General features: G+C 43.9%; 1 protein-coding gene across 2 annotated transcripts; it reads left to right on the forward strand.

The window, feature by feature from the left end:
* The first annotated feature begins 45,839 nt into the window (after positions 1-45,839).
* Positions 45,840-60,348, forward strand: C1QTNF3 (C1q and TNF related 3). 2 transcript variants are annotated; one of them, XM_026087237.1, is made up of 6 exons: positions 45,840-46,214; positions 51,282-51,393; positions 53,983-54,137; positions 56,899-57,028; positions 58,476-58,575; positions 60,015-60,348. In XM_026087237.1, exons 1-6 carry the CDS (start codon positions 45,927-45,929, stop codon positions 60,172-60,174), a joined length of 945 nt encoding a protein of 314 aa, XP_025943022.1. In that variant the 5' UTR covers positions 45,840-45,926; the 3' UTR covers positions 60,175-60,348. The 2 variants fall into 2 exon arrangements, with proteins under 2 accessions (XP_025943022.1, XP_025943023.1); XM_026087238.1 differs by having other exon boundaries at positions 45,927-46,010; positions 60,015-60,174.
* Positions 60,349-60,948: the final 600 nt, after the last annotated feature.

The raw sequence follows: 60,948 nt of genomic DNA on the forward strand, positions 1-60,948 counted from the left end.
CTAAGCATCCTCTGTCCCAGCTTGCTGCGAGATGCAGAACTTCCTAGTGTCACAGCTGAAGAGGTCACTATGAAGGAYTCAGATTCAGGCTGGTAGAGTTCATTACCCCATTAGCACTGGGTTTGGAAGAAGAAAATAAGAAAGGTCTCAGGCAAGAGCCATCGGATTAGACTGGAACAGAAGGCATCTCTGCGTTAAGATTAGGGTGGACTGGTGAACAAAGGTCAGAGGGAGGTATGTAACAGGGTGGAGCTGGGAAATTCAAGTTCTCAGACCTTAATTAGATTTGATACTAGTTGTGAAGGGAAAGGGAAAAGTTTGATCAACAGAAGCTGATTGGGCTGGGTTGGGACTCAGATCTTAAGGGACTGCAAAGCAAGGTTAGGGCTGATGCTAGGAGGGACAGGTAGGGCGGCTTTATGCTGACTCTGCAGCAGGGCTAGGATTATCTCTCAGTTCAGGGCTAGTGTCAGGCAGCGCTGGGTTGTCAGGAACTGATGAGTTGGGCTGTGGTTCAGCGGTGCTGCTGAGCTGGGGAAAGGCAAGTAACTCAGCTGTGTTTCAGTCTGGAGCTGTCTCTGCCCACGTGGCCTGTGAATCCATTTGTTTAACCTCTTGCTTGCCAAGCAGCCAGCTGGCCAGTCAGATTTCCTATATGCTGTGACAACAATCAACCTTTAATTTTGTAGGCTGCATAAAAATAATGGTGATGCATAAATCAATCATCTCTGCCTCAAAAGCAGAATCCATAACTTCATCTCAGATTTGTCTCTTCCAGAACTGTCTGAAATCCCATCAATCTAGCTTCTGTTCTTTCCATGCCRTGGACACTCCCTTGCCAAACACACTCCTTGAAATGTTTTTCTCCCTTGGTTTCACTGCCCCATCCTCTCCTGCCACTCCTCATACCTGATTTTCCACCCTGATTTTCCACTCTTGTTCTGTGAGATCTTGTCTCTCTCTGCTCTGTTCTTTGCCCCCTTCACCATATCACRCTGATCTTGTCTCTTCACATTATTACCCATTCTATCTTTTCCCCACTTGCCTACAGATCAACGGATCATTACAGATCATTTCTGAATCAAACTTTGTAGATGCTTTTCCCTAACAGCATAACCAACAGCCTAACACCTGCATAACCAGTTCCTAACCGCACTCAAGGTTGTGTCATCCTTATGCTTCCCTGTTGCTCATGCTAATACAACTGTTCATGGTGTTACATGCTGGAGCAGATCAACTCCTCAAGGTTAAAAGTGCAGTGAAGAAGGAGRAAATGGCATTTTCCATTGCAATTCACTTTAGAGCTCCTCAATCAGCTGCATGGAAGTAACAGGGGGGCAGTGCTGGGACACAAACAAGTGCTGGGATTGCTGGAAAACCACAGCCTTAGCTTGGCTTCCTTCAGTCAAGAGTATTAGTCTGGGCATTTGTCTGTGCGGTATATGGCTAGTAGAAACAGTCTTGCTTTACCTGCACTCAGGGCTGACTGGAAGCTGCATAACTGGGTTTGTTTGGCCCAGTCCAAACTAAAAAGCTTTGTTAAAGACAACTTATATAGAGTCAGCTTGGCACTGCCCTATCCTACACTTCAGGTATCCTTCTTACCACCAACATGGACAGGACTGAATTCCTCTCCTGCCTGCTTGCCTTCTCTCCCAGCACAAAGCACCACGGGGACTCCAAATCAATGGTATCCAGAACATTTTCCCCATGATTCTGTGTGCATTCCTCAGATGTCTGTCTTATGGACTTAACACAGTTTTTGTGTGCTGATGTCTAGAGCTCTACTTCCTCACAGCTCTTGCCAGCTTCTTTCTTTCTTCTGTGGAAAAAGTATTTAGCACTTAGTAGGGATGAAAATAATAGTATTATATAGAAACAAAATTGGAAATGTCTAGGATGTACCCAACAAATCAAAATTCAATACTGAATGAGATCCTTCCAATGAAACTTTTAGCCCCATCTAAGGAGTTTGATAGAAAATTTCATCCCTGTTATAAAATGCTATAGATTAGTTTAAATATTTTGTACAAAGGCACTGATTTCTGTAAAATTCACTTGGACTTTTCCATAAGGTTTCTCAGCTACATCTGTTTAATATTCTCGTTCAAATAGGCAGGGTTTTCTGAAGATGCAGTATTTTTCTTTCTTATTCTAGATTACACCTACTGTCCACTGGTCTAATGGCTGTAAAATTTAATAGAACTCTTAAAAATATCAACTGATGGGCATTATTGGTGAAAAAAAAATCTAAAGACCAAAAGATTGCATTGCTACGAGAACTGGAATTCTTTGGTGTGCCAACAGAGTTGCCAGCTGGCTATAATAGACGAAAAATGAGCAGAGCATCTGCAAGATATTTACRGTATGGGTAGAAGGAGGAGGGGAGCAGCCTTCAGAGTTTATCAGTGGTATGCAGAGGTCAAAACGTTTATCAAACCAATTTGATGTGAAAAACCCTAATGAGAAAGAGATTCTGAATAGTCTGAGGAAGTTCTCAGATGATGASTTGCATCCTCCTATGTACGCTTCCGTTCCCTAGGGAACTGGATAGCCGGGAAGGGAAGGGGCAGAGGGAGGGAAGGAGGAGGAGGCTGCGGGAAGCCGATGCCTGTGTTGGAGGCTGTATGGTGGTAGTGTGGAACCGCTGGCCTACTGCCTGCGTGCAGCCGAGTCCTCACCTTGGGCAGCCTGTCCTGCCTGGCTGACCATCCACATTCCCTCCGCACAGAATGGGTTTCATTACTGCAATCCAGAATACAGAAGAAATTTCTTCCAGACAGTAAAGTACATATATAAATAAAGCGAAAATCTGCAAGAAGCAGATGCTGGTTCCCAACAGTGAACTGCTGAGTCTCAGCAGACCCCTAGTAACTGCTATCCTACTGCAAGGCCCATGGTGCTAGCGGAGCTCTGCCAAGGCCTGCTCCTTCATTTATGTCTGAGGACAGAGGAGCAGTGGCCAGGGTGGCAAAGCTGAGCAAGCTTGGGAAGGGATCATGGGACTGGTGAGGGCACAGGTGGGAGAGAGGCTGGAGGGCACAGGGAGGTTGGACAGGTGGGGAGGTAGGAAGGGAATGGAAAAGCTTTGAGAAGGCTGGAGGGAGGTGATGGGAAGATGGGGGAAGCTGCTGCAAGAAGCCAGAAGGGAGGTTGGGGGAGGAAGGAGAAGTCCCTTCAGTCATCCTCATTTGCCTGGATTTCTCACTGCTGCAAAAGCCCAGACTCCTCTCCCCCATCTTTGATGGYGTCTGCTGTCCTATGCCATCCTGTCTTTGCTGCAGCTCCCGGTCATGCACGGCAGCCCTGCTGTTTTGTGGTGCGTGCTGCTCTGCTCCAGTGTCTTCAGTATCCTCTGCAGCCCCTGCCTGCCCCTCTGCAGCCTGGTTAGGTTTTCCTGGAAAACTACATTGGTCATTGCTGGCTCATCTCCTCAACTTGGGGCTACTTGAGTTAATGGGGAATTTCCAGGAATGGGGAAGTTTTCCAGCCTTTGCCGTCACTGCTAGAGTAGAAGGGGTTTTCCAACATGCAGATCTATCAGTGACTCAGAAGGAAGGCTAAAAGGGATGGATGGGTTAGTCTGACTCTCCCCTAAGAGGTGAAATGAGAGATTCAGGCCCCACAGCTTTAGATCCCCRGTTTTAGATGAAATCAGTTTCTTCACAGTGGGCATGAAAAGGAGTTTTGTCTTCCCACCTCCCAGTTCTCATTTTGCATCCATTAAAGCAGGTCAGTTCTGGGTCTCAGCTCTCCCTAYGATAAAAAGAGAGCGTTCAGCTCCTGATGGCTTCTTCTTCCCCAGGATGGAGAGAATTAGGGCTCTCCTATAGGGGAAGTTTCAAATATCATTGCCAGGAGAGTTCAACCCATCCTTTTCCCTGTTCTCTTTCCAGMGTCTGACTAATACTAATCAATTCAGCTAGAGGGGAGGTGTTCAGGCTGGCAAGGATGGATGGGAAGGGTCAGTGTGAGAAATAATGACTTTTGTGTTGTTACTGGGCTGTACAAAGRAGTGTGCTCAAAGTGGAGCTCCTCAGCTGTACTTAGCGGCCTTGTTCCGCCTGCCGTGAGGGTGAGCTGTCAGGCAGTAAGAACATACGACAGCAGTCACCTACCACAGCCATTCCTGGGAGGTTACTCACTGACTTCCCAGGAAATGGGATCAAGTCCTGAGGGGCTAACTTTGCTCTCTGGTGTGTGGGCAGTAGTTGGGGTGACTACTCTGAAGCAAAGCACAAGCACAGAACTAGTTTAAAGAGAAACCTTTGGGGTTTTTCCCCCCATGTTCTGTCTGARGATGTTTCTTAGCCACTGGCAGTGGTTGCTCTGAGGAAGGTGAGTGAAAGCACACTCTAGACCTTAGCCATGAGCAACATCAACTGGTTTCAGGCATGTGACTTTCAAGGAGTAGTGGCAAATCCTCGTTCCTAGTGCTGTGCCTACATTGCTTGCAACAGCAGTGTAATTTAGAGCTGCTTTCTGGCTGCTCTCAATTAAGTTAATCCTGGGAGACCAGAACCACAGCAGGAATAGATTGYGTACAGTCTGGCTTCCCTCCTCTCCCCACTCTGTTTTCCTTGACAAATTGCCCTAGTCTGAGGCTAACCTGCGTTGTGGGGACCRAAGCTCTGGTACAATACATCAGACTCCCATGACCTCTCTGCCTTCAGCTGTTTGAAAACGCCTATATAAAAACCTGTAGCAAAGTGGTTAAGTTAAATCTACATGTACAAGAAGCCTGTCAAAATTAGTAGGACCCATAACTAACATAGAAGTTACATTAGATTATTTGCAGAATCCTGCTGGAAATTTCAGTCCTGCGAAACTAAAACCAAATAARAGTTGTGAGGCGGTCAAAGCTAGCAGCTGCTCAGTATGTGGAAAGATTGGGTGAGCTAAAGGCAGGGAGGAGCAGAGCAACATTCTTCCCCGCTCTCAAGCATCCCACACTAAGCTTTCTTGGCATTTACAAGTCCCCATATTGCCCTCCTAATACCCTGAGATGTGTATTTTGAAAGAAGAATTATGGAGAGTTTTGGAGGGGCAGCTGTAACTGGGCCATGCAAGACATTACAAAGCCTTGAGGACTGGTATGCAGGAAGTTTGCAGGCCCCTTTCTCCACTGCTGGTGGAGGAGGTTAGGATGGGGAATTTAGACTGAGAAAAYAATGACAAATGACTGGTCTGTGGGGATGGGATTAGAAGAAGGGGAGAGGAGAGAAAAGAGAAGATAATAGAGAAGGAATGTTGTTCTTGGAAGAACCTTGTAAAGAGGGAGCAGATTGTGTAACAGCCATGGGCAATACCACTCAAATCTTTCATAAAACCACGGGAAAAAAGCTCTGTGATTCACCTAGTGTCATAATACTAACAACCCTGGACAGAGGGACAGTGAAGTTGTGGGGCGGCTGTGCATCTGYGTCTTTTGCACTGTCACCAGCCTTCTGCTCCGCTCTTGATCTGATTTACCCTGGAAATCAGGTCACGTCTCTAGGGAKATCATTCCACAGGGGAACTTACCATGTAAGATGGCTTTCTTCCTACTCTTGGAAACAGGGCATAAACCCACTCTGAGGATCCACAGCATGCAGCTAGCCCTGCTTTGTTCCAGCTCTTTGCAGGGAATAAGCATGGGTGCCAACCCAGGGAACAGAGGGGAGAAGGTGTGCCACCTCCAGGCCTTGCTTCTGCCCCTGGAGAGGCTATGCACTTCTCCAAGCCTGAGGAGGGAGTAGCAGAGGTAAGTGACACAGTGGGACAGACCAGTGCAGAAAATGACTGTGTCAGGCCACATGATGCCACCGCATTGTGCATAAAGCTGGTTTCAGCTCCTCCTCATTTTGATTTTCCTGGGTTTCATTGCATTTGGAATTGCAATTTTATGTACTACACATTGCATTATATGTTCTTCCTCAGCCCACTACTACACCCGGGACTCCTGCTGGTGTCTGTAACTTATTTAACTACCCCTGTATCATCTTGGGTGGTAGCAAGTCACCTCTAAAAGCTTTGAGACCCGTAGGCCCTGCCACCATGCCTTATTTCATACCTATCCTTGCATTTCCATCACCCTCGTCCATGCAAACATCATGCCCATTAAAAGAAGCCTCACCTCTGAACTGTGCAAGGCATGCAGGAGCCACACTAACCTTTCCGCTTCCTCTGAGGTAAATGCCTCCTGCTCTGTAACGTGGTTCCTCTGGGCATATTGTTGCTTCAAAGTATAAATTCCATCTGGAAGGGATCTGATAGCTTGTTGTCTGGCAGGAGTCATTTCCTTTAGGTAAAATGCCTTTTTTTACACTTGGCAGGGAAAACAGTTTCCGAAACAACCTTCTGCATAGAAGTGCTAACACAGAGTTTTTCTGTTGCTTTGCCTCAGGGGTCTCAATAGGAGGCATATGGGGAGACTGTTCAGTCGAGGATCTCCTGACAGAAAGGGCAGTGTCATATGAGCAGCACTGCAGGGTGTAACTCTCCCAGGCTCCCCCATGCCTCCACACATAGCAACAAAATCTGTGCTGCTGCCCTTGTCATTATGGTGCGAGAAAAACACTGTCAAACACAAATAGGAAGGCACACCCAGCATCGCTGGAAGGGGAGCTCCAACAGCTATTGACTTGCTGCTTTCATTATTCCACTGTTTTTATGGGTTCTGTATTCTTGTTTCATGAGATTTTTCTGTAAATTTTTCTCTCAGAGGGCCACAGACCCCAGGGAGGATAAATACAGAATAACCTGGTGTGGACAAGGCTGTCTCAGTTTGCTATGGACTGCCTGGGGCACCATGTCTCAGCACAACTGCCCYGGGAGCAGGCTGCTGAATGAACACTTCCCAGCTTGACATGAAGCGGGCAGAACTGGCTTACAGTAGGCTACCCATGTTGGTCTCTCACCCCACCAGGAAGCGTGGCCTGAGTCTGTCTCAAAGGTCCACATACCCTAGTTTGCTTTTCCCTCCAGGCAACCACAGAAAGATTTATTTGTCTAAGGGAAGCAACAGTTTTAACTCCTTRCTACAGCAATTGAACAGAGTTCAGTGAATTGCTCCCATATATACCTGTCTGCCAGGTGGTCTAAGCCAGAGATCTCAGGCATGGTGGGATGCTTTTTTTTTTTTTAACTCTTCCTTTCTTCAGAGGTGATGGAGACCTTACTCGTCAAAGGACATAACATCTTAAATCAGTACAGCTGCTCCAGAAGTAATTGCGCCCCGGGAGCTATTAGCGAATTTAGCCGTATTGATTTCCCCAGTTTCAATACAGCTGTGCTGAAGGATCCTTGCTTTGCCTTGTGCTCCAGACATTCACAAGCAGCAGCTCGCCATCGTTTCTTAGGTGATGAAGGAAGTCTGTAGCCACACCATGTCCTTTGCAGCATTAATCACAGGCCTTTTGCTTACACTGGAACATTTCAGCTTCYGTTACAGGCTCCACAGAGTTACTGCTACTGTCTGTTGGCTTTATGCTTCTGCACCTTGGCATAGCAATCTCATTGAATGTCACATGGAAAATGCAACCAAAGCAAATACAGATGCTGCAGGAAATGTGCCTGGCAGTGCGAAGGTATCGTTCTGCTCTCTGACTCAGTACGGAAGCCGTGCTCTTCCCCTCCATCCCCCCACCCCCTMTTTACTGGGGCATGACACTTTGCCTGCACAACCTTCCTGTTCCGTACCTTATCCAGCAAAACTGACTTGACTCGTTTTTATCTGCTTCGCCTTGAGTTATGCAGTGGTCCATTATTTATAATTCTGTAAAACATTCTGAAGCTTCAAAAAGGTATGCAACTACATTTCTACACTGCTACAGCACATCTTGTTCCCCTTCTCTACCAGGAGGCCAGAGACTTCCTGAAATGTGCACTTTTTCTTTACAGCTGCAGTGGGAAGCATGTCAGGAAAGGGGGAGAGGAGAGGGGAAGGAGGAATGGGAAAAGTGGGGCTGGGGTGCAGATTCTACACAGAATCTCTACGGATGAAAGTCCAGTTTTAGGCATCTTACCATTTTCCAGCATTTCAATTGGGTTGCTTGTTCAGAAAGTGTCTCATGCTGTATTTGTTTAACCTAGAGAGCAAGCAATGCTGGGGGGACCTTGCACCTTGCAGGTGCAGCAGATCTGCCAGCATGACCAAAGGGCTGCAGAGTGCAGCTATGGATTTGTGCTGCTGCTGCCCTGTTAGCTTGCTTGGAGTGTGCACTGCTGTGGCCCAGGTCCCTTGCTAAATCTGCCTTGGCTTGAACCCTTCTCCCCCATCTTCTCACCCAGCATGTCAGTTGAAAGAAATGTTTCCACAAAATTGTTACATGTGAAAGATAAAGAAACTTCTATCTCTTAACAAAATCATTAGGCCAGGAAACCTAAAGACCTGTGTGATTACAGAGTGGGATACCACTCATTTAATTTTAGCCCTCTAAAAGCCATGGCCTCTAACCTCAGCTATTTGTCTGGTGTCTCTCTGTAGTAAGTGGAAGGAGATAAGCCTGTCTGGGGATGACTCATTCCATCTATTTTAGGGTGGGGTGAATCACCCCTTTGCAGCTGCCTGTTTCTATCTGTTGACTCTGCAGGGAATCAAAACAACTTCCTTAGAACAGAGTTACCTGGTCTGAAGTAGCTGGAATTAGGGCTAGAATCAYGCACCCTTGGTAATACAGAGAAACACAGTCGATGAAGAACCCTTTCTCCTGCCTGTGCTCCAGAAAGTTGTCTTATAACTGGATAACTGTTAACTGCATAACTGTTGCCTGTCACACAAGACTTGGATACAGTCTTTAATCAGAGAGATGGAGCTGACTTGCGCAGCCTGAGGTGGGGGCACTGCTGTTTGAATGTAGTCACATGCACAGAAAGCAGTGCATAATAATCATAATGAAAATGATGGATCTTCATCTTATTTCCCCATGGTGCTATGAGGGACACAGCAGTTCCTTTTACCGTGTTGCATTTTCACCTTCCTGGCTGCATCTTCCTTGGATGCCAGAGGAATTTTTTCTCAGTTCAGTAAAATCACCATGAGGGCAGCTATGCCAGCCTGCAGCCTGCAGGAACTTATGGAGAGGCACCAGAAGCAAGCTGCACCAGGGACAGGTAGAGGGACTTTCTAAAGGCCGTTTCCTCAGGGTCTCAGTCCTGGATTGCTGGCTGATTGCAGTTGGAGCAGGAAGAGCATAATGTRTGATATAATATATACAGTATATGTGCAATTAAGCATCCCAGTGCTTTTCCTATGACTTTGACCTAAGCTGCCTCTGTTCTCCCATTTCCTTTTGTGCATGAGAGCTCACTTCGACCTCATTTACGCTCRCTGCACGCCAATGTATTCCTGACTTAAATACCAGTCTGAGTGTGGTGGGAATCAGGCCCAATTCCTCATACCATTGCYGGTATCTGCTGAGTCAGGTGGACAGGCTGTGGGGTGAAACACCTAGTGTGGCCCCAGGTGGCCCAGCTTTCACTGTAGCTGGCTGACTGCACAGTCAGAGGAGAGGTCACTGAGTATACCTTAGGGGCTTTGAATATACTTTAGGGGACCAGCAGATGACCCTGGTGTACACACGGCCTGGACTGGCCCTGTGGGAATTTCATGTGAAAGTGGAGTGTGGTGTGATGCAGCGAAAGGAAAAATTAAAGAAAAATAATTTGGAGGGAGGGAGAGGCAAGTGTTTGTTTTTTTAACAGACATGTAACATCACTCTGCGATCCTTATCTTCACGTCTGTGTAGGTGCTTGTATGTGACTTTCCTCATCCAGTAAAATTGCTTAAGGAGTGTGTAAATTATAATTAAAAAGTAACCATGCTAGCTTGTCCTATGGGTTGGTTTTATTGCTCAGAAGTGCCTGGTCCCAGGCCAAGGTCTTTTCCGCAGGATGCCAATGTGCTACGTGGCTAACAGCTTCTGTTTCAGAGTTTTCCATCCAGGCTTTTGAATCCTAGGCAATTGCCAAGCCGCCTGCCAGGCCAGTTAAGAGATCCCTCAGGAGAGCAGCCCAGAGTCTGTTTAACTAACATTTTCCTACAGTTGCATAAGGAGGAGGGAGTAGAATACCAGTTAGGAAGAAAACTTAAGCCCTGTTTCTAAAAAGCAAAGTTAATTACCCCCATCTCACCTGCTACATCTGACCTCAGCATCCACCCTTGTACCTCCAGCTCGTTTTCACTCCACAGCTTTTGACTGTCCTTTTGTTTTCATCTTTAGTTAGTGCTATTGTCGAAACCTCTTWTAAGAACTCATACGTTGGCCTAGAATATTTGCTTATTTAGTATTTCTTYATCAGTCCTGGCTGATCTGCGTCTTATTTGGCTTCCTTTCCAGTGTGTCCAAACTAGCAACATCTTCTGCACCGTTTCTGCACTATTTCGAGTCCCTCCTCAGATCCCTTCCCCAGATTGCAACTGCGTAGTCCTATGCAGCACTGCGCAGCTGGTGGTCCCATCTCTGCAAGGCAATGTACATTCAAAGTCTCTCTGGCCATTTGTTCTAATGTTTTKAAAAGAGTGATGATGCAAACCCTGAGATACCTGGGCATGTTCCAGCTGGAAAATCTTGCTTAAAAGAACTTCCTTTAGTAGTGACTACAGGAAATGTTATTCTTCCCTTTCTGTCCTACCAAAAATGGGTGTGATCTTGTTGCTGTTATCCCATCTTTGGCTGAATTTCAATATGAGGATGCAGACACGATGAAAATGATTTCATGAGAGATTTATGTGAAAGTGTCTTCAAATAATTAATAGGAGGATCAGTCTAGGGAARAATAGTTATTAGGTATTGTCACATGGGTCTTAGGTATCAACCTCCAAAAATTGCTTCCATGAGTCACCTTGGAGTATCCTGGTGCCTTGATATGATGAAATAGTGTATCTGAAAGAAAGAGAGTTGTCATGGAAACACAAAAACAGCCCTGGAAAGGATATTGAAGGGTCAGCTAGTCCCTTCCCCTGTTAGAAGATAAGATCATATATATTTTAACTGTTTCTGACAGAAGTTTCTCTAACCTATTCTTAGAAACCTCCACAGATTCCCAAGGCAGCCTGCTCCATTGCTTCATTTTTTTCTGATAGCTAACCATTCCTAGATGGCCGATGGTTCTTATTGGTATCCTTATTTCACTTGGTCTACATCTTTTCTAAAGAACATTTTCCCAAAACATAGTTCTCTAGATGAAGCTTTACCAGTGCTGATTTGAGCTGAATTATTACTTTCTGTGTCTTATTTATTACATTTTTGCATCAGGATGGCACTGCTGGCACATGGCAGGTTGGTAACCTGCCATAGCTCCTGCATAACATACTCATGCTCCAAAAGAGAGTGAATGAGCAAGAATATATCTTAAAGTCCTATCCTATGTGCATTACAAATGGGGTCTTCCTTTTCCACAGCAGAGCTTTGAAAGCCTTATATAGCGGAAAAATTTGGATAGTGGGAATTATGGGGAAATTCAAGTGCCCCTGTTTGGACGGAAATGGTTCTACCTGCTTATAGAGGGCACTGCAGAGGGACAAATACCCCAGCTGACTGGATGAGTTTTGAGTTCACTTCTTGAAGCCCTATATGTGTGTAGAGGGACGGGTCCTCAGTGTTTTGCTCTTCACAGTCGGAGGGGTTTGCTTCCCTCTGAGATGCCAGGGTTTGTGTCATGGCTCAGGGAACCACCTTTTAATGGGGATATCAKCCAGGTTCACATGCAAGACTGTCAGTAAGGTTGTGTTACCAAACAACCCAGAGTCCTCAGACTGTTTTGCTCTGTATTGGGAATGATTCTGCCTGGGAATGGCTCTCTAAATCAGTTCTTATTTTTTATTATTCTTTTATGAACAAAATAATTTGGTAAAACTGATTGAGTTGTTTTATTTAAACTGTTTTACCATTGAAAAATGTGGGTTTTCACTGTCAGAATTTTGTGAAAAATATGTGGTTTATTGATTTTTCCTTAATCCATATACTGAAATGATTTAGTTTGGACATCCATTGTGTTGTCTTGGGAGAGGGTGGGTTGGGTTTCTTTATAACTCTTTATAGCTTCTCTGCACCCAGACTTCTCMGTTGAACTGCATCTCCCGTGATATGGTTCCTGTAATATAACTGTCTCCCTTTACTATGATGAATGATAGTGGTCCATCATGAAGGAGAGGCGCAATTTGACAGGCTGCTATTTAGGAAACACCTGAATTCCAGCTCCTGCTGTTTCTCCCTTAAAATATATTGACTTGATTTTCAGGAGAATATTTCAAGGTGCGCTTTCTCCCCCGCAAAGAAATTTAAATTGTACTGTTCTACCAAAAAAATGGTGTCCCAAGCAGCTCTGGATTTTGCTGTGGAGTTGTGAAATGCCCATTTCCAGCAGGGCAGGTGGGATTCCCCTCAGAGATGGCAATTCCACACGCTAGATTGCCTGAGCGATTGGCCCGGCTAAGAGGTGGCCTGCAGCTGCCCTCCGGAGATGTGCAATTTACCCAGTCATCCTGCTCAGGACAAGCAAAGGAGAGCGAAGGAGACAGYTGATCTCTATCTCCAGTTTGTTTGTCTCAGAAATGTGCCCATTAAAGAGATCTCCAAGCTCCCATTCTTAGAGACGCCCTCCCTTTGCAGTGGTTGGAGGTCTCTGGGCCTATGTGGGAATGATCTGGCACCCAGGAGAGAGCAAAACCCTGTGTTCTCTAACTGATGGTTCTTCTGAGCTGGCCCCAGTGCCTCAAGCACAGCATGTCCCCTTACGGCACCACCTCATGCCCTCTCCCCCGCCAGCAGCTTCCTTCTCCTGCAGCTGTGTTTTGGGCTCTGCTTGCTCTACTGAGGTCTTTCATGTTCACAGTTGTGCTTTCAGCACCAGCTCTTTTTTTTTTCTCAATCAGAGATAGGCAGACAGATGGCAAAACCACTGTAATTAAATGGCAATACCCACAAGTATGAAATAAATGCCTTTAGCATGCTTCCAACTCAGCTTTCTGTTCCTCAGCTCATCGCCATGCTAAAAGGCTGCTYGCTGAGCCCAAATGGTCACTCAGCAGTTACTAGCGCAGAAGGAAGAAAGAGCAGGGAGGGCAAAAGGCAAACTTTCTGACAGCCTTCATTAGCAATGAGTGAAGAGTTAATGCTCCTTGGCCTTCGCAGAGCAATGATAGGCATGTAACTGGTGATTTCAATCTACTTGGTAACAGATAAATGAAAGCTCTGAAGGGATATTGTTGTTTTAGTGTTTGAACAGGCATTTGACATCTGGTGAAGTGACAGATGAGTACCACTAAGGTGCAGACCTAGATGTTTTTCAAGGGTAAATGTGCCTCGGGGGAAGCGGAGAAAATCTGTAGTAAAAGCAGCTTGCAGTGACCTGAGAGCACCAGTTCCCACCATGGACTAAGGGTACAGAGGGGACAGCACAAGCGGCCCCTGACCAGCTTTCTGCTCACTTTAGGACAGTAGAGGGTTTTGTGCAGGAGGACTGTGATTTCATGATGCATCTGTCTGTGTGAACTGCAAGGGCCAGAGCAAAGGCTTGCACAGGCTTGCCATGCTATTTAATCATGAGCTCACTCCTCGCACTTTCCCATACAACACCAGATTCAGCGGGTAGCATGAACCAGGGACTGTTTTCCTTAAGCTAGGGATGGGGCCACCCTGTTTTTGAGGGAGAATAACTGTGAATGTGAACTTTTGTGTGCTTGTAGCTCTCAGGAGCTGTATTGCCTCCCTGAGCAAAATGGGGAACAAATGAAAATGTGGGATTCAGAAGATGCAGGAGCCAACCTCTGAGCTACTGTGGGCCACACAGCCTGAGGGACATACGCCATGTCCTCTCCCCTGCATCTCACCAAATGTGCTCCCTAGAAGGACTAGCTGGTCTATTACCAGAGACTGCTGTATGTCCCCTCAGATGACAGGATATGTGTCCATCCCATCCAGTCTGGGTCACAGGACTAGGTGTCACACCAACATCCAGACATGCCATCAGAGGATGAGGGACTTGTGTCTGAGGGTCGTGTGGCTGCACATGTAGGGGACTGAGGAAAGGGGGTAGCAGGAAGTGGRCTGCCAACGCAGTTCATACAGGTCCTGAGGAAAGATGGTGGAAGACCTCATCAGATGAGTTTTTCTGGGATTTACCTTTGGCTTACTCTGGCTGCTTATATCAGCATCTGCTGCCCTGCATTTCCCTTGAGCCTCCTTCCCTGTTCTCCAACAGTCGCTGTCTGTCTTACTGCTGCCTGTTTGCAAATGCGCATGCTGATCTGATGGAGACAGCTCAGTTCCTCCGGAGGGTGGGAAGGAGAACCAGTTCTCCCATGCCAACAGATTCCCATGATATCCTTTCCAGTTTTTGCTAAGCAAAAAATATAGCAGTGAAAATGTTTACCCCATTTCTAAAGAAAAAATAATTAGAGAGGTAAGCCTAATCTGTTTTCCTTTTCCTGAGAAAGACTGACTTTTGCATAATAAAGTTACAAATACCATTCTGGTATTATGGTTACAACCCTGTGGCTGCAAATACCGAATTGAAAGGGTGACAATATACTGTGCACTCCATTAGAGGCCAGATTTTTGAAGCTAAGAATGTGATTCAGTTATTTAAATATCTGTATCTCTCTAAGTGATATAAAGGAGCAATACTCGCTACCTTGGTTCCTTTGGGTGCTAGAGCCAAGATTTCTGAAACTGGCTGCCTAACGTGGTAGCCCCAAGTCCACTATTTAGCCATCTGAACAAGCTGTCTAATTTTCAGACTTTCTGAGTACTTTACAACTCCCATGTGACTTTGCTAACAGAAAATCTTGGCCTCAGAGTCTGGCTGTTAAATTAAGCAGCGCCAAGTCTGGCCGTGACTGTTAGAGCCGAGAAATCCCCCATTTGTGTTTTGCCGCATTCCAGGCAGAGCTGGCGCCTGTCCTGGGCAGACCTGTGCCAGGTTGCATTTTCATGCAGATTCACACAGCTTTGCTCAAAATGACCCCTTGAAAATATGACTCTGTGTATAAAGATGCTGAGTGATAGGACTCATGTACATCCCGTATTGAGGCAAAGGAGCTCTGAAATCAGTGTGGGCAGCAGCAGCAGAAGTCGTGAAACAAGTTGCAGTGGGAAAAGCTGCTAGGATATGTCCATCTGTGGCATTTGAAATGTTCTAAGAAATGGAGTTAAGTTTGCTGAGGTTTCAGATCAGAAGACATGGTCCTGTTTCAACATTCTACTTTGTATATATATAAACTGCTTTTGCTTCAATATTTTTAAATATTTAAATAGTTTTAAACTGTGTGTTATATACTACAAGACAAAATGCAAATGCTCCCATTTTGCCAAAATGAAATCTTCATAGGCTTGAGACAAAGTTTTTATTCTTATAACAAATTCAGAAGCCATTCCAGCTTCAAATTAATCAAACCTAAATCTCTTCAAACCTTTCATAGAACAGAATTTTCTTCCTTCAGCCATCTCTCAGCAGCTGCTGCAGCTGCTGTGTCTGCCTCTGTCCAAAGGATCAGAAAGGGGCAGTAAGACAGTGTAGCATTCATGGAGCATGTGATAGTGAGTGCAAAAGCTAGTGTCTGGAATCATGATGTCATTGTATGAATTATAGAAAATAACAAGAGTTAACACTAGCTTTCATGTTCTTGTCTTGTTTCGGGGAATATTTACTTTGCAAACTGGCGGTGTAAATATTTAAGTACAAGTTATGGTCAGTCAAACCTTTACATTTCAATGGGAGTTTTAGGTTAATCAGGAATAAAGACTCCAAAAGTGACTTCTGCAGATTGGTCCTACTTATATATATAGACCGGAATATCTGAGTCACTAAATGAGATACATGGAACAACAGTGGCTTTTACAATGATACTGTTCTTTCTGTGCTCTGGTTTTTGAAGGAATAATATGCCATCAAGGTTAATTCAAAGTAATCCAGAATTCCCCACCTCCCAGGTCTGGCTTATTTTGAACATGGCCAGTGAGTTCGTGTGATTTTGTACTCATGTTGCTTTCCTCTCAGTTTTAGTTCTTCATGACAATGTCTTTTTGTTGGTTCAGTGTCTGTAAGCGACAAGACAATCACTCTTTTTCCTTGTAGCTCATAGCATCCGTGAGCGCAATACAGCCTGTACAATTCAGCTTACTGACCAGCAGAGCTCTCTGCATTTGGAAATGAAACTTTGGATGTCCATTGAGTTCCAGATAATTAGTAAGTGAGGCAGCTCACAAATTACAAATTACAGCGTGGTACATGAAAGAAAAGCCAAAAAGTGGTTTATTTATATGCTGGATTATAGTTTGTATCAGTTCAGGAGTGTTTAAGTAGCCATTTAGCTGTGCCTGCAGCTGGAGTGGGAATCTCCAAAAGAGAGTAGGGCAGATAGTGGGGGCAAGCGGTCAGGTCAGCTGTCCCAGTGTCACTTGTGATAAATCCCAGTTTATGAGTCAGAGCCCTCACCTAGCTGAAGTCATTGGAGTTTTATGTGTGTCTTTGGTAGTCATATACATAACTGAAAATGTGGGTGTAAATTGCTCATGTTGCAACCTCACTTCCTTGCATGGGTGTAGTGAACCACATGGGGGGGACCACAGGCACTGATTTTTTGAAGCAGCATAAAAAGCTTTGCCTCTGGACCCGTGTATCATTTGGTTTGATATATGCTACTGCCCAATGCTTTGCGAAGTGTTTTTTATTAGAAACTGAAAAATATCATTTTAAACAACATGCAGTCATGACAATATTTGATATTAAAACACTGTAGGTGTAATACTCCTTTGGGAGTGGATCCTTTGAAAGTTGAAGGGAAAATCTTACTGCTGTCTACAGCTACCTAATGGAAGGATAAGACTGAGCCAGTCAACTCTTATCAAAGGTATATGGTGGTAGGACAAGAGGCAACGTACACAAGCTGGAACATGAGAAATTCTGATTACACATAAGAAAAAATGTTTTTATTATGGGAGTGCTAGGGATGTGGGGAACCTCCACACCTGGAGTTCTTTAACACATGGCTGGAAAAGTACCTGATCTACCCCAATCTACTTTGAGCAGGACATTGGACTGGGCAACTGCCATGGATCCTTGCCAGACTGAATTTTTCTATGATTCTATGACTGCAATACAGCAGTGTCACAACAGTGACAATACAAAAAAGAAAAAGCACAGTAGTTCTAATTACAGAAGCATACATCATACTGCGATATAATTTCATATTTACTGGACAATTATCCCTAAGAAACTCATAGGCAATATTAGTAGCTCCAAATACCAGCATCATCATCATATGGTAAATAGAATATGTTATACTCCCATTTCCAGAGAGCTTAACCAGATGAGCTTTGCAGGCATCTTGGCTATCCCAGACCTGTGATTGCCATCTAGTGGGCTCTRCTTTTCATGCAAACTTAAGAGAAACCAGACCTCTTGGAGCAGGTTGCTGGAAATGTCTATGCTCTGTGTACTTTTCTGTCTTTGCTAGAGAATGCGGTAGACCCTTCTGCCCTGTCTCCTCTCCTCTATTCTGTGTGTCCCGTCTTGCTCTGTGCCACAGGTATCTGCAGAGCGGAGCTGTTGTTGCTGCTGTCCCACTGTGCAGCCCCATGGCCTGTGACCAGCTGAGTCTGACATGCAGGTGAGAAGCTGTAGTGCTGGGCACGGCACAGAGCAAGGTACGGACCTGTTCGGGGGAGCCCCATAGGTTGCATGCTCATCTGTTGTGCTACRATCCGTGACCAGATGTCCTCTCATCCCATGACCCAAGACACCATATTTATCCCTGGCCGCATGACACTATCCCAAGACAGCAGGTTTCAGAGGTGTCTTATTCAAGGAATGTAATCCAGGGCATTTTCTGAGCTGTGCATRAAGTAGGGCCAATGCCTATACCAGGAAAGCAAGGTACACTCCCCTGGGGCACAAGACCATTTTGCAAGCTCCTGCTTTCCTGGAGACAGCTGTGCCTGCAAGGATGGTCATCTCCAGGGGATACACAACCACTCTTCTCTGGCAGGAATGGGACAGTGTGAGCTCTGACATGGCCTCTGCTAGGTTAGACTGCCTGAGAGACAATATCTCTTCCACACAAARTATTTCCACCATAATGTTGTACGGTCATACTGTACCAGCCAGTTAATTGGRGGAGAACGATGTATTTAACCTTAAAGGAGAGAGAAGCAGGATGCCAGCAGGATYGCAGTAGTAGGAGAGGGGCAGGAGAGATCTCGGTGCCAAGAACTCAACACCTCTAACTGTCCCCCCATTCGTTTGACCTGCACACCCTTACCATAAGGCATTAACCAGACTCCAGGCAAACCATCGCCCAAACTGCAACGTGCCACCGGCGGCTTCCCCTTCCCAGGCTCACTAGAGGGAGATGGAGCACTGTGTTGTGGCACTGCCCAGGAGTAGCTCCTTACCCCCCCATTTTCCAAGTCTTTTCTCTCTGTTGGAAATTACTGTTGGAAATACTGCATTGAGGAGTAGGGCAAACAGGACCCTYGGCCTCCTCCAGCTGGGACCTCCAAGGGGCTGGAGAACAGAACTGCTGACACTGCGGACACGACCCGCTGCGATGGCAGACAGCACCAGCATGAACATCTCCTGTCTGTAAAGCAGCTGAGAAGCAGTGAATATATTAGAGTCTATATTAAATGTGCAACAGCACACGAGAACGAAAAGTTGGCTGCAGAGTGCTTGGGCTACTGTAAATGAAAAGCAGCAAGAAGTATCTGCAGCTCCCATTGAACARGAGCATAAGTGACAGCGGGGGACCCACAGCGAGGGCAGCATGCACAAGGAGCTGAGAATGGCTGAACCGCAGAAAAAAGGTGGATTTGCTAAAAGAAATCCGTTCTTGCTGCACAATGTTTATATAAAAATGTCCAGAAGCGACTGCTCTGCACAGACACAACAGATAGCCCAGCACTCGGGTTAAAACCGTGTGTGACTAAGAGCTGAATGAAGCCAGAGTAAGGGCCGCAGGTGGTGGCAGCCATTCATGCCTGGTCACTTCGGACCATTCGGAAAGAGACCATCAAACAGAGGTGGCACTCACCTTGCATAACTTTGTCTAAAAGTTAAGTGTCTAGATGAAGCTGTCTCATCTCCAAGCGCAAACAGCAGAGAAAGACCTCCCCCAAAAGGCAACGCATCTCCTTTCGAGACTAGTGTCTGAGACAAATGGCGTGACTCATTCTCCTGATTTACTTTCCCTACTGAGTACAGAAGGAGCCGAGACACCTTGCCCAGAAGAGCTGCCTGGCTGTTGGCTTGCACTGGATGGACTGACTCTAACTTTTAAGCTCATCTGCAGTGTATCTTTGGCCAGTCCACACCATCCTGTTCCTCMTCCATCAAGCATAAGCAAACATCTCTTCCAGAAGAACTGCTACAGTTTGTTCTGATAGCTGCCATTAAACATTCAAGACTATTTTCTGATTTGAATTCACCTGGTTTCAGGTTCGAGTCRCAAGTTTTTGTTTTGTGTTTCTCTTTTGGGAAGTGTTTTCTCCCCATGAATTTATTTAGACTTTATAATCAGATCTCCTCTCACTTTTCTTTTTGATAAAGCAAAGCAATGAAGGAAGAAATTCTTGAAAGGCATTTTGAACAATTTCATGACTTACCTTCTCCAATTTTTTTGAAATCCTTAAAACACACTAGCAGCAGAATAGTTTGCATGCTTCCAGAGCCAGACTCATYGTGGCTACATACAGTATCAAAGTTACCTCCCTGATCATTTGTGTTTCTCTCTTGGGTACAAATTCAGTTGTGTCACATCACACCGGGAGCTTATGTTGAGCTGCTGAATCACCAAGACTCTTGTATTGTATTACTGCCAGATGTTCCCAAGATAGACTCCATAGCATATAGCTGATATTTCTTGTCTATAACTTTGTAATTTTGCTTTAGTTGTATTAGAAATACGTTTTTATGGTATGCTTCCAAGGTTAATACAGTAGTATTGGAAATTTTGCCCTGATTTTTTTTCTACTTGATGAAATAAGTGCTTTTGGGAAAGGTTATTTTTGTGTCCTCTCTTTTTTTGCTTTCTACCTCTCCTTTATTTCTGTACTATTTTAAACTCCTCCTCCTGCCTTTCCTCTGGACAGATTTGCAGATACAGATGAACCTGACTCTCTCAAACATTTGTTTCCTAGTCTTTGCCACATCGATTGTATTACCAATTCAAATGTWAGAAGAGGCAAGTATGAAATCTTGGAGTGTTTGCATTCTGAAATATGTATGTCACATTATACGAGAAGATTATAGCAAACAGCATGATATCCAGCCATCCTGCTGTTCCCAGCAGTTATTTGTCTCTGGTACATTATACTTTTAAATTTCTGTCACTGCTGGTGTAACACTATCTTAGGTATAAAATTGCTACAAATACTGTTTGAGAAGCATTGGTCTCTGTTCTTGTGTTTCCTTTGAACTTTTTCTGGGAGAAAGTAAGAAGTGCCAGTCCCAGGGTTGGAAATGGGAGATTCTCGGGAATTTGGGACGGAGTTATAGTGCTGACTTTGACAAGTGGGTAAATCACGTCTCCTTTTTTTATTTGATTTATCCACTTGTCATACAGCAACAACTACATATCTTATCAAATGCCATATCTTATCAAATACTTGGAGACCTATGGACAGAAAGTGCTGTTATAAACAGTGCCTCATGATTAGAAAGAAACAATTTGCATAAATAGCAGCTATGAATGTGTGCCTAAAAGGTCAGCAAAAAGCATGTGTTTCTCCTCATAGTGCCATAACAGCCCTGGGCAAAAAATCCCTTACTGCACTGCAGCAGCAGAGAATGAAGAGGAGYGCTAGTGTCCAGGAAACAGCCTGTTTGCTCCAAAGACCACAGCCACCTGGGATGCTCCGGACCTGTTAGCAGYGGGAGGGAGCGACCTTCCTTTAGCTGCAAGGCTGTTTGGCCTGGACGGAGAAGCCGGCCTCTCCTGGAGCCCTGGGCTCTCCTCTGAGAGCGTCACTTCTACCCCTTTGGCTCCACAAAGTGTTTCACAAATGCCCCCATCAGTGGCGCTTGGACTCCTGCCCTGCCTGGCTGAGTGAGCTTTCAGTGCAGCTGTCTGTTGTCTTTCGTTTTGCAAAACCAGACTTTTCATCATTAGAAATCATTGCCTCCCCGGGCACCCCCAAAACTACTTCCCAGTTTGCTTGGGGATCATTAGGAACGCTGGGACATGACAAGCTGCCTTATTCCTGCGTCACACAGCCGTCCCGACTGAACAGAGCTCTTCAGCATCTCCTGCTGAGCGCAAGCATTGCGCCGGGGTACAGCAACCCTCCCCGAACGCCCCATCAATTAGAGGGTGTTGAGCTGGGTGCTGCCTCGCTTCTCCTCCTTTCTGAGCTAGCTCCATCACAAGCTCTGTTATATCGCTGCACAAGTGAGCAGCTATGGAATTGCCAGAATGGGTCATTAGGCAGAAAAAAGAACTTTTCCTCAGTCTGAGGGAGTGGAAAGCAAGGGGAAAGCTGTGGGCTTTGAAGTGGAYGTGCTTCATCAACTGAGGCAGTGAAGTAGAAGCTGCCTGTGGTTATATTGCACACACAGGTAGGAGCAAATCATGGCTTCTCTCACAGTGTCAGGAAGCTTGACTAAACCTTGAAGAGAAAGGAAAGGGAAGTGAGATTAGAAGCAGACACCCCAGTGTACATTTTCCAAACAGTTGTTGGTGGTGTGGCGAACACCTTAGAAAATGCTGCARTTCCCCTTCTGCCTTTCCTAAGAAGAAAATGAAGATAAGCAAATTCATGTGACCATAGTATTTCATTCAGTCTTTTCCAAATCTGGATGGAAAACTCCTGAGAAACAGTCTAGTTAATATAGGCTTTGTGTTACATGGCCTGCATTTTCTGTGAGCACCTGTGGCTGAACTGTGACATTTGGAGCAACACAAAATATTCAGATCTGACAAATTTAGTTCTCATCTGCTTCTATTTCAGGATGTTGGTGACCCCTCTACTTCCTGCCTTGTGTCAGGGTCTCTGTGGGGGTATCCTGTCACTCTCTGCTGATGCCACTGCTCTCCTCTGCTAGAGGCTGTGTTGCTCCCCATTCCCATCTCTGCTCCATGCTAGGGACTATCTGTGCCCCTCGATCTGCTTTCCCATGACTCCAGTTCCCCCCCTTCCCACCTCTTACCAGGGGCACTGTGTGCTCTGCTGCATTTTCCCTCTGCTGTGTGCCCAAGGGCTGTACTATACTCTTCTGCCCTTTTCCCATCTTTAATTCCCTGTCTGTCAAGACTGGGGTAGGTACATGCCACAGAAATCCAGTCTAGTTCATGATTCAAAACTCTCTGAAATTCAGAGATGGTCATATCCAGGGATCCAGCAGCTAAAGCTACAGCGCATTCGTGAAACTGAGCTCCTATCTCCAATTTCGGACATGTCCAAATTCAGATGGTTTTCAGATTTTTTTTATTTTTGCTCAAGCACAGCTTGAATTAAGACCCTTAAAGACTAGCTACRTGAGTGTGGTGTTGTGCCAGGACACTGCATCAGATGCCAGCAGGAGCATCACTGATCCGCAAGCAAACACTGCCCTCGCTTGGAGGCGGGAGCGCTGGCCTGTGGCTGCTCAGGCTGAAACACAGGGTCATTAAATGCCCCTTCCTTTGGCCATAGTGGAGACAAGCAAAGCTGCGGCCCGCTGCACAGCCCACGGGATCAGGCCTGAGCCAAAGTTAAGTTGAGGCTGGGGGGAGTCAGGCCCTTGGGACAGATGGAAAGTGCTGGGGCTGAAGCTCTGTTTGTGCAGTACGAACGGAMGGCAGAGAGGATTTTGGAGGACCGCAAGTGCCACCAGGCAGAGCCAGGAAGGGCTTTGGGGAGCAGTTCAGGAAGAGCGAGCCTAGAAATCCTGCCTTCCTTCTGCTTGTTCCAGCTGCCCGCAGGGACGCAGCACTGAGGATATGTTACCTGTTAATAAACTGTAGTACACTGGAAAGACAGCTTAATTGTATAGTCAGTTTTTTCCTCTTAATGTGAACAAGGACCCAAGTATGACTAATCATGCTAATTGCAGGCAGTAACACGACAGATCAAAGAAAGAACTGGAAAGAAGAAATAAATACCTGTTTCCAGGGAGGAATCTCCATGGTGACTGGAGGGCATGGGACACGTCTGGCCCCAAATACCCCAGATCCATACACACATGATAGATAGCAGCAGCCAATGTGCTGTACTCGCGTGACCTACAAAGTAACATCAGCCTGTTTATGTCTGCCCCAGCATCATTTCATCCCATGGGGGGGGTGATCTCTGCTCAGCCTGAAAAACAAACGAGAAGGCAGAGAGCATGACCCTCTGATCCTGCCCACCTTTGGCAATTTCTGGCTGAGCAGCTTGAAATACTTGTCAAAGCATGTGGAGCTTGGGTGGACTCRTTACAGTTATACGAGAACTGCAGGTAGGTCTCCATACTACACTAAGCCCCAGGTGACACTTTTCTGGATATCCTCTCTGAAGCTCAACACCATCTTGTGCTGGGCAATGGCGGTGCGCRTTGACTGAGGCCTTGCGAGCCTTGCTGCAGCAATGAGTCACCCAGCCAGCTCTTCCCAATCACCGGTTGCACTGGGTTGCTCCCCAAAAGTCCCGGCACATCTGCTTCGCCCTTGCTGAATTCCCAGCGCTCCCACCGGATGTGGCCTCCAGCCCCTCTGAGAGAGCAGACTGCCTCTCAGCCGAACGTGACCTGCTCGGACCATTTTCTGTTGTGTGTTTTGCCTCTTCTTTACCCCTTCRCCCCAGCACACGTGCTATTTCAGAGTTTTTGTGGATCCTAGCCTCTTCTGCTTGTTTCTCCCACCAGAAATCAAAGCCATGCCCCAGTTTGACAGCCCTCGTGACCTACCCAGCACTGAYGATTACATCATATTAATCAACAGATTAACCCATAGGTTAAGAACCCGTAAAGTAAGATACATGCACTGAGTATAAACTGGAGCTATGGTGTTAAAAGTGATGCTTTCTGTTGGCACTTAATTTGTATGAATGAGGTCACGTCTCCCATACTTGCATGGGTTTGCTATTTTCAACACATATGAAAATACCCAGGCTTGGCTCCATCTCTCCATATTAGGGAGGCCTTATGATTTACCATCATTGCACTTAGTGGCTCTCTGTGAAGAAACTTTAAAATACCAAAATTCCAGGGCACAAAAGCTCTTTTATAGCTTTCATTCAAAATAAAGCTTGTGCTGCATTCTTGCCATTTTGAAATGATCCTTGTCTTGAGCGCTGTATCTTGTGATGTGTGAGTTGTCTACAGGAAAATATTTCTAAAGTAAGGTAACTCATTACTGATAATACAATAGTTGTATGTTTTATCTACATATCAATGATCTAGGGAATCATTATTTCTTTGAGCCCTTACCACAGCAAGAGAGAAATACTGCAGAGTATTATTTAACATTATTGTGCATGAACGGCACATTATTTTACAATATTTTAATAAAACGAGTCTGTGACAAATACCAACTGGAATATCCGGAATAGCGCTTTTAAAGGATGGCTCCAAATTCCAGATTGGTACCACATTTCAAAGTGGCAGCTCTGCAGCTCCTTGCATGCATTTCTCATCTCATCTGAAACATATGTATTTATACATAGTCTGGCATAACTCCAAAGAATCTGTTACAATTTATCAAGTAAATACCACGCATTTGGAAACTGTCTGCATACTTATCTACACAATAGACTCCTCTGCTACATGAACTCTCACATATTCCCTTGAGAGAGTTCTTTCCCCAGATCCCCCCCAGCCTCTTCTTGTATTTCCTCATTTATTCTAATGCACACTGGAATTTCTGGCCATTTGCCTCAACATTCTGACACTACTTTTTGGGAACAGYGTGTCACACTGTCTGCTGAACAATTTGCCTCTCATTGTGTGTATGTGCGTGTGTATTGCTTGAGGAAAACCTCTCCGTTTTGCAAAGAAAAGCCTATTTATTTTTCTAGATCCTTTAAGGCACATGAATAAGTGCTGCTGAGGTCAATCAATTTCCTGTTGAATTTGCAAAGTGGACACTTTTATTTGAGCAAGGAAAACCTTGCTTTCTGCCATAACTCTCTTCAAAACAGACCTATAATCCCTATAAAAATTCATTTTATACACCATACTAATTATCCCACTCAACTGATACTCCAGGAGCCTGGAGCAGGTTTCACTAACACAGGCCATGTAAAGTGCTGACAAGCCAGCCCTGTGGCCTTCTCCCCCAGAGCTCTCTTCCCATACAAATGCACACCCAGCATTCCTCTCCTTTCTCCAGAAGTCTTTAAAAATACCCAGTGAAATCGTTCTGTTTTTACTTTTGCTGTAGAAGCGAATTCCAAGGTTGTCTTCTCAGGTGAGGAGAGAGAGAAGGAGGAACTGTGAGACAGAGGACAGGAGGTTGGCAAGAGCTGGATAGGTGGTGGCAAGGTAAGAGCCTTGGTAGATGCATCCCAAAGGTATTAGTGGAGCCCTATTGAGAAGGCACATGTAGTCTTGGTTATATCCAGCTTCTCTTCTAAGCTGCGAAGGGCTATTTTCTTGAAATGGAAACTGAGAGATGAGCCTGGATGTAGCAACTTGATCCAAAAAGCTGGTCTAGTTATAAGCCTAAAGGGAGTCAGTGTCCTGACAGCTGCAAGCTGTCAAAAATTACAGTATTGATGGTTGGTGGAGGTGGGTCTCGCAGTGGTCCGAGGGTCAGTTTGAACGAGCAGGATAGACATAGCCACAGTGCTTACTTGCAGTGCCCAGACTGCAGGCAGAGAGATGTTTTTTCCACCAGCCAGTTTTCAAGACTTTTCCAACTTTTTAGGAATTGTCAAGACTATGCTGTCAAAATCTTTTGATACAAAGCTGCTGGAGAAGTTCCTTTTTATCACACAGTGTCACATGAGGGGAAGAATAGTTCTTGTTAACAATTAATCTTTCCCTCAGGAGTGCAGATAAAAGAATGTTGCACCTCAAAAAGTATACAAAATCAAAGTGACAAACAATACAGCAGATAAGAAACTGGAGACAGTTCCCCTTTCAGGCAAATTTTGCTCTCATTTCCTTCCTATCCTACTTCAGGCACTGCAGTGCCCTCAGTTTGAGTGTTATTCTCTTTTTATTTGCATGAAGGCCTTTGCCATTGGTATCAAGCTGTAGGTCTCATCACCACAGGACATGAAACAAGTATAAGAAACTCACTAGCCCATGGCTTGGATTTCACATTACAAGAGAAAACTTGGACATGAAACTCAAKAATAGATTTTTTTCCTTTAAGTGTGCACTTCTATTGTTTTGTAATATTATTTTTCTATTTCTTTAAAGGTCATAAAATGTATGTTAGCCCTGGACACACATGGTGAAGAGTGCACACTGGAATTCAGGTATTGGAAAGGGTTGTGTTTGGGCTGCCACGGCAAGTGTATCTCTTGAAACATCTAGGCAACAAGGACAACCACTGATGGTCCAGATGCTTCAAGGAGTGAGCTAGAGTCTGAGATTGTAGTATCTGGGCAGGACAACTGGAGCTGCCCTTGCTGGCAGGAGGAACAAGGTTGGCTCAGGTTTACCTGCAGCTCTAGTTAGTCTCTGTGGGATTCCTCAGAGCAGGGGTATGGTCTCGCTTGCTGGCAGCTACACCAAGTGCTGACTGGAGATAAATAATGCTGAGTGATTGGAGAGTGAGGAGTGCTGGCTCGTACTGTAGAGGAAAACAGACTTGGAAAGATACAGATAACACCGATAAGAGTGTCCTGACAGTTGCAAGCAATCAAACAACTCTCCATCTATCTTTGTGTGTCTCCACTTTGAGGGTTGTTTTGAAAAAGGCATTTCTTTGGGATCTGACCAACATTTCTCACAGGCCTGGGGAAAGTAGGAGGTAAAAGGTGGAGAGAAAGCTGGGATGAGTATCACCAATCAAGCTGCAAAAAGTGCCCAAAGGAAGAAACCACAGAGATAAGATTGGAAGCTTCCCTCAAACTACTCCTTCCCCCACACCTCATCCTTAGCTCAGGAGATCCCAGCTGAACAGTGGCAGGCTTCTGAAGTGTGCCAAGCTTGCTAACAAGTCTTGGCTGTGCTGAGGCTGCAGATGTACTGCATCTTTTGAAGTTTCTATGTTCAGACTGAAAAAAGTTCAAGTTCAGCTGGTACCACAGTTAGTTAAAATAATGTTTCTTTTGGGTTAGACACATCATGTGGTACTTGAGGCCCAAAGCTGAAAGTAGTCTGTGTGGCAGGAGTGTTGCACCCAGTTATTTTGCAATMTTCTACCTCCTAGGCATAGAATATTACCTGGACAGCTTTGCCGGGATATGCATTCAGGAGTGCTCTCCCCAGCAGTGATGGGATCTCCGCTTTATTCAACACATAGGACTTCAGCCTTTGTGGGCTTGTTGGTGAGAAATTATTCTGGTTTCTGCGTCACCCTGTTGCACCAAGGAGTCCTGCACAGAGCTTCCTGTGCTCAGTACAGCCTCTAGYCTGGTGGTTTTTTTCTGTGGGTCAGGCTCATTTGAATTTGTTCATCAGGAGCTGTTTCCTGACACAGCGGATCATCTTTGGCTGTAGCCTCCCATATTGTGGAGCTGATGCCAGACCACTGGAGATCGGAGAGTTTCTTTGAAACTTTTTTTTTTGGTCTTTCTCTGAGCTATTCCCCTTGTTTTACCTGACCATAAAAACAGAATAGACAAAAGACACTGATGTATATAATCACTTTTCTTGTTTTTCCAGACCTCATTAGAAACACTTCTGTTTTCCAACACCTGTAGCTTTTGTTTATCTTCTCAGTGAATCCCTTAAGAAAAGTAAATATTCTTATTCTACAGGCTGAAAACCAGTGCTAGACAGCTCTACAAAACAAGGCAAGCTTTTGGCCAGCACACTTGCTGAACATCTTTACTCATATTGACTTTATCTGCGGGGTGGAAGGTGGTAGTAAACATATCTTCATGAACCAGATGATTGATAATTTTTTCCATGGCAGGAGTTTTACCCATTTCAGAGAACAGGATCACTTACTTGTTTTAGTGCCTACGTCAGTAGGACTACATTCAGCCATTTGTTCCTTCTCCTTTCTGCTTTGTTGCTGCTCGACAGTTGAGAAGAAGGCTGCAGGATCCGCATGTCAATCCATGCAATTGTGGAGGAAGCACCAGGTCAGCGATATTATGCACTTTTGACTGAAGCGCAGTGACCTCTTAACTTTGCATTACTTCTTCCTACAGCAGCAGTTGCATCCCTGACCTGGATGGGGATAAGTTAGGAGGGTGCTATTTTGGCTGTGCCCTGYGCTGTCCTGTGTGCTGCAGTGGCCAGGATTCATGAAGGGGATCCCCCACCTGCGTCTGGCTTTTCTGCAGAAATGGGTTGTCTGATCAGGGAAAGAGAGAGCAGCTAGAGGGTGTGATAAATGGCTCAGCTTTCACTGCCAAGTTTAATGCAGGTGTCTAGAAAACGTATCCACATTCAACTTCTCGTGCTGGCCTGGGCATCCTGTGCTCATCAAAGTGTTACATGAGATTTTGAAAGGTTATTGCCATTTTCAGACAGCCCCCACGCATTCTGTCTGCATGGGCAGAGCTCTTCAAACATTTTTGCCAAATATTTTTCCATCAAAGTTTGGAATGTAATTGATGTTGATATCTTTTGTGAAACAGTTTTGATTTTTGACAAAAATCTCAGCACTGAAATTTCAAATTAAATAATCGAGTGTAGTTTTCAAATATAGTTGAGGAAGAAAGACAATAATTTTTAGTTTTGATTTTCATTGTGCTCTTTAGTTGATTGTGTCTCTTCCTTTTCAGGTCTCCACTTTTTCCCTCTTTTTTAATATCTTACCACTCTTGCTGTGGGATGAGGAGAGAGTGACTATTCCAAAAAAGCAAGAAGCAAACCACTTTTTTTTCCTCACATTTCAAAACTTGAAGTGAAAGCTGGGACTTGATGTGAAACAAATGTTAGCTTTAGTTTGATAATTTATGTAAAGAAACCAAACGCTTGAGTGTGGGGAGAGAGGATGGGAAGGGAAGAAGTCACATTTTTCATCAGCCACTCTTAAGGTATCTCAACCATAACTCCAATGTCCAATTTTCCACATGCAACTTCGAAATAAAGGAGAACAGCAGCTGCCAGTCTCCTTTCACTCTTTCAATAGCCTCCTTCTATCATGCAGAGTAATTTTCAAAATTCCTCTGAAGAAAATAATTGACACTAAGTTTGTGGAAGGGAATAGGTGAGGGCTGCAGATGGGGGATGAAGCTCACAGCAGCGCTCYTCTGATCTGCGGCAGGGATCTGGGGTCTCGGTGGTCATCTGTATCATTGAGCGCCAGATCTGTGTGCCGRGGGAATGCAGTAGAGATACATCACTTTTCCCCTGTGCAATATATGGATAACAATATCCTTATTCCACTGTTTGTAGAAAAGTCCATTCCTTGCCATGTAAATAACATTCAAAGCTGAAGATTATAACTGCCAAATGTTTTTCTTAATGACTTAGACTATGAGAACCTCTTTACGGGAGATTGGTTAAATCAGAAAGTCCTCTCTCCCAAGTCTGGTTGATGTGAGTGCATCCAGATTGCTGGGCTTGCCTTGGCTCCTGAGTCATCAGCAGGGTCTGGAGTCCTCTGAGAAGTCTCTCACTCCTGAGAGAGAGACACAGACCTAGACTAGCAGCAGTGTTYGTCTGCTAAGCTGCACACTCGGACCTTCACCTCTGAGGAGGAGCTGCAAAATGATGAATGGCACCAACGTAACAGCCCGAGAGCTTCCTGCTCACATTTCTGCCATGGTTTGCCCATGTCTGCTGCTTTTCCTAGACACTGTTTCATATATTGGCTCACACCACATGGAGGAAAGCAGAAAGAAATTTTCCATCGTTGCTATCAGGGTTCAGCTGCAGCAACATGAGAGCCCTACTGTGAAACAGCTTCCAGCTGGTAACGGGGTTTCAGCAGTGTCATTGAGTCCTTCTGGAAAAAAGTGTCAGGAAAGCAGACAGGAGAAGTAAGTGTCTGAACTGACCAAATAATTATGAATGGTGCTATTTGGACAGGATACATCTTGAGAAATATACTCGAGCTGACATTTAGGGACCAGATTAAACCTAGAACRTATTTTCCATCCTCAGTGCCTATAATTTTATGAGGATCATTCCTACACTGCAGGACTGCTGGAGAAAGGTGAAATCAGCAGTGCTTTTACTTGGGTTTTTGAAAAAGCCTCATCGATTGGGTGTTGTTTTTGTAAAATGAAAAACCAGTTGTGGTTCAGCCCTATAAATCCAATGGATTAGGGAAATTATTCCAGTCTGAGCCCACCTTGAAAATAAACATTTTCCTCCTCATTTAATTTCTGTTGCATATGTTTCATTTCCTGTAGTCATCTTCTGGGCAGAGAAAAAGCTGTTCTCATCTACAGTATGAAGAGCAACAGATGGTGCTGTTTCTGTTCAATGAGAGCTACAGAAACAAGTCTATGTGGTGGCATTAGAGACTGMCTACTCTAACTTCCTCTCTTCATTTTAGCTCACTTTTTTGTGATGGGCTCTATCAACACTTTGTAAGTCAAGCACTCAGAAACTTTAAAATAAAAAAACATTTCTGGTCTTGCAGCCTTTTTCCTCCTCTGGTGATTGCTCAGGGATGGCACTGCTCACTGTGTTCTACCCCATAATGCATATGGGAGGCTAAAAATCATAGTGAGTTTCACAAGAAAAAGAACAAAACAACTTAGTTGCTTGAGTGCATATCCAGAGTAATTACAGGAATTACTTTGAAATGGTTTGGCATAAAGGGGAATATTATGTCTGGATAATTTAGATAAAAAGAGCTCAGTAAGTTCCTACCTTGGATTTCTCAGAGAATGCATTTTCTACACCTCATTTTTTCTGGGGAGTCAAAATACAGCAGGCCTGGCAAGCCAAAGCCCCAGTAATCCTAATTTGAAGGAAATCTCCCATGTCAGGGAGAATTACAAGTTGTTCATTCATCTTTCTGCTAGCTTCATGCAGGCTTCTGCTGTGTTTTTGGCTGTCTGGACTAGTTATCTCTCTGTTCAGTCCTCCCGTGTTTTCTAAACTTTGTTTCCCTCTCAGAAACCATTACCTTCTAGCTCTCCACATCACGGTGTAACTTATAAAATGGTCTCTTGTAGCACGTCAGACTGACAAGTCATTACCTCAGGACCGTCTTGTGGCTGCACTTTTCTTCATTTGACTGCACATCAAGTCAAAAGTCACCACTGCAGCAAATGTCAGAGAGGTCCCCTGCAGGGCATGGAGATGCTTTTTCTTGGTTCAGATCTCTTTTATTCATATTAAGCACATCTCAGAGCCTGGCGCAGCCCAATGTGAACCAAATCTTATTTTTAATAGTAAAGCTGTAAATGGAAATCTTCAGTGCCTGGCTGATCTGAAGCTTACACTCAGCATATTTGGCCAATACAGTTGCTCAGATACATCCTCTTCTTGTGGCCTAAGACAATTTCTGAATTGCCTTCACCAGCAGCCCTGAGAATGTGGCTTATTGCTGAATTCCTGACAGAAGTTAGGCTGCATCAGTGTGTTTTCTGAGTGGGTCAAAGATCCAAGTTATAGACAATTTCCATGAAGCCTGTGTAGCAGAAAGGGGTCTAGACTGGCCCTGAGAAAAGCTGTTTCGTTTCTCACTGACCTGCAGGKCCAGGGGCAGGTTCTTAGGACCTTCCAGCATCCTACCTGTTAYGCACCTAGTTAGTGCTGCTGATGTAACCCCAGACCAGGAAAGCAAAGCAACGCGAGTGCTTTGCTGGGTTGTGGCAAGTGAAAACACAAGTTTAAGGGCTTTTTTCTTGGGATCAGAACTGAAAGCTTGGTGGTACCTCCAAGYGGTAGGGATTTGTTTAGTACTTTAGACCTCAGCCATTATTTTAGTTGGGTATGCTTTGCAAAAATTGATCTTTAAAAAATCTGAGAAAAACTAACTTTCCCATAAGTGATCCTGATGTTGAAACACTTTCTGGTGCTAGTTGTATTGATCAATAATTAAAATGTCCCCGTCCACCCAAGTGGGTAGAGTGGYTGGAGATATCCTAGTGTGTGATGTTATTTCCCAGGGAAAGGACAGAGGYGTCAGAGTGTAAATGTAGAAAGTTTTCCCTTTCTGGGAGGAGCCTTCTTTGGCTGCAGGAGTTGAAGGTGGCGAAGTCCCAGCACATCAGGGTGCAAATACCCAAGGGGGAGGCTCTGCCACAGCTGTTACTGCCTGTGTTGTGCTGTAGAAATCTTTTCACCAACTCCAGCTCTACCTGTTCAGTCACAGGGCTCTCTTTTATCTACAGCTATTTACATTGCTCTGGCAAAAGGAGAAGGCCCTGGTGTCCATTTGTGTGAGAGAGACCGAGTAATTGAGTCTGCTTGGGCTTTGCATGTTTTTTATCACAAAGCTATAAATGAGTTAATTATATTTTGGTGCAAACCCTGTGTTTAGAAGATCTGTGARCTGCCATTAAACCATGACCTTTTGGCTTATAATAGCAGAAAAAGTCAAGTGACTTTTGCACAGTGATTTTTCCACACTATTTCACATATTTATACCAGGGCTCAGACCCACGCATATGCCTTCAATGGTCTGTAAGCGCTCAAATGCTGCTCAGATTCCACTGAAATGGCAATGACCTGTAACACTGAGCAACAGAGGCAGTCACATAAAACCTACGTCCTTCCTGGATGCAAATTCTGCTCTTCACTCTAAAATATRAAGAAGAGACAAAATTCCTGAACTCAAATACATGAGAACCACAGCAAACTTTACCTACAGCTTTCAACATGGATTTCTGAAGTAAGGTACTAGAGCTATAGATAGCTGGATGGATGGTTGGATGGTTGGATGGGTGTACCATAAGAACTGCTGTTACTACATTTATAGGGTGCTGGRTAAGGAGATCCTACTGACGAGGTAAGAATATAAAGGGTTCATTTAAGGTCTCTGCAGCCAAATACTGTTTTTCTGTTCTTCAGGGTTGGAATGAGGGTTATTTAGCAGGTAAATGCATGGCTTCCCTGGTCTCATTCCTTTGAACAGTTGCAGTCTGATGATTGGAGGGCATTCCCAGAGTATGAAGTGGTTAATACAGAAGGAGACATTCTGTTCCCATGAAATCAAAGTGAGTTTTGTCCCTAACATCAATACATTTGATCCTCCCCAAGTATTATTATTATTACCACTGCCATGAATGGGCTTACAGTGTTCTAGTTTTTGCTGTGGTCAGCTTCTTTTTTCAAGTTAGCAAGGAAGGATAATCAGGAAGATATTAGAAGAAAATGATGGAGAGCTCACAATAATGCAACACTAAGAATCAAAGCAGAACCAGCACAAGGAAAGCAGCTGCCCTGCAACTGCGTGAAGTGCTTGCCAGCAGCAACCTTCAGCTGCAGGAAGTGACTGATGACTTTCTGGAGATCTCCCTTCTTATATGTCTAATTGCCATGTCTGATGSCAGTTCCCATTTTTCCTCAAATGAAATGAAAGTGTAGTCTCACTGGGCAGTGTTCATCCTTCCTGTCAGCAAACTATACACATGTTACGTGCTCTGGACTGTCATTGGCAGGGAGAGACCTGGCTCCAGCCACTGACCACAGACCCCTCTCAGACAAGCTGAGCTGCCTCTTGATGTGGCCTCTCTCTATGGATGGAGCTTACACCAAATACCCGGTTTTTAGGAAGCTGAGTCTGGCCTAAGCTGAACGGTTCCATTCCCCTGGTTCACTCTSACCCTTTCCTTCCCTCCGCTTTTCCCAGTGTGTCTCTCCAGCTCTGGGGTCTGAGCTGAGCAGCRCTTGTGAGGAGTACAGTCCCATGGTAGTTATGACTGCTCTGCTCACTACAAACTTAGCACATTAGGGCCCTATTTACTTTGACAGTAAATTAAGGMTGAACCACTAGATGTTCTGGTCCTTTCTGTTGTTCCTACCCCCGCAAAAGCAAACTTTTCCTCTTTAGGAGGCAGCAGGACTCCACGTCACACTGCAGGTTCTTGTAGGACATGAACCTCAGTCTGGATGTAGAAATGAACCTACAGGAAGACTCCAGAAAAAGTCAGGCAGAGGAACATATATAAATGGCATTCAGGTGTGCATTGGTCAGTGGCTTGCTGATATAGCTTAGACCAAGGGCTTTGGTTCTGGCCCACTACTAAAAAGGAGGCAAATGAGTCCCTTTTCCATATGGTTTCTGTGTTTGAGGGCGTGGGACAGCTGTCTGACCCCTATTTGGCAGAAGCTAAGAGTCTAGCAAAGTGCAGAGAGCAAGTGTTTGTGGTCAGTTAGATTTAAACTTTAGCAGTTTTTRTTGTACCCTCTCCAGGTCCAGCCATATGTACTGCCCTGGGCCAGTAAATCTGCATTTCTGAATTGCACAAACAACTGTCTCCCGCCAGGCTGGGCTGACACCTTTATTGTCTCAGCTGTTCATCTTCACCTTGGTTGTGAAACCTCCTGGCACACTTCTGCTGATGGGGATTTTTCCTGGTCTTAAGGAAAATATGATTGCCTGGTGCCTTGGCCACAGGTAAACTGTGTAATGCAGTACATTTAGGCAGGCAGGAGAGAAATGGGGTTAAGGACTTACGGCAAAAAATCCAGTCAGCTGTGGCACGTGGTAATGATATCACCCCAAAGAGTTTCAGAAGTTACTTAAAGGGATGCAATTTTCTCTTTTTTGTGGCACCATGAGGAGCACAGTTCTCTGAAAAAGATTATGTAGAAAGACCATCTGTGGCTAGTCTCCTGGAACAATTTTATCAGCAGACAAGTAAAATCAGGTTGTCAAAAGCAGCTAAAAGTGGGGAGTGCTGCCCTGGGAAGAGGTGGCAAAACAAAGCCTGGCTGGGCCTTTCCCAGCTCCACTCAGGCCCAGGTCCCCACAGAGGAGCTGGCAGAGCCACCCCCAGGTGAAGGCAAAGGCGGGTTTCATTCAGTTTGGCTTCTTTCCCCCCCGGACACACACTTTAAAATTATCCCAGTGCTTGCTAACATCTCATTTGCTCAGTGCAGGGTATATCCCTCTCCCACCGAGCCTGTTTGCCCCACAGGGACAGAGCCCATCTGCAAAAGTGAGGAAGCATCACCTTGGGGAGCAGCTCGCTTAGCAAGGGCTGAACGACAGCCGTGGACCTGGTCCCACTTTGCAACTGAATTTGCCACAGCTGATCATAATGATAATGCAGTTCTTCCTGCAAATCAGCCTTATAGATCAGCCTAAAGCTGGAGGCGTAGGCTGGGCTTGCTGCCTTGTGGCATCAGGAGCCAACTCTGCAGCTGATCCTCCCTTTCTCGTAATAATACTCAGGTTTCTTTCTCACCAGAAACTGAATATGGCAGTATTGATGAAGTTAGCAGAGATTAAAGAAATGGGATGAGACTTGTTGAGCAAAATTGTCCCATTGCAGAAGATTTCTTGGCTGTACTTTAGTGTCCCATCTGTTTTTCTTATGAGCAAATGAGCAACATGAAAATCAGATCAATAATTTTAGTATCTGCTTTAGCAGCTTCTGTGTTCTGAGGTTTCCAAGGCATTTCTAAAGATGTGTTGGAACAATCTCTTATTTGTCTCCAAAACTCGTGTTGGCCAAATGAATCTGAGTTCTATAAGAACAAATGACACCTGCTGTGAGCCCATCCAGACTTCTGTACTTGTTAACTTTAAATTGCCAAAAGTGCCAAGGTGAAAGTCTTCCCTAAAAATTTATATTAAAGCCATTTTTTTCCTCCTAAATAGAAACAGTAATACTCTGCTTTGTAATAAGTCAACAGAAAAGCAAATTCATTTATACACTTTAGGGGTAATTGGCTCAGGAAACAATTCTTATCTCTGTCAATTTTTCCCCGGTAAAGGTTGTAGGAAGAAATGTTTTCTTTCCAGCAATACATAAAAATGAATAGCAACATATCTTTCCATAACGTGTTTTCAACAAAGTAAATAGACATAGCAGTGCTGTGGGTGGCCATGACAAATTAATTAGAGACTGACAGGAAAAGTGGTTTTGAAACTAAACATCCTGGCATGAGATGACAGCTGAAGATGTCAGTTTGCATGTCCACGCACTTATTAAATGAGTTTAATATATTTTATTTATCATTTGGAGTAGGTGTCCCAAGTGAAAACTTCAGGCCATATACCTGAGCCTGCACCTTCGACAGCATCAGTGGCACCTGAAACCAGCAGTGGGGATAACCCTGATGGCCTCCCATCGACCTGCCCATGGCTGTGTTAGGTGTGTGGCACTTACACTGCATTTGAGGGAATGAGTCACATTATACCAGGTCCCTCAGACCGCTCGTGTGACTTTTATCTTTTATGTTATACAAAAAAAGCTTTTTGGCTATGCTATTTGATGACAAAAACCTGCAGGATCAGGACACAGGGAGAGCAGACCAAAGGATCTCGCTGTCCTTGGTGGTGGGGGAAGGAGCAATTAGCGCATTCGCTGACATGTCTCATGTCACTGTAGACTTGAGAAACAACCAGCACTTGTTAAAATAATACACAAGAGAGAGAGGGGGAAGCACAGCAAAGTGTCAGAGATTGACAAGTTCAAGGGAGTTCACAGTCTCCCCAGGCTGTACCTAAGAAAGCACAGTGAGAGCCAGGACTTCTGCTCTGCACAGGAATGATCCTACAATGATCCTACAATCCTATGGCCATCTCTGATGGAAGCAAGGCTGTCAAGGGCTGGGCCACTGCCAGAAAGGCCTTTCTAACCCTATTTTGGATTATCCCAGAACATCATCTTCACTAAGAATGTGGCAGGACACTAGTACAGTGCTGCTAGCAGAAAGAACTTGAGGAAATCCTACAAGGCTTGCAGGACCAAAGGACTAAAACCTTAGATAGTATTGTTTCTTCACTTGACTTTTTACACTGTTTGCTGAACTGCAGTCTGTGTTTGATTTATGCCCTGATGGAACATTTTATGCATCTTGTAAATGTGCTTGGTTGTGCTCATGAAAATCGACTCATGTGATGCACACTGTTCTCTCCCACGCACCACAGGCTGCCTTACTGTGCACGACCCTGGCTCACTAGCAGGAGAAAGGGCTTCTCCAGAACAGCAGGAATCCCTTCACATCACCTGGCTAACCACGAAATGTTTTACAACTCTCAGAAATTATCACAGCTCTCAGAACCACCCTTGGCTCAGTGCAGCACCTTCTCCTACCACCGCTGTCTCCTGATGAGACTATACCGATACATTTGGCAGGTTGCAGACTCTCTGTCTTGATATATAGCCATAAAGAGGTTGCTTAGGTCCTTATTTTTGGACACCCCCCCCCCCCCAAAAATAGGGTCCCCAGTTACAAATACCCTGGACAATATATACGGTGTCTGCATCTGCAGGAGCCTGAAATGAGGTAGAGGACATGCAAACTACCTCCTGTATTTCAAGAGCACCTAAAGAAGACAGTCTGTGGCCTTCTGAAGTCTTGGACATGGAGGCAGAGTACAGTAAACAGCCCAGGAGCTGGAAGACTGCCTTCTTGTCTTTGATACAGTGAAAACTTCAGAGAATGAAGGACGCTGCTACAGCACTGAGGTGTCCCGACACAAAATTTAGGTCTAGCTTGCCAGAGATATAGAGAGCCTTGAATATTTTGGCCTTTTATTGCCACTTCGCTCACTCGAAATCAGCCCAAGGTCTGTTATAAATGGAGGAATGTTGGTAACAGACATGGTTACCAAAAAATGGACAAACTCCTGGGAGTTTTGCAAAAGGCATCACAACAACAGGAATGAGTCACTACTGAAAGTCTCAAGACTAATGGCCCGGATGAGGTTGGTAATGGTCTAGAAATGGTCTGTAAGAACATGGAACCATACAGAAGAAAGCTTCTCTACTAGTTCCCACCTTTTCTTATGGATGAATAAGGAATTCCTCAAGTTTATAAGGGCATAATCTTTTGCAAACACCATTAAAACCCCACCATGATGATATAATTTCCTTTTTAAACTATCTTTTTTTTTTCCTCTGTGAAAGCGAATATTTAGAAACCAAATTAGGAAGACAAACACAGCTTTTGCCTTGCAGGAAACTCATTCTTTTATGTTATAAATGGCAAATGGTGCTAGCTGCCTGGGCTTTTACCCAGCAAGGGCTGCCAGCTCTGTAAGAGAGGTTACTCTTCTCTCCAGCACATGTGGCTCTCTCCCAGTTATTATTACAGCATATACTTTTAAAATTATTTTTAGCTCAAATAGGCAGGCAATGAATGAAAGTGAACAAATTCTATCTCATGCTGTGCCAGATGTCGCTCTTAATTCTGTTCAGTGCCATTTTCTGCCTCTTCTGCGGTAAACAGATGTCTATGGGTGGTGGATTTATCAGAAATCTTTTACAAGCAGAAGAAATGAAGGAAATATCTAGACCTCCAGCACACCACAGCTGGTGGGTTTATATGCTAAGCTGGCATCTGGCCTGGCTTGTGCTGATAAGCCTTTTTGCCTCTTTGTAGGACTGGCTGCTTGCTCCTGCAGGCTGGCTTGTTCAGAGTATTGGTAGGAGATGCAGGTGGCTGAGCAAAATCTCACGGTGATAGACACCCCTCCTCTTTCCTCAGCGTTATTTATTTTAATTGCTTTGTGAGCTTTGGATCCCAAGCTTGGTGACACGGGTTTTGTCACTTTGGTTGGAGCCTCGACACAGTGTGTACACAGGCGAGTGCTTGGATCTGTCTCCTGATGCTCTCTGCTGAGCTCACCAGGAGGCTGTAATCCAGAGCCGTAACACTGCCTGCCTGCCGTTTTCCTAACAAACAGCCCTGCTCATGAACTATGGCATCCCAATGCATACATAAAGCAAGGACTAATCCAATGTGAACAGTCACAAACCTTCCCAATAACCAGATCTTACTGGGTTATGGATCACAGTTCACTTTCATCCAATGCCCAAGCAGGGCGGGGAGAATTCTTTGCATAATTCTTTATATAAGTCTTGTTTTTTCATTCAATGTCACATTTTCCTGAACACATAATGTCTTTGATATGTCTTATGAATCTGCAAAACTGTGTTAGAGCAACAGAATAGTGATGTGCTAAATCTGTGCCCTTAAAAATGATTTATGTGAGATCAAGTCACCATTACAATCATTCTTACAGCCTCTAGACAAACATTTTACAGTTTATTCTTCGCCTCTGCTGGATGCTGGGGCATACTGAGAGTATTTTGTCTTTATGCTTTTCATTGTGCCGTCCAAAAGAATAGTGTTGTGTAATGGTGGACCTGAATCTATGTCTCAGCTTCTCATCCAAATATAGCATCCCTTATCTGAACTACCCACATCTCCTGTGTGTGCAAAACTTGAGCTGGGGATGTAGTCGGAGCAGGATTTCTCACAAGATGTTCTTTATTGCTTGTTGGGTGGTTAAAATAATGAGCAGTTGTTTCTGTGGTATTTCAGCCATTACACTTTTGGTCCTGGCCAGAACAGAGAATTGCAGAGAAGAGAATATTTAAAGTAATAAATTTAAACATTTTGAAACTTGAGAAAAAGGTGAATTAAGASGTAGCTGAAGATTCAGGTTAGAACTTGTTTATACTAAACCAGGATATTCAACTCYGACAAAAGTGTTGACCACGGCTATTTTTTGGCACCATGTCTGTTCTTTCCCCACCCTGGTTTCTTGGAAGTCACTGGGCTCTGGCTCTTCAATTAGAGACGGATAATTGGTGTATTGCAGACTGGAAAAAGCTTATCACACCGCATTATTTGTTCCACACCAGAATCCTATCGCCGCTGTGAAATCTGTTTTTGCAAGTTTAAAAGCGACTGGGATAAACCACCTGGCAGTCCCGCCTGGGACTGCCGGCGGTCTGATCCAGACGGTTTGTCACGGACCCTTGCCGAGGGAGCTGCGGCGCATCCCCCGCTGCCGGGCAGGAGCGCGGAAGCCTCCCGGCGCCGCCGGTGCTTCCGCGGCTGGTGCGCGGCGCGGGAGAGCCGCTGCCCTCTGCCGCACGCACGGCGCTTTTCGGGACAGCGGGCAGCGATGCCAAGGTCTTCCCTGCGCCCTTCCTTTATACGGTGGGCAGAGGGAGGGGAGCTGCTTTTCCGGCTGCAAAAAGCCCTGGGATGAGGCTGCTGTGACAGCTGCTGTGCAACTCCGCGTCCAGCAGCGGACCGCAAAGCCGGGACCTCAGCCTCAAATACCGCCACGATCGCTCACGTTACGCTGAAAAAAAAAAAAAAGTGTCCAGGCAGGAGGATTTCCCGGCTGACGGAGAGGCCAGGGCTCGGGAGGGTGCAGACCGCGCTGGCGGCTCGCCTGCCTCGGCGGGGCAGAGCCACGCAGCGGCGCCGCGCTCGACCCGCCGCGCTCTCCGCCCGCGATAGCTGCGAGCCGCCAGCGCGGCCCCCGCCAGGAACGCCGACAAAACACACCCTGCTGCTGAGCCCCTCCTGGAACCGGGGTAACGGTGCAAACGACACCCAGCCCGGCTGCCACTGAACAAAGTGCCCCAGGCAGCCAGTTCGCCGTCACAGCCTGCCGAGGTCGGGGGCGGCGGGCTGCGGAGCGGGTGTTTCACAGGCGGGGGCTGCGAGCCCGCCCTGGTGCACGGCGCTTGGGAAGCGCCGCCCCTGGAGAGCCCGGCTCCGCGGAAGCTCCCTCGGGCAGGAGGGCGCGGGGGGTCCGCCCGGATGCCAGCGAGTGGCCCAACGCCTGCGGAAATAAAGCGCAGAGCACAGGCGCCTTCCGTGAAAATACCTCACTTGCTGCTGGGGGTTCGCGGCGGCGAACCCAGAGGTGGGAAAAGGCTTCAGAGCTGTAGTATGAAAAGCACCTCTGCACAGTTCGTTGGCTCTTCATCCTCCTTCCCTGCTCCCGCGGGACGACACTTGCAAATTTTTCACGTGCCAGAGCTTCTGGCTGGCTAGATGAAGCAAACCTTGCTGAAACTGCTCAGGGACTGGCTACCCTTTCCTTTGGGTATGTGTCATGCAGCCATGTGCAGTTTGAAAAGCTGCTGCATGCGTTTCCAGAGACCTCTTTTCACCCAAGACCTTTTTTTTTTTCTAGTCAAAGCTGCCACTTCTGCACAGCTGGTCTTGAATGTGAGTGGTGAAAACATACCTGAGTTGTGGCCCTGTCACCTAGGAGCAGTGCGAGGATGAATTCACTGCTAGCATTTCCAGGAAAAAAAAACATGTGAAAGGGCTGTCTGTGTTTCTCCCCGCAGCCACAGCGAGGTCCAAGGACTCTGCCCAGCTGTGGCATGGGGCTGTTGCAGAAGTGAGCCAAGGGGATGCACACGCTGGGGATTTCATGCCTCTAGAAAGAGGAGTCATCCTGTTCCCTGGATTGCTGCAGGACTGGCCAAAGTGTCGGCGGGTCAGCGGGAGCCTGTGGCCCAGCTAGAGCCGGACTGGGAGAGTGCCTGGGAAAGCAAGAGCCCAAAAAGCTGCGGTGGGGCCAGGAATTGGGCAAGTGTTGGTGCATCAGGGTGGCACGGCCGCTGCAGCTGCTGATGCCGGTGCGAGACAGGGCCACGTCTCCAAAACAGGTGCTGGCCTAGAGGAACGTGGCAGACGTCTCTTGGCCTGGCCTTGTGGGATTGTGGCTGCTGAGATGTGGGCACGTGCTCCTGCGCTCGCTCCAGGAGGCGCAATGTCCGCGTTGAGTGGCCTTTGTCTCCTTCAGCATGGCTCAGTGGAGATCACTCGTGAAACAGCAAATGCAGATTATCTCTGTGTGCGATATGAAGGAGTTATCACTGTAAACAGAGTTATTTCTAACTGAAGGAACAGTAAATGTTTAATTACAGATACATCCCTGCCTGGGCCAGAGCAGGCTCTTTTTTTTTTTTTTTATTATTTTAATCATTTTATTTTGTTGCCTCTTGAAATGGTGGCCTGCAGTTTTACATAATAACCTCACTAATAACCCACTTTCCCAATGTCTATATGAACAAGATAATAAGCTTCACCTTTCTCACTGAACAGCGTTTTTGCTTGCAGAGAAGGTGGAAAACAGCTTTTATCTAGCAGTTATTGCTTTTTAGCTGGTATCTCATTATCTGACATAAACAGATCCATGTGCTTCACTTTTAGTCTTAAACGGTTGTTTACTAGATAGCAGCTTATGGCTGCCAAAGCACCATGTCAACAGGGGACAGGTAATTACCACTGCTCAGGTGGCAAAGGCTGGAGGGGTATTGCTGGGGGTACGAGCACACAGCTGTGAGGTAGAGAGGGTGCCAGATTTTCTTCTCTTTTGGCAGTACTCTTGCAATGGACGCTGGCACCACAACTAAAAGCAGAAACAAACCATTCAGGTCAGTCCTTTCCTCATCTCCAGATCACTAGGATCTGTTCTTCTAAGTGTGGAACATTCTCAGTATTTTATTCCAGTACCAAATGAATTTAAAGCACTGCCATTTTAATGTTGTATCCTTTTAGGTTCAGTTCAGGCCCATTTGGATAAGTGTATTTGATCATTTGGAGCTCAAGAACGGAGAATCAAATCCACCATTGCTTTTTACTTCTGATTCCAAAATTTCAGCATGTAGACAGTGATTTTGTGAGCCAACTATTCCTTATCCATGGCATGGAGGGGAATGATGGGCAGCAAAGATTTATGCAGACGGGATTCTATTCAAAAGACTGGAAATAAAAGAGCAAAGACTAAACTCTATTATTAATTTGGACCAAAAAATGTGCATAGCATCAAACCACCAGAACAATGCTGGGTAGGAACCAGGTGGACTTTATTAGAGAGTGAGGAAGGGAATGTTTCTTCTTTCTAATAGCTGCCAAGAAACATGCTTGTTTCAGCTTTTGCATGAAATGATAGATGGGGGCTTTGAAGCCCAAATCTCTTTGGTTTTGTTCCTCCTCCCTTTGGGATATGGGTGCTGTGGATATTCATTACTCATGCTGGAAACATTTGCCACAGGAAGCTCCTGGAACAGAGTTTGGAAAGCCATGAAAGCCCTAATGGCAGCTGAAAACATTAATGCTCTCCCAGCACTTGCTGAATCAAATTATGAAGTGCCAAGACAAATTAATGTTTGTCTCTGAGTCTTTCCCAATTTTACAGAGTCCAGGGTTTTCAAACTCTTTTCCCACCAGGAAAATCCTCTCTCCCTGAAAAAGAAACCCCATTTTGGTGGCAGCAGCTTCCAAAATCTGGAACTGTGTTTAGAGAAGACCTGCTTCACTCTCCAGTAAATTCCTTTCCATCTATCCTTGCCCAGTGAAATAACTGGAATATTTGCATTTGCATTTTTTTCAAATCAGTATTTTCAGTAGTCATAAAGCATAGGCTAACGATCCTCTTCTGCAAGACTATTTGTGAGCTACTTAATATTTATAGACTGAAGCAAGGCTCAAAAGCTAATCTATGAACAGTGTATTTAATGATCCTGAACATCTGGCTTGAGAATTTAAGATCTCACTGAAATCGAATTAAGATTCCTGATGTTAGAGTTTCAAAAAAAGAGGAGAGAAATACAACAAAAGCATAAAGCAAGGAGATGTAACTCTGTCCTTCGAGCTGGTGGGCTGAAACAGTGCAAACTGCGATCTGCCCCTGTTCCCAGGGCTGGGCCTGAGATAACTGGTGGTGCAGGCAACAACTGGATTTTGTCCTCAAGGGGAAAAGCTGAGCCGGCAGCAGTCGAGGTCTCTGCTCCTGAGCCACAGCTTGTGCTGCTGCAGGCAGTGTCCGTGCCATGCGGTGGCCATCAGGCTGGAAGAGGTGGCTGCCTTCCCGGCCGGCCGGCACAGCCCTACGTAGATGGGAAATAAGGGGCGCAACAGCCTACGCTGACAACCTAGTTGGCACTTGTGCCCTGGGCAGACGTGCTCAGACTGAGCATTTCTCATGCCCTGCACTGATGTCCCTGGCCAATGTCTCCTCCTATGATGTGACTTGCCCTGGTGTCTCCCACAGAAAGGACTGGGATATAAAGCAGACAGCACTTTCTCCCCACTGTTCAGCAAACATAAATTACTCATCTGTTCCAGCATCTGCAAGGGCTTGAACAGCCTTCAAATCACTAATATCCCTTCTGTGGCTCATCTTAAATGTAAAGAGAGAGAGAGACAGCCACAGCCCCTGTCCAAATCCGTGCTGCCTGAGCCTTCTTCTCCTTCCCTGGGGTCAAAAAGAGGGTTTTCTGTGACTTCCCAAGGATTAAGATGAGGCTTCATTTCTCCCAACACCACACAGAGAGCCCCCAGGCAGGGGAGAGAAGAGGTGCGCCAGCTGCCTCGTGCAGCTGCAGTCGGAGGAGCTGGTGCAGGCAGCTATAGCTCAGTTGCCTTGTTTAGCTGTGTCTGTGCTGGTTATGCTCTGCTGCCGTAGCTTCCTGCTGCGCTGAAGGCTTTTCACATTGTCAAATAACTTAGCTCCTCATTTCACTCCTGGGTCTTGGCCTTCTGGTTGGTCACATCCTGGTTTGTTCCCAGGATCTCTGTTGGAGTGAACTGTCTATTTTTCCTCCCAAAATGAAGACTAGGTGAGATTTGTGGATCGTTAGCTTCAGACATTGCCTTCTGGATGGATGAACCCTCCAACACTGTCCCAGCAGGCCCCTGGTGCTCCCTCTTCCCTATCATCCTGCGCTAGGACATGCAACCCTGAGCATCATGCTCTGAAAAAAAGAAAAACACTGTAGCTGCAGCACAAACCTCACATTTCGTCAGGCACACTGAACAGAACCCCCCCCCCACAGTTAAAAAAAAAGGGGGGGGTTGTAATTTAGGGAGCACAACAAAGATCCTGGAGGAGCCCCAGCCAAATCCGATGCAGGGTGGTCAGCCCCAGATAACCTGAGTGTGAGTCAGTCCATCCCATTGCGGGGCTGGGGGTCATTCCCAGGGATTGATGCCTTTAGTAATGCTGTTGTGGCCTGTAGTTAAGTCTTTCTCACAGGCTAGGGAGCTACTGGCTCTCGGGAAGGCTGGTGGGGTGTGCAAGACTATGCATAAGCATTTGCAGAACGGTAGTCCGCAGTTGTGGCATTCTGGAGGAAACTGGTGGGTGGCTCAAAAAATATAATAAGGATATTATTATACCTATATAATTTGATTCTTTTAGTATAAAATAAGCCCCCGGTAATTTATATTTACTTGGCAGCAAAGAAATAAAACTTGGTTTGGCAATTGCATTTAGCAAAACACTGGAAACTCAAGGGAAAAAATATTGCCTGGCTGAGTTGGTTGAACTAATGCTGAGAAACAGGGCTCTGTGAATCTGAACTCAACCCAGCTTTTCAGAGCTACTTACCCTGTCTCCTTCCACTGTTGGCCAACTGACAGAAATTCAATATTTTTCTTTTACTGAATGAAAAGCATAGTCAGAAACAGCCATTGGGTCAGAATCATATGCAAAAGCTCCTCTTGTGCTTTTGTTTCCTAATTGCTCTTGGAAGAATTTTCGGACTGGGCTGACGCAGTTGTGTGTGTGAATTTCCTGGCAAATAAGGAAGGTGACTGTGTCCAAAAGACATTTTAGAGTGTGAATTCACAGCCTTTCCATGTCTAATCAAGGAACGTAAACCATTAGCCACATGTTCTACATTTCCATCACATTTTTTCACACTTAAACAAAAACATGCCAAAGAAAAGGTGCTACATTTTTTAATGCCCCCAAATAGGAACCACGGGAGTCCGTTAAATGCTGTGGCCATTTCCAGCATACAAATCAATTTTCCTTGTGGTGGTGAAGTGGTGAATAATGCCTGGTTTGTTTAAAGAAGCATGACTGATTTTGGATGAAGGATCCTGTCAGTTTGGCATTTTTCATTTTATTTATTGCACACAACCGTATAAAACCTGGTACTGGTCTCAGTGCCAGGCTTACTAGTGGAAAAGCCGAAAGGACCACATAACTCCTGGTGCAGCAAAGAGGTTCTCCTTCTGCAAGACATTTGCTGGACTCCTGAGAAATTATTTTGAATAACATGGCAGAGAAGGATTTCATCAGTTGGCATCTGCTGGCTTTATTTTTTCTTCCATTTTGCCTGTGTCAAGATGAATACATGGAGGTGAGCAGAAGATCTTATAAACCAGTGGCCAAAGTATTGCAGAGTCACCACCAGACTGGCCATAAAGGTTCCAGAAGCAGGGAAATATTGAAACAGCGGAGTCAACTTATAGAGTGGACTGTTGCTAATAGCACTTCTACAGACCAAAAAGTCCTGAGACCAGAGGTAGATGATGTAGAACTGACTACCTCAGATAGAGTCCAGGTACTCTGAATTAATCTTCTAAAGATAACTTTAAAGCTAATGAGATCTTTTTTTATAAGATTATTAGTGATATATTTATGAAATGAATTTTATTAAAGATGTTTACTGGTCTGTATCTTGCCGGGTTGCTTTATAGGATCTTTTAATGAACTGGTAGAACCAGCAGTGTTTTGGGACACTGTTACCAACATGCACAGCAGCCCTTTGTTTTGCTGAAACTATGATCCTATGCAATTGTGTATTGTGATATAGAGTCTCTTAATTATTTCAGAGTATTTCCTTTTTAATATATTACAGTTTTATATTCTATTAACTCACTTGGATGTGAAGGAAAATTATGGAATTTGCAGAGCTATTTGGAAGGATTCAAATAGCAGAGAATAAGTTTACTTGAAAATTATGTATAGAAAATATATTCTTTTGAGCTTGAGACAAACAATGAAATTCTCAGTAGTCCCAATTATTATTCTAAGGAATAGCTTGAAAAAACAGGCACTAATGTTGTATTTGAGATCCAAGTAGATTTAATAATAATATATATCAAATTGACTTTCAGTTTCAGTGGAAAAAACATTTGGAATGAAATGTTTTTTAACTTAGCTGTAGTGTCTCCTTTTTAAATTGGAGCTCTTTTTATGCTGTTTTCATGGCAATTTATATATTATCGTCATTAGCTCACAACAAACGGAAAATTGAATCATTTGATTATACATAAAATACTTCATTCAAAATTTAAAGGTAAATCTTTGAAGGACAGAAGATGAAGCTTTTTCTAACTTTAGGCAAAACAAAATTCTATTCAAGTAAAGTTTTTGTTGACTGGTATTTTTTTAAAAGCAACAATGTGAGTGTTTTGTTCCTATTTCTGAAACAAATGATTGAGCTCTGTATAGTTTGCCTTTTAGCATTTGCGTTTTACAACTTTTTCAGACCTAACCATGATATTCTGAGTTCCAAAAACCAGGGACATGCGGATGAGCATTGAATAATAACCTACTTCATGATAAACAGAGAGATTTGATTTTAGTACTGTGCTAGGCTTAAGGAACTGAAACACTTCCAAGTATTGGAATAGGTTTAACACACAACTACGTTCCCTATAGTTACATTTTACAATGCATTGCATTTTGGATTTCTTGGGCAGGAGTTATATGTTCCTCCAATCCACTCAGAAAAATAGGTATTTAACTGTAGGTACGTTAAATCKCACTTACAGTATATAAACAGTGTGAACAATCAGATATATAGCCCAATGAGCCAGCTAGTGTATGTTTGTGTGTGTTCCTCTTTACTGCATAGAGACTTGTGCAGCTGCATACTACAGACCCTGTAGTGGTGAAAGTTAAAGAAGATTCTCCTTGACTTCAATAAAATTTCAGATAATGCAGGATTTAATATAAAATGATGATTTTGTTAAGGGTCAAATTCTCCCTCAGACACAAAGTGCCACTGCAATCTTTCGGGGTGCCTGTGTCTCTCATCAGACAGTTTAGTACAATGTGTTTGGAGTTGTGACATTAAAACTGAGTCCAGCCAGCCTGAGTACAGCTGATGGCAGGTCATTTACCTGCCAGTATGGTCTCTAGGAAGCAATCTTTGCTGGGAAATGATGCCATTTTTGGCTTACTTAAATGAAATGGAGCATTAGCAGATGCACAACAGGGATAATCTATCACAGAGTGGCTGATGCAATAGGTATTTTCCATCTCGAGACTCCCTGGGTTTCCAGGCAGAGGGGGAGCAAAGGTGGCAGGGACATATTTTAAGTTATATCAAACCTCTCCCTTCTCCTTGAGCTATCTGAAAGCTGTTTGGCAACTGCAACAGCTGAAAACACCCAGGCTGTGTATGGAAAAGTTTCATCCCTAAAATCCCTACTTTCTTGATTATCTTAGCTCCGGCTAGAGAATTTTACCCTTTTGCTAACGTGTTTTAAACATCGTGTTCACTATCGTGCCAAAGACACAATAGCATTTTTCTTTGCTGCTTTGGGTAAAAGGCCAGTTTCCATGCTGCTGGTAACTTCTGAAAAATATAACATGCATTTCTCAAGCATGAGAACTCTTAACGAACGAGGAAAGCCAGACATGTTCCTCCTTCAAGTACCCCTCAGCCTATTGGCCTTTTGCCCTGAATTTTGGTGGTTTGTTTATTCCTTTGCAAGAGAAGGGGTATGGAGGACTTTGGTGCCCACAGAGACACGTTGATTCTCTTCCAGCACAGGAACCAAGAGTGGTGGATGCACATCGCTCTTTTTCTGTATTGTCTTAAGCAATATAAACAGAAACCCAGAAAATTAACCAGGAAGTGGAAAGAGGGCTGGTTCTCCAATTCTGATTGCATCACAAGTTTAAATTAAAGGAATTTTATAGGCCATCTGCTCCCTGGAACTGCCTCCTACCTGCTAAATCAAAGGAAGTTCAGCAAATATCCTTGGTGCCCTCATTTCTAGTTTTTTATCTGTATTAGGATGTGGCAGATGCATTTCGCAAGCTGCTAAATCATATTCCTGTTCTGGAGAGCAATGCCAAAGATTCATTGCGCAATAAAATTTATGTGCAAATTGCTGCATAGGACCCCTTTGGCAAGTAGGCTGCAATTAATCTTTATGTGCCATTTGAGTGTAATTTTATATTAGGCACAGATTTTTACTTTAAAGGTACTTTTCACAAAGTCCTCTGTTTTTAGAGATTAGAAAATCATATTGAATATTCATTGTTCTTGGCAGCTGATTGTGAACATTTTTTTCTCCTAGTCAAAGGATTAGTAAAGATAATAAGTCAATATTACTTCATGACTTGCATAAGTAGTTGTTTTGAAGTCAGCGGAACTGTTCTAATACAACCAAGCTGGCAGGACTTGGCCCCTTTCAGCTGTCAGAGAGATAATGTCAAATTAGTTACGACCAGTGTTAGCGTCTATTTTACGACATTGCTGGTTAGCTAATAAAGTTGTTCGGGATTTCAGAGCACTGGATAAGGAAACAAGTGTTACCTCTGCAGAGAGCCTTACACACTTGAGTAAGACTTCTTTTTGATACAGGAAATCCACTTTGCTGGACTCATGCTTTTCCTTACCTATAATCCACAATTCTAAGCACTTGGATATTTCTAGGCTGGTACTATCTATTYGCTCTTGACAGATGCTTCTGTAGTTGGCCTTCCCACTTACCATGAATATCAAGCACTGTCCAAAAAGTGCTGGAGATTTCCAGCTCAGCACAACATTGAACATTAGCATTCCACGGGGTGCAAAACGTTTGTGTAATTCCAGTCCTCGTGCATTTGGCTCCCCTTCAARGATGGAAAACTAGCTGAAAGCAGGGCTACTTCTTATCTTATACTAGGAAAGCTTTGACCAGTATATCTGGAGATTGTCAGTGTTGTTCTTCCTAACAACTGGGAGAGATAAGACAGCAAAAAAGATACAGATGGGTCCTCCAGGAACAGACAGTCCAGCAGATAGATAGAACTCATTTTTTCTCATACAATATAGCTCTTATCTGGAGTGAAGGTAAAAAGCATAGGACTGACCAACAACCCATAATCCAAAGCCCTTCTGACCACTGGCAGTCGTTTATGTTTCCATACCTCTTTGAATATGAAGCCCACTTTCTGAGCTCTCCATCTGACCTTTTTCCCCATGGCAGCTCTGCCATCAGCGCTTCCAGCTGAACAGAGCATGTGTCTGATCCATTGGAGCCAATGCATAAAAGGTGTTTTTCTATATCCATAAACATAAATTCCTGAGCCTCTTGAAATTAATGACTTTTTGGGGGTGTGCTTGGCATCATTCAAAAGATGGGCAGTAAGCTTCAATGTTTCAGATCAAGCTAGCTGGTGGCCTCTGGGGTAGGAACACAGTGCAGCTATATGTTTATTTGGCTGTTCCAGCTCACCAGGGGCTCATTCGCTGCAGTTAAACCAGTAGGTCTGCATTAGGCAAGTAATTTGAGGGTGGTAAACAACAACAGGGGAAAGAAAGAAAAGGAAGACAAATAGGAGAATGATTAGAAAAAAAGTAGCAGTCAGATTGGTATGACTGTCTCCCTGCAGAATTTAAGCACTGCAGATTTGTACCTCAGGATAATAGCAAAGAATTGTAGGGAAAAAGCAACAAAGAAGGAAAAATGAGAAGGAGGTAGAAAAATTAAAAAAAAAAACAGGACCCCTACCTCAGCTGGCCCATTGAAAGCTTTGTAACTGCTAAATCCACATGGCAGCCTAGTTATAAAATCTAAGCAGAACTGAATGAGAATCCATTAGACTAAATACAGTAATTTGGGAAAGAAAAGCAGTGAAATAAAACTATTATCAAACTATTATTACAGTAGCTAAGCTGTGCATAATGAACTCACTAGTTTATTTATGTTGCTATATGTTTCATCATATAAACAGGTTTTCATAGTTMCACACCCACAACTATAAATAATCAAATGTCCATAACACCATGTCTCATGGTCAGTTTGAGTTTTCTCTTGTACCTTGCCACTTTGGTAGATTCTCTTAACTTTAATAGCCTGCAAATATGCAAGTCTGGGGTCATTAGCAGGTATTTGCTGCATGGACAATTTTGTACATCTCCTCCTGTCAGTCCAACCCAGTTTTGTCCACGTTTAGCAGAAGACAGCTCATTGCTGAAGGCCAAAGGAAGGCCCTTGTTTCTTGCCACTCATTGCACTTAGGCTTGTTTGTCAACAAACTGTCTTTGCTGAAATCTGGGATCAGCGAAAAGCAGGACAGGAACCTAACTGATATATCCATTTAACTTTCATTACTCAGTATTATTTTATTTCCAAATCTCCCATTTTTTAACATGCCAGCTTTTTTTTTCKTTTTATGTTCATATAGCTCTTAGAACACTTGAAGAGCTTTTTCCTTAAATCTTCCAAAAATAACATCTTTAGGGGAACCCAAGTATGGGAGATTTCAGTCCAGATAAGAAGAGTTTTGAAAACTTACCCAAATATATAAACTGAGAATATATAATGAGGACCCTGTAACCAACATGCATATGATTGATGCATTCCATGAATGAGTTATTTAAAACCTACTTTTGTGCACTTAGCCCCCACAAACGGGACCACAGAATCCAGACTGCAGTACCTGCTGCCGTGGCGATTTTGGAGTTCGACTCTACCAAGGGCCCCCAGGACCTCCCGGGCCCCCTGGGATGCCAGGTRAAGATGTTTAATTGATTTTTGATCAGTCTACTTACAGGCTATAAATTCAGGATATTCTATGAGAATAGTCTGAACATCAGAATTTGGGGAGAGATTTGGAAACAGGTTTTTCTCTAATTTCAGAGAAGAGAGGGGTTTTCAGGTAGACTCTAAAGTCTACGCCAGTGAAAAACGATTTGTTAATAAAATTCAGCTTTCAGAAATTCATGCTGAAAGKAGTCTTTTTGCATTTCTAGGCCAAATTGTTCTCTCTTCTTAAAGCTGCATGAAGCTTCCATTAAAGTTGGGAGAACTTGTTTGCTCAGGTTGATTATTGCTTTCACCATTGAATATCCAGCAATGCTAAATTGTGCTGCATTTAGGAGCTTTTTTATCTAATGTACCAGAAGCCAAATTTTTACAGAGACACACATGCTCTATTCTCTCATGGAAATTTCTTCTTTCTATTCTTTCTTGTTGTCTTCCATAATATAAAATAATTTATTTATTAAAAATGCACACAGGATAACAGGATACATAAGAAAAGAGTATAATTTGATCTAGTAATTGATATGGAAAAAGATGAACCTGCAGAAGGGAAAAAGATAATTGTACATTGGTGTAAGTTTGATATGGTGGTTACCTTCATGAAATGATCATTTCTAAAGCAGACATGTAAAGTAAATGAACATGTCACTGACTGACAGATTTGTCTCATCTTCCTAACTTTTCCTCTTCTATTACTACAGTAAAAATACTATTTAATTATCCTTCTGTCTCACAAATTTACTTACAGTTAACAGAGGTAACAGATAACCATACACAAAAAATTGAAGCAGTCTTTCCTTAAGGTGACTTTAGATACTATGAGGGAAACATTTTCCAGTAATGGGTACATCTGACTTACTGTTCTAAATGAAGCGTTTAAAGAATTAGCTTCAGATTGCAAAAATACTGAAATAAATTGTTACTCTGACATGTTTTGATATTAGGCATAATTAGGTATTAGGCATATTGGGCATTAGCCTGCTATGAGCTGGAATTTATTTCATGCATCAATCCTTTATAAGAATTGTATTGATCATTACAGATGTAGGAAAAATGTAATAGTGAGGCCTCTTGTGCTGAAATATTGCTTTACGTATTAATAAAGAGTTRGCTTCTTAGAAGTGGGACAAGATTTTGTGTTATGCCCATACTTTCAGGGCTGCCAGTCAGTACACTGCTATGGCCATGGCCATATCTGGGCACAGCACAGACTCAGCCTTGCCCTTCCCTCATGTGAGGACGTAACTCGGTCACACTCTCATGCTGCCAAAAGACACCACAAACGCTTGCTCCACAGCATCCTTCTGCAGCCGGGAATTTCTCTGTCTCCTTCATCTGCTGCATTTTGTATCGTTACACACCTAAGGGAAATGACAACAGCTGCAGTTCTCTTGATTGATTCAAATATTGCTTGCACGCTTCTGTTCTAAACAGAGAAGTGGTTCTTGATTTATATGAAGGATCATTCTTTTGATTTTTAAAGGCTGTTGATTTCTCCATTCAAACAAAAATTCGCTTATTTACACCTACCATTTAGCTTCCTTGTTTGATGTCAATTTTTTTCTCAATACCAGAACTTTGAAGAATCACTTACTCATTAGACTTGACCTCAGACAATACCGTTCTTTTTGTAAATTCACAATCAGAGTAACTAATCACTTTGCATCAAAGAACAAGCAGAGCTGCAAAGAATCTATTTCAATTCAGGTAGAATTAGATCAATGATTACATTAACTAATACCCTTAGTAATTAATTTAAGGTCAGGATCTTGCTTCAGGTAAGCATAATAATTACTCAGTTATTCTAGCCAGCTTTAAAATTTTGTCAGTTGCAGATGTTTGCTCAGTAATTTCCTCAGTAAACACCAGGAAGTAAGTAATACTGCAGATGCAGAAATACCTTTTTACAATGACCCCTTTTATATGAAACCACTTCAGAAAAGCTTCATTATAGGACTTTTGTCTTTCTTTAAGTCTAGGAATGACCAATCAACCCCTTCGAGGTAACCTGCACCCTGAGAATGCAGACCCTCAAATGTCTTTTAACTAGTTAAGGTTACTGCCATTTTCCATTTGCAAGATGTATTTTAAAGACAGCAAAATRTTCCTCCAAATTATCCTATGAAAGCAACAGGAAACAAGATTTTATGCACAAGGAAAAGCAGAAGTGCCCACACGGACTATCTGGTATGTCCCACCGGGCAGTGGCCTTTGCTTTCTCTGAGCCTTGCATCTGCTGAGGTTTCTTCCTGCACAACAGCCTGGTCCTACAGTTACCAGCATGGGGACCTGAAACATCTGCAGTTTGTACAGCAATGCCAAGGTCACATGAGGGTTAACTCTCGAACACAATTGCATCTCCTTTTGGAAGCTTGCTCATCAAAATCTTAACCTTCAGCTTAACCACACAGCTTGTCCATTGGCAGCTCAGTATGGGTCTTATGACACTGAAAAGCGCATGTGTTGTGAACTGGTGGGAAAGGACCCCATCACAGGTATCTGTTAGAATACATTATATGAAGTTCTTTAAGTCAAACAGAAAGTTCTGTTTCTTTTAAGGAAATCATGGAAACAATGGAAATAATGGAGCAACGGGCCAGGAAGGAGCCAAAGGTGAGAAAGGAGACAAAGGAGATATGGGACCAAGGGGAGAGCGTGGCCATCATGGACCCAAAGGCGAGAAGGGTTACCCTGGGATTCCCCCGGAGCTGCAGGTACAAAATCTCTGGCTCGTGCTGTCYGCAGCAGTGCTCGGGTTATGGAGTTTTCTCTGAAAAGCTGTGCCTGATTACTGTAGAATACTTGTGAAGCAAATCCGTCTGTAACTGAATACAGTATAGTGACATATACAGCACTTGTCAGGACTGAGAAATGTGCTCTGCCAGATCTTCCTGGAAAAGAAAGACAGCAGGACTTAGCCTTTCTTCAGAGTAAGAATCCAGCTGTGAAATGAGCAGGAAGAAGCACACACCATTCCCTTTTAGGGCAGAAAGCCAGTACCTGGATCATTAAAGAAAAGTAAAAGGGACCATCATATTCTCATTAAGCTGTATCGCATATATAACTCTGTACTTCCTAGGGCATGCGAGAAGAGTAAAGGCATCACTCATCACTCAGGCGCACACTTTTGAGGTCTGCCAGGCCCTATGAGATTTGCAGCAGCATATATATCCAAATCCTCAAAGTATTGGGTCAAAACTTTTGAGCGAAGCCCAGAGTCTTTAGGTTTTGAAAAATGTCCCACAGCAGCTATCTGTGTTTTTAAATATCTCAGCACCTTAAAAATGTTGCTCTGAACTACATGGGTTATTTCCATACAGCTGCTGTGAGGGAGAAGCAGGTAGGTTCTGCCTGTGATCGAGCTATTCAAAAGCCAGGTGAGCATGATAACATGGGTCCAGACCTGAGCTGTCAACTCTGCTAAGAGGTGGGGTGTATTTGTTTGGGCTCACCACTGTGTTAACATAATTGCATAGCTTTTGGATTAGACCTTCTTCATCTCTTCAGAAAAGGCATGAAAATTAATAGTGAAGTCACCGGTAAACCAGCCTGTGTGCAATGTGGGAAAATTGCTTTGGATTTCTTGGCATTGTGTATATTTGAATACGCAGCCCTAGGTTGCATGGAGATGGGATAATTGCACAGAATAAATTTCAGCCTGAAAATAGTTTCCAAAATTAATGGACTTTTGTGATAAAGCAGAATTATTTTAGCATTCTTAAAGAATTAACTAGGGTTAGTGTTATAGCTGAATATCTTGAAAGACATATTTGTTGTAATTACATTCAACATAGATACTTCTGCAATTTTAAAATGAGCTATCAAGTATTTTTCCTAACAATAAGTTAGTGGCATTGATTTAATTAAATACTGAATAATGAAAGCTGATGAAAAACAAAGGCTCATACTGCAATACTTGCTTTAAAGTAAAATTCTTTCACTATATTTAACAGATGTGCTTAAAAATTCTTCACACAGTAAAGCATATAATTTCTTGTCAACATCACGCTTCAGAATTTTAGAGAGGGGACAGGGAGAGGAGAAAACACTTTTGAATACAACACCATTAAGTACAGCATTATTTTGAAAGACATCTGTATCCATGTTGATCTGCTACTTCAAAATGGGACATAGTTGAGAAAAGACACCTTTTTCAGCTCTTCTGGTGAGCCCAAGAAAAGTAGTTTGGGGTCAAAGAGAATGTGAAATGGAATCTAGACAAAAAGTAATAAAATCCATCAAGCTGCCATTGCAGCTGCTTTGCTTTAACATGTGATGAACTTTGATGTGATCATGGCTGAGAAGCAAGAAGTTAAGACTTTGCTGTTATGGTAAATGCATCCATGCAGGGATAAAGAAAATATGCCTAGTCTTTCAGCTCACATCTGGTGCTCCTCAAATTTCTGAGCAGATAGCTTATGATTTTCAGTGTTTGATCTGAACTTGCATTTTATTTTGCCTGTTTCAGTTTCATTCTCATTTGGACCTGAAATCAAAAGAAGGTGTGTTTTTTTTTCTTTTTAATTCCTATGTAGCTGAAATCTCATGAAAAATGTCACTTTTGTGAGGAGCAGTAACAACTGTAACTGAGCACTTTTCATCTAAGAAGTGGAGAGGCAGAAATAAAATGTTTGTCAAGTCCCTTCACGGCCTTCTGGCACCCAGGTGCAGTGACTCTGGTTGTGTCACCTCTGCTGACAGTCAGCTGGGGGACCATAGCCTCGCAGATCAGATGATAACCCCTTTTCCTGCCTAGGTGGATGGTTTTGCACTGCTTCCTATGAAACATTTTCCACAGCTGATACATCTCACTGCAAGAAGGTTAATATGAAGTTCTAGCACAGTTTTCACCTTCTTAGTTGCCTCTTTTGATCCCCGCTGCCCTCTGTCTTGACTGAGGAATACAGAGCACCTGGTAAGAGAGAAAAAGCTTTGATTGCTGAATCCCAGTCACTTTACTTCTAGGACACCTCTAATAAAAATGCTTCATGCATCTCTGAAGGTAGTTAGCAAGAAATACTAATGTTTATGGATTTTATCATGCACGATTTATTTCACATTTTCAGTTAAAAGCAATACCCAGCTTAAATGCACTGGGGAACATATAAAAACTAATTAAATTATTTTTATGCAAAACACCATACGTTTCAATATCATTTTTCTATTGCATCATTCTAGAGAGAATTTAAGGTAAATAAAATCCCAAACTAAGGTCCTGACCTGCAAACACTTGCCCATACACTTACTTTTACAGTCATGAATAGCCCAATTGAACATAAGGAAGCTAGTCCTCTTCCAATTTCATTCAATGGGAGTTTTGTTACTGGAGTTTAATGGCCTTGGATCAGGCCCTAGAAGAACATCTCTGTCAGGAAAATAAACAGACCACAAATACGAGACGAAATTCTGTAGCTGATTCCTCTATATTTGCACATTTCATGAATAACTGACTAAATAAGAACTGCATTTGTGTAGGTTGCATTCATGGCTTCCATGGCTACTCACTTCAGTAACCAGAACAGTGGCATCATCTTCAGTAGTGTCGAAACCAATGTTGGGAATTTCTTTGATGTCATGACTGGTAGATTTGGAGCTCCAGTGAACGGTAAGTGTTTGCAAAACAAAATAATGCAATTCTGGGAGCTATGGGGAGAAGCATGGCCAATAGCAATGAGAAAATACTGGTGCCTTTGCACAAGGCATTGATGAGGCTCATGAGAATAGTCTGTATAGCTCTTGCCTTTAGGAAAAGTGAGACTGGAAATGCAGCAAGCCAGCAGAAGGCTCACCAGTGGGATTAGTGCTGGCCCCAAGGCAGGAGGAGGATGCATGGCCAGCACTGGGGAGAGAGCAGGACTGCCTGCATTGAGACCTTAAGCGTTTCTGCTGCCATGATGAGAGAGCCATGGTATCACATCGCAGTGGCAGCTTTGCAGTTGTCTCCTCCTACCTCCTGTCACTCCTGTTGTCCCTGCTCTCCCTTGCACCATGAGCTGGGCCAGATGTGGCTAGAAATGAGGCATTACAGGTTTTTCCTGAGTCATTTTTCATCTGTGTCAGTCCCCCAGCTCACACAGCTGTGGTGTAGGAGGAGCAATGGGGGATGGATGGCCACATGCCTAACCAAAAATATGTCTAAGCAAAGCCAAAGACCACCTTCCTTCACTTGGCCTTTTTCAGCCTTCCATTAATTTATTCCCTGCTGTGAAAACGACATTAGCATAAATGAAAGTCAGGCCTCCAAGCTTGCTGTAGCCCTTGTCTTATGGACAATTAGGAGCATGTGTGATTTTCCTCACAGATGCCTCCCTTTGAAGGTTTGAGGTTAATGTATATGTGGGTGTTAAACTTTCACCCATAATGATTTAATGACTTTGATACAAAATCTAAGCTCACAACACTCAGACGATTCCAGGGTTAATGCTACAGACCTCACTGCTGAGGATCCAGAAGTTTGTCCTCCTTCCTGTGGAGTTTCGTAGACCTCGTGACACATAACATGGTTGTACTGATGGCATTGATAGGGCCTTTCGAAGAGCTGAAAAGGGTGAGGGCAAGGGATGGCCTGTGCAAGGGCAGAGAGCAAAGGCTATATTTGCACTGCGCAGGACACAGTGTGGCAGGTGTGCTGCAGCGGGTGCTGCTACAAGGCTGGTGCCCTGTCTGACCTGGGACGGCCTGTGGGGCTGCCCTGGAGACTGCCCTTCTGGGAATGGGCGGGAGTGGGAAAGCAGGGAGGAAAAGCTGGAAGAGGAGTCACTAGGCTCAGTCTTCAGGAAACTTCCATTTCGGAGAGAAGGAAGGGATGGGTGACCCTGCATGCGCTCAGGGGCTGTCATTTCTCTGGAACGGGATGTGGCTGAACCCTTGCCATATGCAGAATAAAAATGAGTCAGATTTTGGCACACTGTAAGCTGAAGCGAAATACCCACCAACAACCGGAAGGCAAATTTGGCCTTGGCTGTTAGGTTTTCTAAGCAAGAAGCACCAGTCTGTAGCATGACTACCTCACTCTATGAAGCAAACACGTTATAAATTTTAAACCTTTTCAGGAGTGTACTTCTTCACCTTCAATATGATGAAACATGAAGATGTGGAGGAAGTGTATGTGTACCTGATGCATAATGGCAATACTGTTTTCAGCTTATATAGGTAAGTTGAGAGCCAAGCCATTTTCACTGCAGAAGATGCATTTGTACAGATGTGGTTTCTTTCTCACATCGCAAGAAATGTGAAATTGCTCCTTTTTTGAAGGAATGCACTAGGGTGAAATAAACAACAAAGAAATAGCATTGTATTTTGCCCCACTCAAGTTGCAGATTTGGATCATACCTGCCACAGAACCTGTGCCTAAAATTTAGTCTTGATCAGAAGTTCCTTAAAGTTTGGGAAAGYACTGCAAATCAGGGTTGGAGTCCTATGGTAACATGCTGTTATTCTGTTAAAACATGTCTTCATCTTCATTTGGCCTATAAGGGAAAGGGAGTAATGAAGAGTTCAGCAACTAATAACAGTCTTATTAAAGATTAGAGGAAAGCAGGTTACTTTAAAAGGGGGCATTTAAACTGCAATAGTAAGGAGTGAGTAACTGCAGGAGTCAGAAGCAAAGGTGCTCCATTTACTGGCTTTATCATTAACATATCTTAAATAATCTTTTTTTTTTTTTTTTAACTCTTTGGGTTACTTGGAGAATAATCAGGAACAGGATACACTTCTAGCCTAGCAACTTCTGTAAGAACCAGGTCAAGAGCTTGTTGCCAGATTAATACCTGGAAAAAAAAGTATCTTTATTATTATCTATTTAATACCAACAACAGACCTGATGCCAAAATCAAGCTTTTCTCTTGAGCCTTAATAAACAGATACAAAAGTTTAGACTCATCACACTGGATTTTAGGCACTTAAAAGATAGCAGCTTCATTTAAGTTGTCTAGGCTTCTTCAACAGCCAGTAACAGACATCTCCAAAGGGTATTTCATTCCCCCTACGATCTTGCAAAATAAAAAGTACCCAGCTGTTTTTCCTGAAGCATTAATGTCAGAAAAGACAACAAGTGGAAGAAAGGAAACCAACACACACGCAAAGTCAGCAGGTTAGCCCACATTGGACAGATCTAAGTTCAAGCAAAGGGCCTTAGGCTGGAGTGAACTCTGTCCACTGGCAGCAGGGAGTGCAGGCACTCAGCTTACATAAGACTCCTGACCTGTGGGCATGTAAAATTAGCTGGGATGAATCCAAGTGAAAAAGAGCATAATGAGAAATCCAGAGTGTTGTGAAGAATAAGCAGAGTTTCATTCTAAACAATAAATTTGTTCTGTTGTTCTGAATAAAACCTGAGTAAGTTAAACTTCAGGAATTTCAGAAAGGAATGAAATGATGCACTTACTTAAATAAGGTGCAAATTTGACTAGCAGATCAAATGCACAAGGATGCCAAAATTTTCAAGCAAAGCAAGTAAAAAGTGTTAGTGAGCCTTGGAGGGAAGTTTTGCTCAGGAAAACAATGTGCTTTCTTGGATTTTTTTTCAAGTTATTTGCTTGATCATTGTCAATAAAGAAAGAGCTGAGTTGTTGTAAAATATTCATCCTTAGCTATGAATCAAAAGGGAAAGCAGACACTTCAGGAAACAGTGCGGTGCTAAAACTTGCCAAGGGAGATGAAGTCTGGCTGCGAATGGGAAATGGAGCCCTCCATGGGGACCATCAACGCTTCTCCACCTTTGCTGGCTTTCTTCTTTTTGAAACGAAGTAAAAAAAGAAACAAGCAGAGAGATATTCATCTGAGGAAGCTTCTTTTTTGAGCTGGTATTTTTCTCTGGACTATGGAATAGCATTATGGCAAGAAAGATCAAGAAGGCTTGTTTTGATGCAGTGCGTTGCTATTTGTGTATCAGAGATGAGCTGAATACACTGGGTAGCTGCCACAGTTACAGATTTGCAGAAGATATATTGTCATCTAGGTTGCATCTAATGAACCATTAAATGTTGCTATTGTTCTCTTCACCAAAGCAACTGAAAAACAAAGGCAAAGGAGTTTAAAATGATTTAGAGAGCAGTTTGCGCAGTTAAGTCAATTTTGTCTGTAAATATACTTAAGTATATGTCAGGAACTGAACAATGGATTCATGGTTTTTTGTTTATTTGGTTCTTTTTACATGTTCATTTAAGCTTGCATCATGGAAACAGGCCTGAACGAGATATAAGTAAGCTCAGCTGAGAGCAGATTTAGAGGAAGACGTTTTTACTGGCCTAGAAAGAACTTTACAAACAGGAGAAAAAATGTGAAAATAAAGATGTCAAGAATTCAGGTTTATTGTATTGCCATCTCAAACCTCCGAAAGTGCATTTGGTGTCATTTTTTGTAGATTTTTAGTATATATTTTTTCTCTCTCTCTCTCTCAAAAAAAAAAAAAAGAGATAGTAATTCTAGCATTAGTAGCAGCTTAAAGCTAAGGTAATTTAGCCTGCAGGGTGCATGGGTCAGACAGGGGAACCATAATGTTTGTTCCTAGCCTTCAGATTTTTG

Source organism: Apteryx rowi, unplaced genomic scaffold (assembly GCF_003343035.1).
Source record: "Apteryx rowi isolate R43461 unplaced genomic scaffold, aptRow1 scaffold_71, whole genome shotgun sequence".
Lineage (NCBI taxonomy): Eukaryota > Metazoa > Chordata > Aves > Apterygiformes > Apterygidae > Apteryx > Apteryx rowi.

Coding starts and splice junctions, on each gene's coding strand:
- C1QTNF3 (XM_026087237.1), top strand. CDS start 45,927: ATGGCAGAGAAGGATTTCATCAGTTGGCATCTGCTGGCTTTATTTTTT. Junction 46,215..51,281: donor CTACCTCAGATAGAGTCCAG/GTACTCTGAATT, acceptor TTGTGCACTTAG/CCCCCACAAACGGGACCACA. Junction 54,138..56,898: donor GGATTCCCCCGGAGCTGCAG/GTACAAAATCTC, acceptor GCATTTGTGTAG/GTTGCATTCATGGCTTCCAT.